This window comes from Eleutherodactylus coqui, chromosome 1 (genome assembly GCF_035609145.1).
Source record: "Eleutherodactylus coqui strain aEleCoq1 chromosome 1, aEleCoq1.hap1, whole genome shotgun sequence".
In the NCBI taxonomy this organism is placed as follows: Eukaryota; Metazoa; Chordata; class Amphibia; order Anura; family Eleutherodactylidae; genus Eleutherodactylus; species Eleutherodactylus coqui.
In genome coordinates, this window is record NC_089837.1 from 290,990,536 (window position 1) to 291,062,624 (window position 72,089).

The 72,089-nt window shown below is 42.6% G+C and overlaps 1 protein-coding gene across 1 annotated transcript; it reads right to left on the reverse strand.

Moving 5' to 3' along the window:
• Window positions 1-25,651: 25,651 nt before the first annotated feature.
• On the reverse strand, window positions 25,652-57,622 carry LIN28A (lin-28 homolog A). Its single transcript, XM_066584287.1, has 4 exons — window positions 57,565-57,622; window positions 46,766-46,944; window positions 35,259-35,443; window positions 25,652-25,817 (listed from the first exon to the last, which is right to left on the reverse strand). The coding sequence occupies exons 1-4, from the start codon at window positions 57,620-57,622 to the stop codon at window positions 25,652-25,654; spliced, it is 588 nt and encodes a 195-aa protein (XP_066440384.1).
• Between the last annotated feature and the right edge of the window lie 14,467 nt (window positions 57,623-72,089).

The following is a 72,089-nucleotide window of genomic DNA, read 5'->3' on the forward strand; positions in this document are numbered from 1 at the left end:
ACAACGGCTTTCATACTTTGGTCATGTCATACGAGCTAGTTCTCTGGAAACAACATTAATGCTCGGCACAGTTGATGGTTCCAGAAGAAGAAGACGCCAAAGAACATGCTGGCTAGATACAATCAGGGTTGACACTAACATGACTTTTGAAAATCTGAAGGAAACGGCCAAAGACAGTGAAGCATAGCGTATGCTGATCCACAAGGTGACCGAAAGTTGGCAACAACTGAACGGACAAATCATCATCATTCTATACAAAAACAAATACCTTATTGTGGAATCTACACAGTTGCTGCCACCAAGTGACCATTTCTTAAATTGCAAGTCAATTCCACTTTGATAATTCTTGATCAAATCCGCATATAAGATGGGGACTGAGGTGAAAAATAGTATGTGCAACCTCTACTGCATGGGTAAGCTTTTCTTGTAATTATCTAGTGTCAATGTGAGTTTATCACCTTTTTTTTCATACTCCCAATGTGGTTATATCTTAGAAACGATGGGAAAGTCGTCAAAAGTTTCAAATGCTGAAGGCAATAGAGATAGAAATCTCCAAAGAAATCTCAGGGAGGGAGACTAATCTTCTAAAAAAGCCTTCCTTTGGGAATTCACATAGCAACAAACTGAGGAATGCTTTATTTGAGAATAAACAAGAGCTCATGTTTTCTTTTCACCAGATCCAGAAAGTGATTTTGAAGATGAAGTACAAATTTAAGATGATGTGGACTTTTACTCAAACTGTCAAAAAGCAAAAATTGTAGAACTTAGAAAGGATGTCAAGGAAGTTTACACATGAGTACAAACATTGGAAGACACGTGCCCAAGTTATCAATCATTCTAAAAGAGTGTCAGAAATTCTATCAGATAAAAAGAGCTATGCTTTCAAAAGTTCCACACTGACGACTTGGAAAATCATTGCAGAACGAACAATTTATGCATGTGAAGAATCTGTGAAACAGTCTCAGATAAGGGTATTCCATCTATTTTGTCACAAATTTTCAACAAACTTTTAAGCAAAGAAGCAAACAACAATATTGGTTTGGAGAGGGATCATATGGTGTACAGACCCATCACTATGGAAAAACCAAGAGATATTCTATGTTGTCTACAAAACTTTGCAGCCCAAAAGGAGATAATTTATAAAGCTAGGCTAGCTGAAATGATAGAATATGATGAAAAAGAGATATAAATATTCCATGATTTGTCTAACCTTACACAGGACTTCGGCCTTATCAGTATATTTCCAAAAAAAATTTGCGACTTGGTCGGAGATGATATCAGGCACATATAGTACTGATCCACAATATTCTATTTGAAATGGATATTAGAGGTTTATTTGGGTCCCTCATGATCCGTGGCCTCTGGAGAAAGCGTTGGACCACTGCTATAAATACACCATCCTGACTGGGATTAAAGACCACGTCCATCTAAGGTCATTTACCATCCTATTCCCAGTAAATCTAGAGCACTCTCAGGATTAGGAAATTATTTTGTCATCCAGGGACTGCTCTAATTTTGAAGTATGTCAGAAGTTTTCTCGATATATCCTTTGCAGGATACTTAGATGTACTTATCCCACTAATATTTAAGTGGTTATCTCTACATTATCTCAACAAGATTTATGTAAGATATCGATATCAATTTTTTGGTATTTGTCATAGGTACCCTATATGGGGTTTTTTTTTTTACTAGAAAGCAATAAAAGTTATAATCTGAGTCAGTCTGTGAAGGGTATTTTAGGTTCTGCACTAGTTCTGCCCAAGTGAAAAAGTTTATAGTGTTTGGTCCAAGTTGAGCCAAGATCCCCATATTTTTTTGAATTTATCTGGACAATCTGAAACAGAGGGCGACTCCACAGCCAGCCAGCCACATACTGATTTTCTTCCTGGCTAGGAATAAAACTTTTCTAAGGAAAATTTGTGTATGGTGCCAGCTATAGTTTAACATCCATTAGACTAAGAGATCTAGGTTATGGGGAAGGCAAAAGTGAAGACAAAAAGGTAAAGACATCCGCCTAGAATTCTATGATTTGGGAGCATTTCCATATTAAGTGCCAAAATACTGCATTTAGCTGGTGACATTACAGGACGAGGTGAGAATCCTACCCATTTTATGTAGTCTAACCGGGGTTAGGTAGGACTGATGGACAAGATAGAATTGTATCAACTTATTGTTGGTAGCTGGGGATACAGTTAGAGTTAGATGTGAATCCATCCTCCCAGTCTTCTAATGATAATGTAGGGATGTTAGAATTCCATCCATCTTTTACAGTTAGCGGGTTATGGCTGATAGTAGAAGTGAGTATAATATGGAGATTAGACCTTTAGGTTGCTGAGATTTCATATGCCTATTGTAGGATAGTTAGAGATTTTTGTTAGGGCTGAGGGAATTGAACGTTTAAAGTGTGGCATAACTGGAAATACCTAAACAACTGGAGCTGAGCTATTTGTATGTTTTTGCATAGTTAGGTGAATGATACAAGCACATTATTCTTATATATGTCCCTTAATGTATTTATTCCTAGCATGGTCCAGTACCTGTAACCTAGTATGGAATTGTAAGGAGGGTAAAGCAGGATTCTGCCATAGTGAAATATCTGACACCGCAGCTGTAGAACGTTGGATGTTCTTAGTGATGCGCCAGACAGACAAGGCCAATTTATGTAACGGGAGTAGAGCAGATGATTCGGTAAATTTCGGATGTTCCAGGAAAGTGAGAAAATTTCTTTCCGTCACCATCCCAACTAGGTGGTGGTCAGCCAGAGGTAGCCCTTCCTCCATAAACCGGAGTTTTTATATTCTGTAGCTGGCTAAATAGTAAAGTTGAAAATCCGATAAAGCCATTCCGGCTTGGTCTTTGGGTCCCTGTAGAGTGGGTAACTTCAATTTTGAACAATAAGCACCCCAGGTAAGTACAGTGATAAGGGAATTCAAGGATTGAAAAAAGCTCAGCAAAACCTTGATTGGCATATGTTGTAAAATATATAGGCATTTTGGCTGTATTATCATTTTAATTCAAATTGATACGGCCTAACACTGAGAGAGTTACTTTAGACCATAATTTGAATTTCGTTCTGTCTAATTCTAAATGGTCTCAGCAAGTGCCCATTCGTGATCATGCACCATAGTGATTCCAAATTTGGAGATCACCGGGAGGCCACACCGAAAAACTAAAGAGTCATCAGTATACATAATTGCAGATTTTGTCCAGTTAATGTGTAATTCAGAGAATTGAGAGAATGTATTATATTAATAGCCTGAGGAAAGGAGTTTTCAGGGTCTTGAAGAAAGAGGATCATGTTATCTGCATTGAGACCCACCACACTTTCTCGCCCCTCCCACCAGATCCCTGTGATCTCTGGGGTACATTGCAGCCGAATAGCTAGGGCTTCTATTGATATGGCAAATAGGGCCGGGGATAAAGGGCAGCTCTGTCTAGTACCACATGATAGAGGATTTTCGGATGACGGCATACCATTCACAATTACATTGGCTGTTGGAGATTTATATATGATTTGGATTCATTAAAAAAATTGTGGACCAAATCCGAAACTGTGTAGGCAAGCTTCTAAGTACCTTCACTCCAAAGAGTCAAAGACCTTCATGGTATCCAATGATGCCAGTGCCCAGGGCATATTGTATAGCCTACCAAGTTGGATGGTCGTTTGGACTCCATAAATGTTTATAGTGGTGGATTTCTCGGGCATGAAGCCTTTCTGATCAGCATTAACCCCTTGGTGACCACCCATATGTGTTTTCATGTCCTGGGTGTCTGGACTTTAATCTACACGCCGGCCCTGTAAAGCCCCGGGGTCTGTGTGTGTGTCAGCTGCCTGCTATTGGCTGCCAGAGATAGCTGATAGCACGGAGCTGTCACCAGGGGCAATCCACTGCTTGGTCAGTGTGGATTGTACCGCATTGTATTGTCTGGCGCACTTATCTATGGCTGTCATTCTTGGTATTGGTTCATATTATGCAGACTGGGTTTGTTAGCAGTCACCCCTTCCCCACCCTGGATTGAATTGAGTGGCTTCCCATTAATCTGCACATGAACATTTTGCTCCTCTATATTGCAATCTGGCTTGCTGCATGCTACCAGGGTATATGGCGATTAAGCCTTCCCTGCAGTATATATCTTGTATCTAGCTTCATTTTCTGTGAGTTGTGTCTGCATTTTTTTTCTCATCTCTGTGATTTTTTTGTTTGGAGATATGCCACACAGTTTTACATTAATACCTTTATCTAAAATTTAGGGAGTGCAAAAAAAGGAAGTGGGGGATTCTTTTTAGGAGGTCAATTTTTTTGTGTTCATTATAGGCCTAGCCATGTGTCCTATAAGTAGTTTGGGGCTACAATAGGGGTATTGCTGAAAACAGAAGAACGAGTTCCATAAAATTTGGGGTGCATCTCCCCAGTTTTCCCTGAAGGAAACTGTCATGAAAGTGACATTTATGAAAATTAAATTTGATTTATTTTTCACATGCTTTATAATAATTTTTGAAAAAAAACTTTGGGGTCATAATGCTCAGTACACACCTAGTTAAATGGGCTAAGGGGTCTAGATTTCGAAATGGGGTCACTTGTGGGGGCATTCTATTGTTTTGCAACCTTGATGGCTTTACAAGTGAGCAATGGGGCCTGGAATTTATTCAGTTGTGACCTGAAAGCCAATGGGTGTTCTCTCCATTGCAGGCCTAGCCATATGTCCAGTAAGCAGATTAGGGCTATAATGGGTATGATTATGAACACAGGACAAACAAGGGTATCCATTTTTGGGGTGTCAGTCTTCATTTATATGCGTGCTGTACAAAAAATTTTTTTAAATGACACAATTGTGAAAAAAAATTGTCACTTTTTTTCTACTACTTTGCTTAGATTCATTCAAAATCTGTGGGGTCAAAATACGCAGTACATCCATATATGTATTCGTTAAGGGGTCTAGCTTTCAAAATGAGGTAATTTGTGGGGGTTCTCTATTGTTTTAGCAGCGCAAGGGCTCTACAAGTGGGAAATGGGGCCTAAAACACCAAAATTTCTATTCTGACAGAGACCGACTGCTCCTTTAGTTTTGTGTTCTGTTGTACATACAGACATAAGATTAGGGCCACAATGAGTATGTTTCTGAACACAGGATAAACAGGGAGATACATTTTGGGGTGCAAATCCTCATTTTCATGTGCACTATAGAAAAAAAAACTTATGACATATTTGCAAAAATATGAAATTTTATTTTTTCTCCTTTAAATTGCATTAACCGTTGAAAATAAAAACGGTGGGGTCAAAATACTCATGACACCCCCCAGTGAATATATTAAGGGTGTATTTTTTTAAATGGGGTCATGTGTGGTGGTATCTATCATTCTGAAACCTATGACCCTTTGCAATCTGGGCTTAGTGTAGGAAAACAAAATGTTCTTCAAAAATAATGTTAAATTTGTACATCTCCTAAATGTTTTTTTTTTTTAAATGACGTTTTTCAAATGCACTTCCAGAATAAAGTAAACAGATGGAATACATATCTTATCAAAAATGTGTACAGTATGTTTACATATTTGACATATTGCAGTGGAAAATGCGTAAAAAAGGACAATTTTTTTCAAACATTTCCCCATTTTGGTGCCATTAATAAATATACACAAATTCTATCAGTCTATTTTTACCACCTAAATGAAGTACAATATGTGGTGAAAAAAACATGTCAGAATTACTTGGATATACAAAACCTTTATGGAGTTATTCTATATTAAACTGACACGTGTCAGATTTCCAAACTTTGGCCTGGCCATTAAGGTGCAAACAGGCTTAGTTACTAAGGGGATAATAATAGAAAGTTTGACTTGGTTTACCCTAGTAGCTAAAGTTTTAGTTAGGACTTTATAGTCGACGTTAAGTAGCGAAAATAGATAAGAGTCACACTCCATAGGTTCCATTCCAAATTTTAATAAAACTATAATGGTGGCATCATAAAAAGAGGAAGTACATTGGTGCGCTTTTTGATAGCTTATCTCTCGGTCTACTGAGGGATATGACTAAAAGTGTAATGAAGGATATTACACAATCTTGCAATTTAATGCAGTCTCCTTACTGGACAGTGCAAGGTTTGGGGGGAGAGGTCTGTATAAATGGGGCTTGTTGCGACATCTCCGTGGCTCGCTGTCTTTTGACCCGACCTCTCTCATCTCACATCATCAACACCACAGGGGAATAACTGAGTGAGATCTCAATGCTTTTAGTTTTAGTGTTTGTCCTACTATCCGGGTATCCTTCAAGGGGTAGACTACACTGATGCAACCTATTGGTCAGCCTATTGGGGATACCATTGTTATATGTGTGTCAGTCTTAGCCACTGAGTTTTTAATTATTTTCATTAAAAGGTATTTTTTAAGGTTGTCTAATCTGTGTCTGTGTTATAGGAGTATCCAGTAAAACAACTTGTTTAGTAGAGAGGGTTGAAAACATGAGATCCAAATAAGCCAGGGCATCTGATAAGGATTTATTGCTCGAGAAGCAAAATAGGTTGGCATAATATTCTTTAAAACGAGTTCAAAACAGTATAAAGAAAAAGACCCCCGCGCTCCGGGACCAGGCTACACCCGGCTCGGATGTAGTGAGTAAAGATTGATTTATTTATGTATATAAAGGTGTGTATATGTTTATGTATGTAATGCTTGAGAAAGACGGCTGTGTACCGTTGAAACGCGTCGCAATAATAAAAGTTATTTAATTTACGTAACGGAGTTTCCTGGTCCCGGAGCGCGGGGGTCTTTTTCTTTATACTGTTTTGGATGTCGGAAGCCTGGAAGGCTTTACACCCCGGGACGTCTCTCCTGCAGACACAGGATTGAGGACCAGGACTTTTCTGAAGGCAAACGTGGATATCGGGTGCCGGTGGCTCCTTTAATTAGGAGCGCACTGTGCACCAGGTGAGTTGTTACTCACCCTTTTCTACATTTATTAATTTTTTATACTTTGAGGCGCTGAGATATTATTTCTTCTTTAAAACGAGTTGTGATACTGTGCTTCTGTGAAGCCCCATTTACATGGGACAAATGTTGGGCAAACGATGCCTGACACTCATCCCTGCATGTACTCGCTCCCGTGCTGTTGAGCTTCACACCATTAGGGTCTTTTATTTTAAGGACAGTTAGACTGATTATTTTGCTAATAAGTTGCTAACAATGACAGAAGCTCACAGGGACAGAACAAGCAGCTATTACATTCATCCTGGACTGCCAACAGGAATCTGATATGAGGGCAGACATATTGGAAGTGTTAACTAGCTATACGGGTGGCTAGACGCAGGATGAACAGAAAAGTGAGGAAACAGACAGAGCGGGGCACGCTGAACCCCTCGGACTGAACCCACATTGCAGCGGAGCATTCATCCCGAAAAGGGCGACCCCACTTTCTTCCACGAGGTCTTGACGGGAGTCCGGGGGGAACCAGAGTGCTGGCAACCAAGGAACAACAGAGAGACAATAACTAAAAGACAAGGACAGTAGATTACCAGACAAACAACAGATACAAACAGGGAACAAACCCAAACACAGGAGTTCTAAGCAGACAGACTGCTCAGGGAACACTGAAAAATCATCGGAAACTCCCAGCCAGGAAGAGCTGGATTTTATAGAGAAGAGGGAGACGCTGATTAGTAGACAAAACTGTCAATCACCAGCCACACCTCGCTGACAGTTCCAGGACTAATTAACCTGGACTAGTACACACAGGAGATGTTAACCTTAACTAGTCAGGATAGAACTCACAGAAACAAAGGTTTGCTGGCAGAGACTTGACTGTGTGCTGACTGTGACGTGACAGCAGCCCTTGCCACAATCCTGAGTGCCTCTGGCTCTCCTTACCCACCTGTTGGATCCCTGGGGCACTCTTGCTGATTATATCTCTTCCAGGCTGTGCTGAAAATCGGAGGAGTAGTTCGGTGCTGGTTCAGAGCTGAATTCCCTGGTGAGCAACTTACTCTACAATCTTCAAAGAGGACTGGGGGCAACTTGTCAGATACCGGCAGGTTTTATGAGCTGGTGAGCAAGAGGAATGGAGCACTGGGCATCTTCATAGGAGGGGATTTCCCCTATCTTCTCATTGGCGCATGAGCTAACATCAGAGCAAACTATATGAATATCAGTACCACTGAGCTAGCCTGTGGACTTCTATAGCACAACCACAAAGAAAAGCATACAGGGAACAGAAGTGTGTTTCCTGCGCTTTGCAAATAAGATCACTAAAACTATACATATTGATTCTCCCCGTACTAAGAAACTAAAGTAAGCAGCAGTCACCATCTAGTGGCACATTGTGAAACTGCTCTCTGGATGTTCTTTATTCCTGTCATCTTGCATCATTCATGCTCTCATAAGATCTAACTAAAAATAAGGCAACCCTGTATCAAGTCACCACCTCACGTATAACTGCCCCCCAACCTGCTATATTTCATAACAGCGCTCTGTTTCTCCCAGGATTCGAGGTTCAGTATCGTCTTGCAGATGTACTGAAACCTCTTTTTAAGTTAGGGCTCATACATGGCAACTGGAATAGTTACAGCCCTCCCATGAATCATGCTCAAATCTCATCCTACCATTCTATAAGGAAACCCTGCCAAACATCCCCTGGATTGACCCTTCTAGGCTCTCCTGCCCACGATGACCAGAAAGAGTGGCAGAATAGGATCCGTCTGGCTTCTTCCTAGAGTACCTTAGCAGAACGGCAAACAAGGATCCGTGGCCTGCACGAGTTCATCACCAATTTGAAAGACACTCAATACAAATCTATTTTTAATCCTCCTTCCTCAGGTTGCCCAGGCATCTTTTTGCATCAATAGGATTCATAGGGCTCTCTATCAACCACTGAACCTAGATTTTCCATTTTCCATTTTTGGACTCAATTTTGCTGAACTGAGAAATCAAGTCTTGTCTGCTGCTTGAACCTTGTCCTCACTTCCAAAAGTGCCCTCCTCCATCCAGTTGTATGCCAATACAGTCCTTTTTTACTCTGGCGAGACGGAGAAACCTGAGGCACATCACCTTAGTCCTTCAACGGTCACACATTAGGTACAAGTGAAACTTTCCTTTCATATTATTAGTCCATATCAACCAAAGGTCCTATTCTAATAAGTCATTGGATGATGGTAATACCTTATGACCCTATAAACAGTCTGTCTCCTAGATCTCAATAACTAGCAATTCCTGGACAACAGTCCGGAAGCCCACGTCCTGACCTGAAATCATCCTAGAGAGGTATCCACTGCATTCAGGTCTGGATAGGTATCACCGGAGTGGTTTATCTAGAGTCCAGGCTGTTGTTATAACACACCTCCTGTCATCACGACAAACATCCAGACCTCCCCAGACTCTCACTTAACAGTGATGTGTTTATACATGACTAATTTAGCTCTGTTTAGCTATCTGATTTTTTTCTATCTAGTTGTTTATGTATTTTGCCATTCCTATCTGCAGTCACTGACCTGGGATAGGTCATTACATAACTGTTCCTTTTAGAGTTTATGATGAACTGCTCCCTAGCTCAACTAGTTTGGCCAATGGAACGTTAAGGTTTCTTTTGCTCTGCATTTCTATCATATGCTATAACAGGGCTGAGATCTTTGTTCTCCTGCCTCTCCAGACTTAGGGTGTGCTCTCTTATATTTAACGGCATGCACTTGGCCTAGACTATCTGGGTCCCTAGACCCAACCATGTACTGTATTTTTCACTCTATAAGACGCACCGGACGATAAGACGCACCTCCATTTTAAAGTGGGAAAATAGGGGAAAATATTTTGAACTCACCCATGAACAGCGCAGGGGATAGTGCTGGGCAATGGAGCATAAGAAACAGCAGAGGTCTGAAAAACCAGAGCTCTGTGTCACAACAGCGCTTGTGTACGGCAATAGGAAGGGAAGAAGCTGTTTGGTGTTTGGTGGAGGCGGGAAGCAGCAGCAGTTCCCGCCGACGCTCACCACCAATCAGTAGTACGTATGGGAGGCAGTGGTTAGGAGAGAAAACTGCTAAGTGATACATATTAACAAGTATGTTAGGCTGAATGAAGACAATGTCCCTTCTTTGTTGGTCCAGAGGAAGGCAACCTTCCTGACTCCACAATGGCAGCCAGAGTAATCCCTGGATCAACATTTGAGATCAACAACCCGCTGGTCACCTAATGTCTATATCCTGTAATATCATAGCGTTCTAGAAAGACATCTAGTTACCTCTTAAACTCTTCTATGGATTTTGCCATCACCACGTCCTTGGGCAGAGAGTTCCACAGTCTCACTGCTCTTATAGTGAAGAACCCCCTTCTATGTTGGTGATGAAACCTGCTTTCTTCTAGACGTAGTGGATGCCCTCTTGTTGCCGTCGCAGTCCTGGGTATAAACAGGTCATGGGAGAGATCCTTGTATTGTCCCCTAATGTATTTATACATAATTATTTGATCGCCCCTTAGCTGCTTTTTTTCCAGGGTAAATAATCCCAGCTTTGATAGCCTCTCTGGGTATTCTAGTCCTCTCATTCCGTTTATTAACTTAGTCGCGCTTCTTTGAACCCCCTCAAGCACTGCAACATCTTTCCTGAGCACCGGTGTCCAGAACTGTACACAGTATTCTATGTGGGGCCTGACAAGTGCCTTATATAGTGGAAAAATACTGTTCATGTCCTTTGCCCCTATACCTCTTTTAATGCACCCCAAGACTTTATTTGCTTTGACAGCAGCTGAATGGCATTGATTGCTCCAGTTAAATCTACAGTCCACTAGTACCCCCAGGTCTTTTTCCATATCACTTTTCCCTAGCAGTACCCCATTTAGTGTATATTGGTGACATCCATGTCTCCTGCCCATGTGCATAACCTTATATTTATCAACATTGAACTTCATTTGCCATTTTTCTACCCGAGCCCCCAGCTTATCTAGTTCCTTTTGTAGCCGCAAATTGTGCTCCGTTGTATTAATTGTTTTGTATAAGTTTGTATCATCTGCAAATATTGATATTTTACTGTGCAGTCCCTCTATCAGGTCATTGATAAATATATTGAACAGGATGGGACCTAATACTGATCCCTGTTGTGCCCCACTAGCAATGGTGGCTCAGTCAGAGTTTGATCGATCCATTTATTACCACTAGAGATGAGCGAGTATACTCGCTAAGGACAATTACTCGCTCGAGCATTGTCCTTAGCGAGTATCTCCCCGCTCGGAAGAAAAGGTTCGGCTGCCGGCACGGGTGAGAGGTGAGTTGCGTTCCTCCCCGCTCTCCCCCGCCGCTCCCTGCCCGCCGCCGAATCTTTTCTTCCGAGTGGGCAGGTACTCGCGAAGGGCAATGCTCGATCGAGTAATTGCCCTTAGCGAGTATGCTCGCTCATCTCTAATTACCACCCTCTGCTTTCTATCTCTGAGCCAGTTAGTTACCCAGATGCACGTTTTCGTCCAGTCCAAGCTGTCTAATTTTATATATCAACCTATTATGCGGCACAGTGTCAAATGCTTTAGAGAAATCCAGATATACGAGATCAATCATGAACCTTTGCTGATATGGGGTTATACTGTTATTTTCCTTGAGGTATTCTAGGATGATATCTCCAATTTTTTTTCCAATTATTGAAGTGAGACTTACCGGCCTGTAGTTACCAGGCTCTCTTCTTGACCTTCTTTTTATATTGGAACCACATTGGCAATGCGCCAATCCAGTAGCACAACCCTGGTCTGTATAGTGTCCATAAATATAAGAAATAGCGGTCTAGCTATCATGTCACTTAGTTCCCTTAGAATCCTTGTGTGTATTCCATCTCGGCCCAACGATTTATCAATTTTAATCCTCTTAAACCGGTTTTGCACTTTCTCCTGTGTTAGGCATGCAATATTTAGCTGGGGGTTCGTTTTATTCCCCTGCATGTCATGTGACATTTCTCTTTCATTTGTAAATTCACTTGAAAAGAAACTATTAAATAGATTTGCCCCCCCCCCCCCCCCCGTCATCTTCTATGATTTCGCCTGCATTATTTATTAAAGGGCCAGTACTTTCAGTGCAAATCCTTTTACTGTTTATATAATTGAAGAATCATTTAGGGTTATTTTTGCTATCTTTGGCAATCAATCTTTCTGCCTCCTCCTTAGCAATTTTGATCTTTTCTTTACATATTTTGTTTTTTTTAACGCTTCTTCACTTCCTTCTTGTTTTAGTAGTTTAAACGCTTTCTTTTTTTCATTTATTGCCCCCTTACAGTCTTGTCGAGCCACATTGGATTCCTTCTACTTGTAGTTTTTTTTTGTTTTTAAAGGGTATGAATCCACAGTGACCCTCCCTCTAGTCGGCTCCCGCACAAGTTGGGAATGGTAGTTGTCTTTAATTGTTCTCACCCTTGTGAGATTTGCAGGTTTCATCTTCCCATATTATATCCGGATAATTAAAGTCCCCCATAGTAATTACTTCATTGCAGTTTGACACCTCTTCTGTTTGCCCTAATAATAAGATTTACGTTTTTTCTGTTGCTTTTGGTGGCTTATAGAAAACCCCCATCAGGACTTTGTAATTTTTCTCTCCCTACATTTCTACCCACAGAGATTCCACGCTTTTATCTCCTGCACCTATATCTTCTCGTAGCCTTGACATTAGGTATGATTTAACATACAGTCAAATCCCTCCCCCTTTCTGTTCCCCACAGTCTCGTCTGAATAGATTGTAACCCTGTAAATTCACTGCCCAACAGCACTTATCATCAAACCATATTTCCGTTATTCCCACTATGTCGTAATTTTCATCAGTCATTCTCGCTTCAAGCTCACTGTCTTTACGGATCAGATTTCTTGCATTTGTTGCCATACAATTTATATGGTTGTTGATCTTTATATTCACTTTGCTACTAATGGTACGATTAGCTATTCTGTCAGTTCTAACTCTACTAACCCCACCCCCTACTTGACCCCCAGTCCCGTTACTTGGTCCCAGGTCGCTGTCTACACTGTCTACCCCCGTTTCTCTTTTTGCCCTCCCCCTCAGTCCCTAGATTAAGCCCTCCTCCAGCCTTCTAGCCATCTTCTCCCAAGCACAGCTGCAGCCACCCCATTAAGATGCAGCCCATCTCTACAGTAGAACCTGTAGCCGACAGCAAAGTCAGCCCTGTTCTCCAGGAAACCAAACCCCTCCATCTTACATTTGTTCGCTAACTAAATTGAGGTTGTGCATTAAACTTATGATTGCACGAAAAAATGGCGAATTTCAGCACATTCGCTCTATAAGGCGCAGCGCCCCCCCCCTTTGGAAGTGTGTCTTATAGAACGAAAAATACGATATATATTTTCACTTCTTTATACTGATGTTACCAGTATCTTCTCCTTGTTAGTTATTATAATCACACGGTGTGACAATATCTGTCAGAGGTTTGATAGTACCCTTTCTTCCCCTTTAAAACCCTTTTAAAGTATAGAGTATTCTTCTCCTTTAAAACCTAGGAATACTCAGCATCTATCCAAGACACATAATGGTTGTGATTGTATATCATAATGTCAAGGGGTTTAACTCACCCCTTCAAGAGGTGCTAGGCCTTTTTACAGTATCTTAAACCTAGACAAGACATTATTTGCCTCCAGGAAATACACTTTTCTATTTCCTTAGCACCTAGGTATTTCCATCTCCAGTATTCCTCGATTTACCCTTCAGTGGCCTCTAAAGAACACCAGAGCATTTCAATACTCCTACATAACTCACTTCCCCTTTCAATTGGAAAGGTTGAGGGAGAACCACAGGTCAGATTTCTCATTTTACACCTTGTATAACCAAAAGTTAGTGTTAGTTAACTCTTACACACCCGTCACCAATCCCTACAAGCTATTTACTCTTGTTGCTAATAAGCTTCAGGCATTTCACAATGCATGTATAAACTGGATGGGTGACTTTTATATGGCCCTCTCCCGAACTGGATTGTTCGTTTAATAGATGTGACAATCTTAGTTCTTTGCAGAGGACCTTGTTGGGTTCTACATTGAGGGATTGAGCATTAGCAGATGTATGGAGGGAAGGAAGCCTGCAGTGCATGCAAAGGATATACTTTTTTTCGGTAGCATAAAAATCCTACTCCTGTATTGAATGGATGCTTGTTTCTACACACATCCTTCCATCTTTAATAAATACTTCTTCTTGTTCCAAGAGGCTTATCAGCGAATCTGATTATGAGAAAAGGGAGAGGACATTATAAAATAATTTTAGAATGTTTACTGCATTTATCAAAGATGTCGCAATCATCACCAGTTTAATAATTATCTATCTGACTTTACATAGAACAGGGTTTATGAAACTAGATCTGGGAGTAGGTTTGAAACTGATTTCAGTTAGTCAGACTGCGATCAATCAGGCAATGAATCCCAAAGGTGAAACTTTCCACAGCAGTCATGTCATGGTCGTAGTAGGGGTGGTGGGCGCCTTAGAACTTGAGGCAGAGGGGACTTTTTGAAAGTTGGCTCTTATTTAGGGCCACCCATCTCTTAGTACATGCTGAGGGAAAGGAGGAAATAAATGGTTCTGTCTCTCAAAACAGCATAGTGCTAGAGAGATTGTGCACACGGACTGATCTATCTTCAGACATTGGACAGGTAGCTAATTGTGAGTCCTCTGACGAGTTAGAGGTCATTAACTTATCCAGTATAGAACTCATGTCAGTTATTTTAGACCTTCTCCGGAAGGGTCTATCTTTTGTCCCCACTACCAAATTCAATGCCTTTTAGCTGGGTTAAAGATATAGCACTTTTTACTAGGAAACTGTGTTGGATTAAACTTTTCACTACACACAACCGTAATTGGTGCAAGCAACTTTATATTGATGAACATGATCTTCCTTATCCTATCATGCTGGAGGATTTGGCAAGAAAGGCAAAAAGACATCAGAGCAGGCCCATATAGAAGCAACAAGAGATAGTTGGACTTAAAAATATTCCTGCATGTAAGAACGCTTGGGGATCCAACCTGACTAGTGAGGAGGCACATGCCCTACATGATTTAGAAATTTATCAAAGATAAATTTGCCTACATGATTCATAAAGCCATCAGATAAGAGGGGCAATGTGATACTGATGAATCGCACGTTATATGTAGGGATGTGTCTCTGCATATTAGACAACCATGATAGCTACAGGCCTCTCATGTATGATCCCACCGATACCTTCTCAAGAATACTTACTAAGTTGTGGATTGAACCAAAGAGGTGAAACTTGATCAACTAGAGCGAGTTTTCCTTCATGGTACCCACCAAGCCATGGCTGGCCACCTTCTACAGTCTACCAAAAGTACATAAAAAGGGCGAGCAATTGTGTCCGGTATTGAGAGTCTGATAGAGGGCATTAGTGTCTACACAGAATGGGTTCTCCACTCATTTGTCAAGATCCTACCGTCTTTTGTTCAGGACACTCTGGATGTTATACGTAGACTTGACAGGCTAATCATGGGTGAAGAGACAATCTTGGCTAGTTTTGATGTCGAGGCCCTTTATAATTCGATCCCGCATCAGGGCAGTTGCAATGCAATTTTTGGGGCCAGAAGGGCCTACACCATAGACACCATAATGAGTTAACATTGAAGTTCCTTTCTTTTGTTCTTGAGCACAACGTGTTCTTATTCAACGGAAGAATGTACTACCAGCTTAGAAGAAACAGCGATGGAGAGCCACTGTGACCCCAATTATACCAATATGTACCTGGGCTGGTGGGAAGCACGCTGCATATTCGTGGACAGAAATAAACCTTGAATTTGAAAGAAAGGTGGATATATGTCTAATAGGTTTAGATCCAGTGGATATCCAAGCGAAGTAATTAGATTAGCCTATCTACATGCAAGTTCACAGTATAGGAGAGTTTACATGGTCCATGACATAAACAGACATTAATTGACAAAATTTGGGTAATAGGGACCTTTGATCAGCAAAGAGTAAGAGAGAGCATTGACCACTATTGGAAAATCCTTGTGGCTGATCCTGATTTAAGTGAGAGGCTTACTAGCTGTCTGTCAATCATGTACAGGAGGGGTCGCAGTATATGAGATGAACTTGTGCATAGCCATGTGACTCCATTCCTAAGCCACCAGACTTGGCTTAGATCAGGTCTAGCTCCAGGCTGGGCTGTAAAGCTATCAGATACATTTGCAAGAGTACTGAATTTATGAGTGCTGCCACTGGAAGTACTTACCTGAAAGCTGAGCACATTGATTACTTAACTTAGACTGTTACATTCTCACAGGCATATTAGCGACTTGCTTGAACACTTTCCCTCTCTTATACATATAGACCATGTAGGCTTTATTCCATCTCAACAGGCTCCAGACAATGTTAGAAATGTCAATGACGTTAAGGATTTTTCTAACTAATAGGATTGCATTGACAATGTTAGTTCTTGACATTGAAACAGCATTTGATAGCCTTTTTTGGGATTATCTTTTTGCAGTTTTGTGGAAGGTGGGCATCCAAGGAACTTTTATCACAGCCCTTTCTTCTCTATATATTCTATTCCCTCCACACAACTAAAACTTGCCTAGGTATAGATCAATACAAAACGACATGGCTTTCTTCACCTCCACAATGAAACCTTTGGCCTCTCATACGATAACTAACCCAGTTATCACAGGTTTCACCTATGGGAAGCAGAAATGTGAAAACAGTCTCTTTGCAGATAACAGTAGCTCTCTGCTGTTAGCTATCCAGCTTGCTGGACAAGCTCCCCTGCATATCTTAGCCTTGTTCCGAGATCCTGCAACCCAGTCTCTATTTTAGCTCAACCTGGTTCCTGATTAGGATTCTTATAAAAGCCTGGCCTTGCCACTCCCTCAGTGCCTGATTATTCTGCTCCTCAGCATTTGATACCATTTTGACACAACCTCCTAATACCGACTTCTGGCTTCCCATCTGACTACATACCCGCCTCATCCTTCTGTACTGCATATTGAGACCACCCGTTGCTGACTCCTGGTTTTCCATCCGACTGCATACCCATCTCATCCTTCTGTACTGCATACCAAGACCACCGTTACCAACCTCTGGCTTCCCATCTGACTATGTACCCACCTCATCCTTCTGTACTACATTTCGAGACCACCTGTTGCCGACTCCTGACTTGTCCCTGATTACCTCTCCAGGCTTGCATGGCTACCACACCCGTGGTTCCTACCCAGTGCCAGTAAGACGCTTACAATTTCTCCAGGCCTCTCACCTCTCTCCCAAATTTAATAGCATCTTAGATTCCTGTGCAGACATCTCTGGGCTAATAGTGAATATGGGTAAAATGAAAGTTCTGTACCGTAACATCCCTCCACGCACATAGAAACTTATAGAACTTAATTTTGGGTTTAAGGTTCATGCACACTACATCACATACCTGTGTATTAACCTTACCCCTTTCCTAGACTCCTTGTATAAGTGTAATTACCCACAATCATTCAACTCTCTCAAATCTGATCTGAAGAAGTGGGCCCAGCCTGCACTATCTTGGGTGGGGCGTATAAACTCAATCAAAATGACGGTGTTACCTCGTCTTTTCTACCTTTTTAGGTGTTTCCCTATTATTGTTCTTTCCACTGACCTAAAAGATATGCAAAGGCATTTTTTTGTTTTATTTAGAAAAATAATAGACCAGCATTAAACAAAAAATTATGTATTATCACAAGAGGTCGGGAAATCTTTCAGTGCCCAACCTGGAAAAGTATTTCTACACCTCTCAGATGTCACAAATCCCCGCCTATATTGGCAGGCACCAAAGCTCCATTATGAGTGGAAATAGAAGTTTTTCTGTTGGGCCCTTTTGAACTCTATCTTTTGGGATAAAAGCGCTCAACATTCATCTATAAAGAAACTCTCGTCCCTAACCTATTATCTTTTTCTAATTTGAAGGCAATGTAGATTTAAATATTCTCTGTCAGCTCATCCCCTTTGCTGCCTATTATCCACTACTAAGGTTTTGCTTTAAGCTCACTTACAGATACATTTATTTGGTGATGAAACAGTGGCATAACATTACTGCATCACTATATACCATTATATAGGCTCCTAATGCCACACACAATTTGTAGAAAATACTAAATGCTGGAGCATCTTTGGCTTGAGCTGTCTCAAATATATATCTTTATTCAATCTCTGATTGGCTCATCTTCTCCATATCGCCCTATTACATTTGAAAGAACTTGCCTATGGTCTCCATTTTAACCAGCGGGGATCTCACTTCTATATGTTTATATGAATCAACCTTTTCCTACGGTACAACTACTGATTATGCAAAGCTGGGAACAAGACCTGGGTATTTCTCTTTCTTGACCTTGTTGGCAAGAGTCTTTCACAAAACCCTCTTATTCCTTCAGTATGTCTCCTGGCTGACAAACTTCTTTGGTTTAATAACCAGCAACATAATTTATCCCAGTATATGTATGGCTGCTAGAAACTATGTTGCTTCTCAGTGGCTGTTAACCAATGTCTCTATTGGCCCAGTTCAGGCTATGGTATCCAGATCGATGTTGTATGAGAGATGATTGGATGGAAAACTTGGCAACCCTGGTCCATTTTCTTGAAAAACCCAGGTGTATCTCGACTACTACTTACTTAAGGTAATATTGAGTGGGGTAGGTTAGAAGGAGCCATCGTGTGTTCTCTTTTTTTGAGCTTGATCTTCTTTTACATGCTTATTGCTACAATATCTATGTGCCTTGTCTAATATTTGCAGTTTGTGTGGTCTTTCCCTATTATGTTTGTCTCTTTATTTTTTATTGGAGTACCAATAGGGTAGTACTTCAATAAATCTACCTCCAACGTAGCTCATGTTATAATGCGTAAAATTCCCAATAAAACAGTTTGACACTACAAAAAACATAAGTCATATATGAAGAAGTCAGAGTCTGGCAAATCTGAGGAGTCAAGAGTCAGAGGTTTGGCTTACCGGCCCCACAGCTCTGTTAAAAATGCTTTAAAATAAAATTTGGTTGTGACATTGGCTAAGCGTTTTAAGGTGGTCAGCGTTATATTCCATAAATGTTCCGTTACACAGGCATCCTTTTCTTGATGAACTTTACAATAAGCACTCATAGAAATAACTGCATTGTTTCATTGACAATGGCAGTATACTCTCCTTCCAGTCAAAATGCTATTGCCAAAAATTGTAATGTTAAGACATATTTTTATTTTTTTACTTAGTTTGCACTTGTTTTTGCTATGCGTGTCGTAAGTATAAACAATTGCTTGGTCTCTGTGTGTTATATTACTTGATGTTTGTTGGTTGAGTAGTATAGCCCACTGCATGATTTCATAGCACACGAATAGTGACATCACCGCATAGATATGAAGTATATAATGATTTACCCTACTGTAATTTTCCTGAAAGAAAACTATGTACACTGTTGAAGCCAGGCTCCTTCACCTGCTCGTTAGCTCACTTTATTAGCCATGGACCCTCTGGTACTTAGGTCCTCGATATCCTGATTGTTATCAGCTTCTGTTTGTATTACAAGATACATCTGTGTTATTTGGTCACTGAAGTCCTTCCTATTCCACTATATCAATCACATAACCATTTGTCAGTGAGAGAAGAAAGTGTTTTGTACTTACCTGTGTATGTATTTGGATTAAGAAAGAAAAGAGTCAAATAATATTTTTTTTTGCAAAATGGGTAAGATTTTATTAATTGTAATAAAGCTAGCTAATACAAAAAGGAACAACACAAACATATATCCGGAAAAGACACTTTGTTCTGAAATCAGCATTAGCTGGATATTTGTGCACAGCCTGATGTACATACAGCTGGGTACATACACCGCCTGATATCCCTGAGGTAGATTTTGTAACGTTTGTATAGTTATTGAAATTTCCTTTGCCCACCCAATCCATGCTAACACTGTGACCTGAGACATTCCGGACTATATGTGTATAAATACATATGCATGACGTACATCTGAAACAACTATCTGCCCAAAAACACTCATCGGGTAATTGCCTTAAAATATGGGCTTCTCATTAAAACAAAAGGATTAAAGTGAAGCTCCATTATGAAGCCATCCAAACACCAATTCCTTAGAATACAATTATTGCTAAAAGTACTGTAATTGGAATATATATGCAATACTGCAGGGCAGAAGCAAGGGATGTAAACTCATGGTGACATTAGCTGAAAAAGCTCCCAGGTTATAGCCCCTCTCTCCACAGTTACTAATATCAGAAAGGCTGATACAGGGAAGCAGATATAACCACCATATACTGTTTGCCTCCCATTATTACCCCAAATACTTTTGCTTGTGAAGGTTAATACATGTATATTTAGGAACTACTAGTCGTATGGCTCCTCCATATATTAAACTAGAGCTTCACTTTAATATTATCAGCAGCACAGACAAAGTAAACAATTGTTTTCATAATCCTCTCAAAAACAATATATCCTTAGACACATAACAAGACGTGGGAACAGGATACATACAATTTACTCCTGTATCTTTATCCTTAATACCAGTGCCCTCCTTCACTGATAGTATAAAATAAATAAATATGTATCGTTCTTATCATATACATAGTTCTATGTAAAACAATATATATGTACAGCAAAATATACATATATAAAATTAAAAATAAATATGTATCCTGATACAAGACATAGAACCTGCAACTTCTAACTATGTAGCACTAGTAAGGCCTCCTGCACACAGGCAGATTTGTATTGCAAAATGCAAAGTGGGATTCCATCTACGCATTCTGCAGCAAATCCAGCCAATAGCATGCAATAACAAGCTGTGATTTCCTGCCCACAAGCGGAAATCGTTTGCGATTTTCCACTCGCAGGTGAAGTCAATGGAAGCCGTCCGTCCCGCGGCACTTCCACAGTGAGCGGGATTTGTGTCATTGCAGAGTGCCAGCGGCTACTGTGCATGCGTGATGGAGTGCCGGCTGGCACATCTGCAGCGCTTAGCAGAAGATACCGGACAGGTATGCAGGGGTCACCAGCTGGGCACCTGGTCGAACTCCACTGCGAGAATCCCGCATGCGGGCTCCGACTCGCCGGTGTGCAGGAGGCCTTAATGGGAGTGCCAGATGTGGAGGTCAAAGTATACTGATAAATAGAAAAGATCAAAGTATATACAGTTATAGAATGTCTATATAATACACCATCTACATATATTTATACAGTGCTTAATGTCTCTAAAAGCCCACACCATATAAATATATATATCTCCTCGTTAGAGGGGTTGGAGACTGCGGATGCAAAGCTTTTGACTAGGCTTATTATAATTGAAGGACCAGCAATCCTAACAGCAATAATCCCCTTCTCTGCCCAACTGACCATGCTGTCTCAATGGGGGGGGGGGGGGGGTCTGTGAGAGGCATGAAAGGAGAGTGCAATTTTATAGTCATCAGACATCTAGAAAACCTTAAGGAGTGGAACCAAATGTGAACCATAATAGAGATCTGCATTTGTTCATAATATTGCCTTACAATTACATTTTCTATACTAGTGACCACAGTCTTTACAGGTAGGGGTTGATTCATAATGTGTGTGGGTACATGGCTCAGCGTCTGATCTGCCAATTTACTGCCAAACTTTACTGAAAACCATAATCTACTACCTTTTTTAATACTACTGTATGCAAAGAAAAATATGTTAAATGATATGTTCAGTATACATTTAAATGTTCCCATCCCATTTTGAATGTAGTATGAACATTGCCTATGAGTCTATTAACATTTTACAGTGTACATCAGGCTTATACATTGGGAATATTTTCCACTTTCCACTGTATAACAACTGTATATTCCACTGTAGCCTCCAACATTTGCTTCTGTATGCGATGCAGTGGCATACACTGCCCATTGACTTGCGTTATTAAAAAACATATGCCATGCTGTATACATTTTTTGAATTGTGTAGTTCACTTTGCTATTCAATACACATAATTAAAAAAAGTATGCCAATGCATATTAAACCAATTTATGTCAAAAGGACACTGTTTTTGCATACTTTGAATCACTGGGCCCTTTATTATACATGTGACATACATGACTGAAAGCTTTCATGCTGCGTTCGGCCAACATACACTTCAAATAGAGCCTATGAGATACAAAAGCTGCGGTCAATAGTAGCTGACAATTGGAATATTTCCTTACAAACTCCCGAGTCACTTAGCTATCTGGTCAAAAGCCAGGTTCTCAGTTTTTGGCCAAAGTTAGGCTAGATTCACATCATATTCAGGTATTACATTCAGCAAGACCATTTAAAATGGTCACACTAAATGTATCCTCCATATGCAACTATAAGCCCATACAGCTACATATGTCTGTATCCCATTAAAAAATAGTTGAGCTGAATAAGCTTTTACATATAGCTGAGGCTGCATTCCATTTATATATTAACATTAACCAGTTGCAATGAGCATCATCACCAGTTGCAATAAGGTAGGCTTTAAGGGGCTACATCAAAATTTTTTATTAATTAAAATCAGATAGAGAAACATATTACATATTTCTAACCTGTTTTAATTTTCTGATTGTAGATTCTTTTATTCTGTTGTCTGTACATGACTATGGGGCCGCCATCTTTTCTGGGATGCTTTTAACAGCATTTAGATCATTTACATATGTGCTTTATGGGCCATTCATACATTGGACAAGAGGGGATCTATTGACTTGTATGAGACTGGTCTAGACATGCTCTGTGACATGTGCAGAGGTCATTTTATAGGAAGGTGGAGTAGACAGTCACCGCTAATTACCTTTTGCAAATGGGGGGTCTACTTATAGGTTTTACCTGTCAGTGTAATCCTGCCTGTGATGTTAGTGAGACTGCTGCAAAGCTTTTTTCTACACATCAAGAAGTATCAGCCTTTTATTAGACTCTGTGGTCAGTGTGAAAATTACAGGATTTTAGGATTTTTTTTAAAACATAGACTGTGACTAGAGATGAGCGAGCGTACTCGGATAAGCACTACTCGCTCGAGTAATTGGCTTTATCCGAGTATCGCTGTGCTCGGGGCTAAAGATTCGGGTGCCGGCACGGAGCGGGGAGCTGCAGGGGAGAGCGGGGAGGAACGGAGGTAAGATTTTTCTCTCCTTCTCTCCCGCCCGCTCTCCCCTGCTCCCCGCTGCGACTCACCTGTCAGCCGCAGCGGCACCCGAATCTTTAGCCCCGAGCACAGCGATACTCGGATAAAGCCAATTACTCGAGCGAGTAGTGCTTATCCGAGTACACTCGCTCATCTCTAACTGTGACCAAATATTTTTTAAAAATCACCAAAAATTATTTTAAAATATGTTTAATGCAAAAATGGGATTTATATAATAGGTAATTTTGTGATGACACATTCCCTTTAAAAGCACATAAGGAAGTTTAAATGACACATCCCCTTTAAAAGCACATAGGGAAGTTGGAATGAGTGTTTATAATAAATACAAAGCGCAACTTGTAGACTATTAAAAGTACCAGAATTTTAAAATAAAATCTAATTTCAACAAAAAGTCTTCCAATAGCATATCTGTTATAGTGAATATGCTTAAAACCTATAAATATCATGCCGTCTCACCCTTTGCACATTATTTATCTATAATTTCTTATCAATAAGCCAACAGTGTTCAGAAGCAGCTTTATAAAACATTGAGGTATAAAACAAAGTATTGAATAAAATATAAAAAAATAAAGAAAATCTGAAATACAAAAAAACCCACCTGGTGCACAATACAGACATTAGAATTTTAAATACATAGAGATTAGAGATGAGCGAGCACACTTGTTTAAGGCTGATACTTGAGCGAGTATCGGTCTTCTCAAGTAACTGATTACTCGTCCGAGCAAATGCGAGGGGGCAGCGGGGGGAGGGGGAGAGAGAGATCTCTCTCATTCTCCCCCTCCCACTCACCCCCACTCTCCCCCGCCGTCCCCCGCATTTACTTGAGAAGACCGATACTCGCTCAAGTATCAGCCTTAAAAGAGCGTGCTCGCTCATCTCTATTAGAGATACAAATGTGTGGGAGCAAAAGCTCGGGACCCTGAGGACTATCTTAAGTGGGAGCTGACATAGTAAAGAATTTGCTCATATAGTTTGGAAGAAAATTAAGTCTATGTAATTTTATGCAGTGGGAAGTGGCTTTATTATCTAGATATCTGACCTTGTCCCAATGACTGCAGCATCCAGGCTCTTAAAGATGGCTGGCCTTTATAGATGAAGCTGAACACCTTGTGTTATGTTGTTTCTGTAACTCCCATAGAAGTAAATGGGGATTATGTAATTAGTGTAGCACAGCAAGCTACACTGTTCCTGTAATTTGTGAGATCTGGAGATACAGAAACATCATAACACAGGCTGCTTGGTTGTTTTTGTAAAAAGTGACCACTTTTCAGTCACTGGATGTGGGGCCAGTGGGACAAGGTGAGGAGGGGTAGGTCAGTGGCCCCTCATTCCAGAGGTTGATGTAGGTCTCGCCTCTGAGACTGGCACCACTCAGACATTTGACATATCCAGTGGACATGCCATAAATGTCAGAGATGGGAATACCCTATTTAAACCTCCAAGTATCCAAGACAGCAATAGACTGTTTAAAATACTAGAAAACCTGCAGTTTAGTAATATGTTTCAAGATGTATATGGACTTTTATCCGGTGACCTTTAGTATAGGGAGAAATTGGACCTTAGCAGCACTAAAACAGTGGGGGTCTCTGTAAACTGTAGGTGTCTCACTGACTAAAGATATCTGAGAGATATCGGGTAGGACCTACTTACAGAAACTAGAAATTTCCATTTTTGTGTACAATCACCTCAACAGATACAGAGAAAATTGTAGCTGTATTTTATGTATTGGTGAGCATGTATACTCCATTCAATACTAGAAGCCCCTTTGCTGTAATACTTCGTATGAGTATGCCTTGAAACATTTTACGAGAACTTACATTCTTCTGCCCACTAAGGCTGCCTGTCCATGGGCGTATTTTCATTGCGTTCCCCGCAGCGATAATTCGGCCGTGGGGAATGCAGTGAAAGCTTTCCATAGCAACGCTTCCCCCCCTGTTCACGAGCAGAGAATCATAGCCATTCCCCACTCGTGGGCGGCAATTCGCAGCATGCGAATTGCCGCGATTCTCCACGGTGAGCCTATCTGTCCGATAGACTCGCTGCGGAGATCCGTCTGCCGGCTCCTGCTCCTGGGTGGCGCCAGTGGACAGGCAGCCTAAGTCTAAAGGCCCTTTGACACAGAACGACTGTCATTCCTCCTGACCCTCCTCCATTCATAGTAAACAGGCAGTTTTTCATAAATGAATGACTGCCTGTTTAAACTGCACGTTGCAATGGTAGACCAACAATGACTTTATCGTCTGAATGCATTCACACTGCACAATTATCATGCAAACTGCTCGATTTAATGAGTGATATGCACAATAATTGTCCTGTGTGAAAGGGGCTTAATGCTCAGGCCCGTTTCTTCTCCTGATGCAATGCCAAGTTCACACTACTTCCATGATTCGCGTTCTATTTTGTAAAACAGCTTATTTACATTTAAACAGTAACATTAACTCCCTTATATTACATTATGTGTTTGCCATATAACTGCATGCCAACTTGTATTACTTGTTTCATATGAAATATGCTAGCTTTCCAAAAAAAAGCAAATAGTGTGAATTTAGCTTAAGGCTTTCTAGTTACTCTGTAGTTGCTGGGTTTCATTCATCGATGGTAGGCTTTTCCTGTAAACTGGCAGGCTGTGCGGCTTTCACGGAGCACTGTGCTACCATATGGCTTGTACTTTGGCAGAAGTGGCATTTCTTGGGTTGCGGAGGCAAATTACATTCTTTGGCATGATGATCCAGCCCTCCACAGTTATAGCATCTGTATGGACAAAATGGTAAATGTTAAAAAAAGACTACATAACCAAAACTAGCATTAGTTGACAAGATGAGAAATGTCTTGTTATATCTGAATGTTGAAAAAAATCACCTTGCAAGAGATTTTCCAGTTGTTAAAAATTGATGACCTATTCATAAGATCAGCAGGCGTCCTTCATCTGGAATCACAGCCGATCAGCTATTTGCCAGGCCAGCTTTCAACCTGTGTAATAGGTAGTTCCCTACATCAAAGAGTGGCCCAGCATGGAAATGCAGGCACAGCTCCCCTTGAAGTGAATGAGAGCTGTGCCTGCAAAGCAACACCGGGACGCTTCGTACACTATTACAGCTGAGGCTGATAGTCATGGAATGAACAGGGTATATGTGCAGTTAAGACTGGAATGAACAGATATTCCACATAAGTAGATGCCTAATTATTTTTTGTGACTTTAGATCTTGAATGAACAAGATATATACTGTTTTGCAGTGGAATGAATAGATATTCTACAAAAGTAGATGCCTAATAATTTTCTTGTGCAAGATAGATGTGTGATGAATATGATAAATATGTACAGTTTACGGTGAAATAGATACTGGTGCATTATGTCTCCACCGGAATAATGGGTGGAGACCTGGTTTGGCAGTCCTGAAGGAAACACCCCCAGTGGCTGATTGGCTGCCGCAGACGTGCCCTCCTGAACTCGACCTCCTGTCTCATCCTCCCGGCCCCCACACGCCGCTGAAAGAGGGGCCGGCCCTGAAGATGCGGCCGTTACTGATGCTGGTCGGCCACCAGATCCTGCATTAACCCCCCTTTCCTTCCTCCGACACGCCATGGATAGTGACAGAGGTCCCCTCTGCAGCAACTGCAGGGGGAACTGTAGCGGAGACCCGGTATGAGCGACACACCGTCGTCAGTATGACTGTCACAGCGGAGCTGGCTGCAGCAGCCGCAGGGGGAACGAGGAGAGTGACAGCTGGCAGCATGGTTTCCTGCAGCGGCTGCTGGGGGAACCTTAGTGGAAGCCAGGTATGAGCGACGTGCCGGAGCGGGGACGAGAGTCACAGCAGGGCTGGCTGCAGTGGCCGCAGGGGGAATGGGGAGAGTGACAGTGGGTCCTGCTTCCTTCCTAAGGTGGTGTTAGCATTCCACATCACAAGACAATGTTCTGGTTTCATTTTGTACTTCTGTGGTTCATCCGAGAAAATGCGCTCTTCACAAACTGGATCTAGTGCAAGCTTTGCGGATCTATCTTTCTCAAATGGCTTCTTTCAAACGCTCTCATTCTCTGTTCATGATTTCTGGTGGCCCAAGACGTGGCCTTGCAGGTTCCAAGGTGGTCATCTCTTGCTGGATCCGATCAATAGTAGTAGAGGCATACTGTGTCATGGACAAAACGCCTTGATTCCATGTTACGGTGCATTCTACTCAGGCAGTGGGTGCCTCGTGGGCGGTAAGCAACGGGACTTCTGCAAACCTGTTCATGCATACTCTTGCATCCGTGGACACCTAACATGGTCTAGAGTTTTACTCTCTTTGTCAATGAGTCTGTCTCCATCTTTGCTGCTTTTATTTGCTTTTTACATTATTGAATTTTCTTTATGGCTTTTTAATGCTTCTTCGCTGCCTTCTTGTTTTAGTAGTTCAAATGCTTTATTTTGGTATTTATTGACCTCTTTATAATTTTATTTAGCCACATTGGTTTACTTCTATTTCTAACCATTGTATTCCTGTAAGGTATGAACTGCTCACAGTAAGTACTTGAAGGGGTTGTCCCACGGCGAAATCCAAATTTTTTTTTTAACTTACCCCCGCATTCTGCCCCGTTAAAATTAATTCCGTTAGTTATTTAAAAAAAAAATCACTTACCTGCATCCCCGTTCGCGCAGCATCTTCTTTTCTTCTTTTAAAGATGGCCGCCGGTACTTTCCCATGGTGCACTGCGGTTTTCTCCCATGGTGCACCGCGGGTCTTCTCCCATGGTGCACCATGGATTGTCTTCTCCTTCCTTGCGTTCCACTGCCGATACAGCCACCTAATTGGCTGATCGGCAGCACGTGACGGAGGCAGAGCTACGATGACGCGGAGAAGAGGGAGAAGCCAGGACACCGCTCGTGAGCCCGGAGGGAGTAAGAAGAGGAATCCTTACAGCGCAAGCGCGACTGTTCGTGCGACTAAAGAAGCAGTTTTAGTCGGCACCATGGAGACGGGGACGCCAGCAACGGAGCAGGTAAGTGAATAACTTCTGTATGGCTCATATTTAATGCACAATGTATATTACAAAGTGCATTAATATGGCCATACAGAAGTGTATAACCCCACTTGATTTCACGGGACAACCCCTTTAAGATGGTTTTAAAAATTTCCCATTTATTGTCTGTCTTATTTCTGAGGACATTATCCCAGTCAATAAGGTTAAGGGCATCTCTAAGCTGATTAAGCTTTGCCTTCCTAAGGTTTAGTATTTTTGTAGCTCTGCAATAAAACTCCCTATTGAAAAACAAGTGGAAATTCATTCTCAGGTGCAAGTAAAACCCCTTTTCCATAGAATTTTTTTTTCTTGCATGACCATATTCAGAGATATAGTTTTTTTTACATTTTTTTTGTCTACGGAGCTATGTAAGGACTTGTTTTTATGGGACGAGTTGATATGATTGTTGGTATCATTTGAACGTGCATGTGATCTCTTATGTTGTTTTAAGGAGGTATAGTTATCAAAACCAGCAATTCTGGCATTGTTTGCAGATTTTGCTAGAATACTTTTCGGATGCCATGTTGCGTTTTTAGAAGCTGGAGGTACCCCGTCAGGGAATCCATCCCAAAAGTGACCCTATTTTGGAAACTACATCCTCTAGTGTATTCATCTATAAGTATAAAAAGTATGAGTTTCGTTTTGGATTCTTACTGCTATTTCAATTTATGATATGGGGATGTATGTAAAAATTATTTTATTTTTTATTTTTTGGGCGGGTATGGGGGTGGGTAGAATGGGTAAAAACAGTAATTCTGCAATTGTACTGGTTTCATTTTGATTGCATTCACAGTATGGTAACTTTATTCCGTGAATCAGTATGATTACAGTGATACCAAATTATTATAATTTTTTACTACTTTTGTTCAATTAAATTATTTTTCATCTCCATATTCCCAGAACCATAACATGCTGTCTAGAACCATTTTTCTATCTATAATATCTATGATGCTATGTTAGGACTTGTTTGTTGCTTAAGTAGTGCAGTGCATTATCACAAACTGTTATTTTTTTCATCAACATTAAGGCCTATTATAATCAGTGAAGAATTGACCTTCACAGACCACTATACATTGCAGACCCAGATAGTGGCATCTATAGGGTTAAACCGCCGGGATCAGAGCTAGGCTCCCAGTGGCTGTAATGAGATCCTGGCTGACAGTTACAGCAGCAATGCTTCTCTGGTTACTGGGTCTCATCTTCACGACACACTGCATTGTACATCTACCGCACATGTATTGAAGGAGTTAATACTATTTGCCTGGATGCTATGTGGCCCTATATGTATGACTGCTTTATAGCTAATTATTACGGTGCTGTACATTAAAGGGTCACTCTGGAGATTCTTTTTCATTCATTATGTAGCTATAACCCCAGTATATATAAGTGAGCTAGTGTTATCTTGGTTAGTTATTACTTTCTATTTGAAACTCCTGGCCCCTTTTTTCTCAAAGAACCATGTGATTTTAATTCTGACTAGCTCCAATTTACTAGGGGTTTATCCTGTCTGAAAGTAGCCAGTTTATCAATCTGTGTGATGCTGTTAAATTAATCCCACCACAGAAACTGCTAGAGGGGTACATAAACACTCCTATCACAGTTATTGATGATGATCATATAGCTCCTATCACACAGTTATAATAGAGGAGATCACAGCTCATCTTACTATATATATACTTATGGCCTGTAGCTTATTTAGGTAAATGTAGAAAGTAATGAAAAATGAACTATCCCCCCAGCGGGCACAAATTATACAGCTATGTGCTAAAGCATCATGGGATAGATTTGAAAGGGAAAGTAAAAAATATCACTTTCAATTAGAGATGAGCGAACACGTTCGGCCCCGCCCCTTTTTCGCCCGAACACCGAACTTTGCGAACACTTCAGTGTTCGGGCGAAAAAGTTCGGGGGGGTGCGGCGGGGAGTGGGGGGGAGAGGGAGAGAGAGAGGGCTCCCCCCTGTTCCCCGCTACTGCCGCCCGCGCCGCCGCGCATCTCCCCGCCCCCCGGCGGCACCCGGACACTTACGCGCGAACACTGCAGTGTTCGGCAAAGCCGGTGTCCGGGTGCGGATGTGTCCGTAACGGACACGTTCGCTCATCACTACTTTCAATGGTGTCTGAGAAGAATTAAACGGGTGGCTGCATTGGAAGTGACTGCAACACACAGAGGAGACCTCCAGAGTGTGACAGGCAATCAGGTGAGGGGCGCAGGCATGGAAAAACATGTTTTTGCTGGAGTGGCCCCTTTAATACTTACCTATTGTACTTCTGTATTTGCCAGCTTAGACGGAACAGTGCCCTGCTCAATGCCTTGCTAACTAACTTCAAAGCCTTAGCAGGAGCTGAAAGTTACAGATTGTCTGCAACTGATGGTTATAAAGAGAAGTTTTAGATGTGAAGGCCCTAGTTGAACTTTTGCGCTTGAGTCTTTAACTACAAAAGTCAGGGAGCACAATGGAAAGTTTTACTTCCAGTTTCTGTGTGCCTGAGAGTCAGGTGGAAATATGCAAATGACAACAGGAAGATCACAGCTCATTACTACCCCCAAATTATCCTACAGAGACTCCAGGAGGAAAAAATTGAAATTAATTTTCAATTTCTTCCTATTTTTCAAAAATAAGGAAATTTCCCGGCAGCGAAAGGATTATAAAAGACCAACAGTATTCCTATCCTGTCAGGCAAGCACATGCATAGCTAAAGTGGCCCTACATTTAATCTTCCAATATAACCTTTCTATATGCATATATTTAAACCAGAATTTTCATGCAATTTTACTGCATCTATTCTAGAAGTTCCATTTTGTTTTATAAAGGACAATTATTAGCCTAAAAAATTACTAATATGGGTGATTTTTAACAGTAATAGTCTCATGTAAACACTGGACCCGACAAAGTACTGAGCAAGAAAATGCTCATTACTTGCTAGTCATTTTGTGTCAGCTCACTGAAAATAAGGCAACCAGTGAACTACTCTCACTCAGATTAAACAGCTAGTGGTTCATCTTGCAACAACTACCGCTTCTCATTGAATGGAGGCGGAGAGCCTCAAGAGATCTCCAGCACACTTTTGCCTCTCTTCAATAAATGACTATAACTCCAATCACCCTGTGTAAAATAATTCTTACTAGTGAAGAACAGCTGCCACCTGACAACAGTATGCATGGTAATAATCTGATTAAGGCTAAAGCCACATGGTCTGGCTGGCCACGTGTGGCTACAACACGCCTACCCACGCTGCCCAATAGTCAAATGATTTTGCTGTAAACTCTGGTGACCATTAGCCACTGCAGGTGGGTGGGGTTTGGCCTCGGGTGGCACCAGACTGTGTGTTCCTACTTTTAATCTCTAGAAATTAACAAAATCATTTTAGAAGTGTTCACCCTTTCTCAAATGAACAAAAAAGCCTTCTGTTGGGGTGTGTGGCCTGACTGCAGACCAGGACGGAGGCAATAGGCCTTTCAAACAGCTACACTAAGCATTCCAGGGGTTAAGAACCCAAAGTTTGCTTACTGGAACACCGGGAGAAGAAGACAATGTCCAAAAGAAGACCCAACCACAACGAGTGGAGGACTTTTTCCCGGCGGGGGGAGCCGGCTGCGGCCATGCTGTGAGGGGCCGTAAGCTTCCGTCACCTACAGCGGAAGGAGAGCAAGGAGCAGCGACTGATCTCTCCAGAGATACAGCGCTCGGCCAGAACTACAGAAGCTCACCGCAGGGGCATAATATGGTAGAGCATATCTAAGAAGGGGTGAGTGGTTCCTCTGCCGCAGTACAACACAGTCCTGCCACACCTAACAAGATGGCGCTGACTTACACTCAGTAGCTCTCTACATCATCTTGCTCTGAAAGTCCTTAAAACAGAGACCCAGACTTACCCCCCAGTCTGCACTACAGAACTCTCTTCACTCTGTTGATAACACTTCTACCCCAGAAGAAGACGTGATTATAGATGTCCCCACATTAGAACAACCAGCCTCAGAAGCACTCATAAAGAGGATCTCTGCAATCAGATATCAACAATATTTCTTCAATATTTCACTCCTCACTACATGAGCTCGGTGAACGTACTGACCACATTGAGAACAAGATGGGGGAGCTGACTACTTCTCACAATAATGTAATTGATGCACACTATGCTTTGCAATGGCTATTAAACGCAAAATGAAGGATTTAGAGGATAGAAGCAGGGGCAATAACATAAAGATGAGGGGTGTCCCAGAAAGCATAACCCAAGCTGAGCTAAAAGAATTCTTAGAGAAATTAATTTCTACATTGCTGCCAAATACACCACGCCAAGAGCTGGTTATAGAGAGAATACACAGGTTACCTAAACCCAGCTTTCTCCCAGAAAAGACCCCAAGGGATGTTATTGAAAGAATCCACTTCTTTCATGTAAAAGAGGCATTGATGCACGCTTCCCGTAAATTGGACCCTTTTCCTGCTCCCTATTCCTCAATCCATATCTATGCAGATTCATCCCCAGCCACCATGCAAGCTAGAAGAGCCTTTTCGCCAATCACGCTAGCATTAAGATCCGCTAAAATGCCCTACAAATGGGGATTCCCCACAAAACTGCTCATACATCGAGACCAAACCACGCATGCAATAATGACCCCGGAGAGTGGGGCGAAGCTTTTGTCTTCATAGGGGATCTCAATTGATAAAACCCAGCAGACCACACATATGCCAAAATCTAAGAAGATTTTTAATGATTGGACTCTGGTTCCGTCTACATAAAAGGATTGCCTGGTCTCTTTTCTGTGTTCTAAAATTCAGTGTACCACATACCGCTGGATATACTAATTAAAACACCTGAATAGAAAGGCCGACGCCGTCAGGTGGACTATTGTTGTTGTCCCCAAGATATGCAGGCAACAATTCCTGCTCTAACTTCTGTCCTGTTTAATTGTTATATTTTTCAGGACTGCACTCCGACCAAGAAAATTTATACTTGGATCCAAGATGGAGCAGTCCTGATGTATTTTTTGCTATTTTTGTTATACAGTTAACTAATCTGTTTATAGACACGGCAAGGTATGGGATCTCCACATTATTAGCCTGGGTTCACACAGGGCGGATTTGCTGCGGTTTACCGTTGCATATTTGCACTGTGGCAAAACCGCTGCGTTTGCAGCGCAATGCAGTGCAAATGTGTTTGGGCAAAAAGCTATTCTCACAGGATGGATTTTTTCCGCACTGCTGCAGTGCGGAAATGCAGCTGCAGTGCGGTTTTTCAAGACGCAGCATGTCAATTCTTTTGACTTTTCCGGAGCGCTTTTTTGTCCATAGACTTCTATGGACGCAGCAAAATCCACACCAAAATATGCAGCAAAAGTAAAAAAGCGCTGTGGAAAAAAACTGCCTGCGGATTTTCCGTGCGGAAAATACACAAGACAAAAATAACCTTTGAAGCGGTTTTGCCACAGAAGCAATTCTTCTGCGGCAAAACTGCAACGGAAAAACCTCAGCAAAACCGCAACAATTCCGCCCTGTGTGAACCCAGCCTTATGCTTCTACTTTAGATGTCATGTCACTTAAAATTTGGTCACAAAACGCTAAAGGATTGAACTCCCCCTTTAAAAGGTCACACATATGGAGGGATGCTCATCAATGTAAAGCTGATATAGTGTGCATACAAGAGACACATTTTCTAAACAACACACACCCAAAGTTCTCTAACAAACAATATCCACAACCCTATATGGCAAATGCCCATAAGAAAAAACATGCAGGAGTTTTCATAGCTTTTAGAACATCAATTAATTTTACAATAACTGAACAAATCATAGATGCTAGGGGTAGATATTTGATACTCGTGGGTAGCTTGGAAGGGAACCCCATTACATTGGCAAATATTTATGTGCCTAATACAGGCCAAATTTCTTTTCTAAATAAAATCATAAAGAAAATTTTAAAAGTACAACAAGGCAACTTACTTATGCGTGAAGATTTCAATCTCATTTCTGATGGGACCATTGCACAACAAAATGTAGAACATCTCCCATTTTACTACTGTGGCTCCACAAGGAATCACTTTATGACTCTTTTAGATGCCTCAACTCATCTTCCAAAGAATACCCTTATTTTTCCCCCCGCCATAATTCATTTTCTCGAATAGACAAGTTCTCGGTAGACAGGTGGACACTTCCCAAGATTATGACCTTAAAAATAGGACTGACTACTTGGTCAGATCACTCTCCGATCTACCTAGAATTGGAGATGGGGAAAAAGCAAGGCAACGCATCAACTTGACGCAACAATGTCAACTTGCTCAAATCCCCTTCGTATAGCCTTTTAATTAATAAATCCCTAGAAGAATATTTTGAAATAAACTCAACCCCAGAAATGAATATCTTTTCAATATGGAATGCCCACAAAGCATATATTAGAGGAATCTTGATGATGATTAGTGCCCAACATAAGAAAGCTAAAAACGCTCAAATCAACAATATTTTAACCCAAATAAAAACACAAGAAATTGCTCTACAGACTCGCTCTACGGAAGGAGACTAAACAAAACTAATGTCATTAAGAAGAGATTTAAAAACAATTTTATTGGAAGAAAAAAGCCTTCTGTTGGGATGTTTACCGTCCACCAATATGTGATACTAGAGAAGAATCTGGCCAAGTATGTCAGTGTTTAGACAGGCAGATAATCGCTGAGAATTGTTCACTTCTCGCTCAGTACTTCACATTCTATGTGGAATGCTGAGCAGGGAGTGTTTAGACATAAGAAGAAGTGAGCGAGCCGCTGATGATTTTTATGCAGGCTGAAATTGAGCGAGAAACGAAAAGTGAACAAAAAGTGTACGATGGTTCGCATTTAGATATAACGATAATTGAGCACTTTCGTTCGTTTGAGTGAATTTGGAGCGACAATCGTTACATGTAAATAGGCCTTTAGGAAGATCAAGGACCAGACGGATTAGTTTTACTTGTCTGATTTTTTTCTCCTTGAAATAAGTGAAGCCACAGATGTCTTGCAGCAATTAATCTTCCCCTCTACTGAAATAACATGCACTTTGGACATGCACAAAGGCTGACAGCTTCAGTTCAAATGCTTTGCTGTGTATCGCCACATTATTTTAATTACTTAATTGGGCCGTTAAAAGCCTGAGTGTAAAACAGCAGGAGCCTTGTGGATATAGTCATAGCTATGCTTGAATTTAACAGAAAAGATTTATTTCCTTTACCTGTCTCCCTTCGGATTCCTTTTCTGTTGTCCCTTTATTTTAGGTCTCCTCTCACTACCTATGCAAGGGGCACCCCCTGGTCCTGTCACTCGTGTGGATTCCAAGCCCTTAGAAGATCTCTTAAAAGTGAATTCCACACATTCTCCCTCCTTCAGGCTACGGAAGCCTTCCATGTGCAGTTTACTCTGTAGGTGGGGAAAAAAAAGAATAATATGTAAATGAAAATAACAATAATAATATTCTTTATACAGTGCCAACATATTCCGCAGCACTTTGTAATTCAGACATGTACAGACACAATCGAGCATTTCAAAGTAACAAACTAATCAACAATTCAAACAACAAGGGTGAAGGCGATGCTCACATGAGCTTACAATCTATGAGGAAATATGGGTAACCCAAATGCTGAAAGTGCTCGTTCTGTTTAATGGTCCAACCATCTTTTATAAAACAAGGTAGTACAGAATATAGAGCTGCATAAGCCCATCATCCAGCCAAGATGATTTGGAGTGTGGGGGTTATAACTGTTGGCTGAAGATATTTTGTTCTGAGCAATAATGTGTGTGTATTGGGGGCGCCGAGTTTAGACTGTTCAATTCTTTAGAATCTTACAGTTCTTGTTCACTTATTGTTCAGTGTCTCACATTCCTAAGTGAAACACTGAACGATCAATGTTTAAACTGCCCAACAAGTGAACGAGCTGGTGCAGATTTTTATGCGAGCTGAAACTAAACGAGAATGTAATGATTATCGTTCAGTTTCATTCATTTGAATGATTCTGTGAACGATATTGTTCCATCTAAACGCACCGTTAGATTAGAGAATTTATAGGCCTTCCTAAGATGAAGAGGTTAGAACATATCTAAGGCTAATTTCACAAGGGTGAGCGCAATATCGGACTGTGAAACTCGGCCAAATATCGCATTCGGGAATGTGTGATGTCCCCGTGGATCCGAGGCATTTTTGTGTCAAAAACGCGGCCCATCCCTTCAGGGAAGTAGCAAGGTGACTCCTACAGGTAGTGATTGGCTGATGCAGGCTGTCACTTTACCCGCTGGTCTCCCATCCCCGCTCCTGACAGTGTCCCATCTCCACTAGCAACTCCCCTTTGCTACTATAAGTGTTTTGGGTCACATCTTCCCTGGCTAGGATCCCGCTCATGTGAGTGTCTCACCTCCCATCTCCCCTGCCAACCCCGCTGATAGCCCCGCTGTGACTCGCCCCGGTGCCAGCGTCCCAGCTCGGGTTTCACTCTCATTCCAATCCTCATCTTAGGTGACTTTAACATCCCCATAAATGACCCCATCTGCCTCTCAGCTTCTATCGCTCACCTCCTACCTTGGTCTCTCACAACTCGCAGCCTCTCTAACTCATAAGAATGGCAAAACTCAGGATCTGGTGTTCCTCCGTTTCTCCTCTAACTCCCCTCTCCCGCTCTCTGACCATAACCTCCTTTCTTTCTCTGTCAAGCTTCCTAGTATCTCCCCAGACCCTCTGACCTACCATACATACAGGAAACTTCAGGCAGTTCACACCCAATACTTTGCTGAGTCCCTACAGTCCTTTCAGTCCCCTATCTCTTCCTCTGCTTGCCTCACCACCTGCGCAAGCGACCCTTTCCGCTCACACCTCCTCCGATCCCTCTTCCCGGTAGTTATCTCCTACCTCACCACTATATTCAACCTCTCTCTGACGTTTGGCATCTTCCCCTCCTCTTTCAAACATGCCATCATGTCCCCACTGCTAAAGAAACCAACTCTGGACTCGACTAATGTTGCCAACTACCGACCCATCTGCAACTTTCTACTTCATCTCCAAACTAATAGAACACCTGGTTTACTCCCAAAACTCTCTACTCGACCCTCTACAGTCCGCCACCAACACTCAACAGAAATCACTCTTAGGCCTTAGTCAGACGGGCGTTTTTTCGCGCGATTTGCGGATCGCATGACGGATGCGCATCCGCAAATCGCGTGACCGGTGCCCGAAAATCGCCCGAAAATCTGCTCCTAGCCGCGTTTCATTAGAAACGGGCTGGAGCTGTCCAGCACATTGCATTCAATGGAGCCGGCAATACAGCCGACTCCATTGAAAGCAATGCGCTGCGGGTGAGTGTGGGATGAATTGTCAGGAAGGGCTTAAATATATAAGCCCTTCCCTGCAATTCATCCAGAAAAGTGTTAAAATAAAAAATATATACATACTCACCTGCTCCCGGCAGCCGGAGTTCCGCGCAGCCGGCCTGCAGTGGGTGTGAAGGGGGTCTGACTCACACCCCCTTCACACCCACTGCAGGCCGGCTGCGCAGAACTCCGGCTGCCGGGAGCAGGTGAGTATGTATATATTTTTTATTTTAACACTTTTCTGGATGAATTGCAGGGAAGGGCTTATATATTTAAGCCCTTCCCGACAATTCATCCCACACTCGCCCGCAGCCCATTGCTTTCAATGGAGGCGGCTGTATTGCCGGCTCCATTGAATTCAATGGGCAAACATCGTTCTTCTCTGCCACAGCTGTTACAGCTGTGGCAGAGAAGAATGATTTGTCTTCTATATGTTCTCAATGGGGTCGGCGCTGCTACCGCCGGCCCCATTGAGCGCATATAGAGAAGAGAACAGGAATCGCAGATCGCAGATAGGTGCGATCTGCGATTTCTGTTCTATAATTTATCGGACGAGCGCACAAAAAGCGCTCATGTGTCCGATACCATTGCAAAGCAATGGTTTTAAAAAATCGCCGGACGCACCTATCTGCGATTCCTGTTGTCATCAGCGCTGAGCCAATCAGGGGCAAGTCTGACTCACACCCCCTTCACACCCACTGCAGGCCGGCCGCTCTGAACTCCGTCTGCCGGGACAAGGTGAGTATATAGATTTTTTTTATTTTTACACTTTTCTGGATGAATTGCAGGGAAGGGCTTATATATTTAAGCCCTTCCCGACAATTCATCCTGCGCTCGCCCGCAGCGCATTGCTTTCAATACAGCCGGCTGTATTGCCGGCTCTATTGAATTCAATGCGCTGGACAGCTCCAGCCCGTTTCTAATGAAACGCGGCTAGGAGCAGATTTTTCGGGCGATTTTTTTGGCCCCGGTCACGCAATTTGCGGATGCGCATCCGTCATGCGATCCGCAAATCGCGCAAAAAAACGCCCGTGTGACTAAGGCCTTACAAAGGGGTCAAACGCCCTCCTGATAAATCAAGGAGTGACTACTCTCTATTGATTCTCCTCGATCTCTCTGCAGCATTTGACAATGTTGACCACAAACTCCTCCTTAGTATGCTTCACTCCATCGGCCTAAAGGATACTCTCCTGCTCTCTCCTGGCTCTCCTTCTACCTATCTGACCACTCATTCAATGTCTCCTTTGCTGGCTCTACCTCCCCTCCTCTTTCCCTTGCTATTGGGGTCCCCCAGGGCTCGGTCCTTGGCTCCCTCCTTTTTTCCATCTGCACAGCCCCTATTGGACAAACCATCAGTAGATTTGGCCTCCAATACCACCTCTACGCTGATGACACCCACTTATACAGCTCTTCCCGTTACATCTCTGCAACTTTCCTCCAAAACATCACTGACTATCTGTCCGCTGTCTCTAATACTATGTCCTCTCTCTACCTAAAACTGAACCTCTCAAAAACTAACCTACTGGTGTTTCCACCCTCTACTAACCGACCTCATTCTGACATCTCCATCTCAGTTTGTGGTACCACCATAACTCCCAGACAGCACGCCTGCTGCCTTGGGGTCATATTCAACTCTGATCTCTCCTTTAGGCTTCTTTCCCACGAGCGTATATCAGCTGGCCGTTTTCACGGCCGGCTAATATACGCTGAGATCTGATGCATTGGATTCCAATGCATCAGATCACATGGTCGTATTCCTGAGACATAAAAGCACCCGGACGGCCAATATAGTGCCGGGCGTTTTTACGTCGGGCCCAAAAGATAGTCCTCGAACTATCTTTTGGGCTGGATAACTCAGTCGCTGCATGGGATCCTATGAGAGCCTGTGTCAGCAGCCGCAGGTGGGAGGGAGTTTAGCAGCGTGGCTGCTAAACTCCCTCCCTCTGCACTTCTCCCCCTGTGCAGGCTCACCTGTCCTCTCCTTCCCGCTGGCTCTCTGCAATGGGAGGTGCGGGACGGGGGCGGAGCTTAGAAGTACGAGTGGTGAGGAGAAGACAGGTGAGCCTGTGATGGGGAGGGAGGGAAAAGGGTCGATGGCATGATAGTCTTGGCGTATATACGCTGGGACCCATGCTGTGTGAACAGGCGCACAAACTCTTGATTTGTGCGCCCGTTCACAAGTTTTAGCTCTCCCAACGTAGCGTATATCGGCCAGCCGTGAAAACGGCGGCCGATATGCGCTTGTGAGAAAGAAGCCTTACCCCCCGCATCCAATCTGTGGCCTGAATATGTCAACTGCACCTTAAGAACATTGCAAGAACCTGCCCTTTCCTCACCGTGGGCACGCTAAAAACGCTCACTGTTGCCCTCATCCACTCTCGCCTCGACTATTGCAACTCGCTGTTGATCGGCCTCCCCTGATTCACAAAACTTCAGACATGCTCTAAAAACACACCTCTTTAGAGAGGCATATCATATTCCCTAAACCAAACCCCTCTGTACTCTGCCTGATAACATGCTCCCTGTCCTAGTGACTGCAACATTGCTAGCCACCATCAACCACCCCCTGCAGTCACACCGATTCAGCCACCACACGGGTTAATGTCTGACCATTATTTATGTGTATAGCATTCCACACTCTCCATACCTTGCACATCTCCAGCTCTTTTACCTTCTGTATCACTCCATTATTTTTAGTATGTAAGCTCGTTGTAGCAGGACCCTCACTCCTATTGTTTTCATCAACTGATTACTATGTAACCGTGGTTTTTGTACTTTTGTCTTTCTGTATCTCTGTTTTTGTAAGCGCTGCGGAATAAGTTTGTCGCTACATAAAGATTATTATTATTATTATCATTCTCTCTGTCGACCTCCTATCTATGCTCCCTGGCCTGCTGTCACATTCCTCAGCACCCTCCCCGCTCCGCTCATCCCCCGCAGCCTGCTGTGTCTCTGTTCACGGGCATGTGGTGAGCCTCTCAATCCGCGCAGAGGCCGGACAGTCCCTGGCAACCTCCCATGTCCGCTCCCGCCGCACTGTGCTCCTCGCTCCACTGTCACTGTTTTCCCTGCCGGACTCCAATTCAGCCAATCATCAGGGTTGCCTCCAGCAAAACCCTGTCAACTACTAGCTTCCGGTGTAGACATAATGCACCAGTACTGCATGCATTTACACTGAACAATAATTGCATAGTTTTGATCATTTATTTAAACATAATCACACCGGTAGTCAAACCTTCTGCCACTCCATTCTATGCCTGTTTACTGTGAATAGAGGCGGGCCTTCAGTCCCAAAACGACTATTGCCCCTGTGTAAAGCACAAGAATGATAGTTGGACGGTAGACCATAGGGCAGCTGTTAGTTAATTATGCGCTCAACAGTCGTCCAGTGTAAAGGCGCTTTGTTTGGAATAAAGCAGCCATGTTTTTCTAACCATGGACAACCCCTTTAAGATAAACCCACTGGGTCTAATTTGCTTAATTAATGCTTTTTATTTTACTTGTGGGAGGACTAGAGTGCTACATGGCAGCTGTGCTAAACCATGGAGGCATCGTGCTGCCCCATGCCTAGCAAAGAGCTGCATCACAGTCTCTTAAGATTTTTTTTTCTAAAGCAATACCTTTCCTAATTAAGAGAAAAAAGTAGACACATTCAGTGATTTTGTGCTGGGTTGCAATTACAAGGAGGAATTAAATTGGAAGTGGCACTATTTTTGAATAATAACCAAATGGTAAGGGTCCCACCAATGATTTATTTTTGGCACATGTAGTAGCATTATTTTATAGAGTACTTTATTCTACTGGTTTCTTATTATTGTGTAACAATGTATCTTGTATATTACATTTTCTATAAATATATCTATTGTCTTAGGTGGGTGGGTTTCATGGCTGTAAGCATTGGGATTCCCTTGTAGTCTATTTTTGATTATAAATATGTAAATGAAATCTGCTTCTCTCCAGGTGGGGGGTGCCGGGTTTCCCTGCTTAGTGACTGAGAGAGGATATTCTAGCTATCCAGGAGATAGAACAAAGGGTTCTCAGACATGCTACACATTCCCTGCATTCCTAACAAAATAGGGGGAGGGGAAAGTGATATGCAGGGAAGAGCTTGTTTCAATATGTAGGTAGGTATATGCTCAGTTGCTGTGATAAAGGCCATTGTATGCATGGAATACTATTTTACAACAGATAGTAAATATATTTAATCAATAAACATGTTGGTATGCATTACAAATGTCCAGTATTTTCATAGTAGGACCTAAAATGAGCTTTTCCCCACTTTTAAAATAAATGACAATATTTACCAGGAAAATATTACATTTCAATCTTGTATTTGCAGAGGTATCAACTACCTCTAGGGTAGTCCTGGCATAATCTAGCTTGGTATTTATCAGCTTCGTCAGAAAGGAAAAATTTAGTGAAACAAATTAACAAAATTACTGTGTTTGCAGGGCTTTTTTTTTAACAACCCATCATTCTGATGGATGATGAGGTGCGTTAAAAAGCACGAAAATGCTCCAAAATAGAGCAGACAGTGCTTGATAATCACGGCATTAGAAAACTCCACGTTTGAGCACAGTTCTGCGAGGCCCCATTGAAATCAATTGGAATGCTTTACCACAACGTGTTCAAAATGTTAGGGTAATAAGCGCATGAGATTGGCCTAAGGCCGGCTTCACACGACCGAAAAATCGCTCAAGATTTGTACATTGAGAGACATACAAATATGAACCGCATTCATTTGAATGGGTTCATACATATGAGCGATGTTTTCCTGCATGGCCTCACATCCACGGGGCTTTCACATGGATGGTGAGAGCAATATTGGGCTGTGATTCATGGCCCAATATCGCTCTCAACCATGTGAAAGCCCTGTGGATGTTAGGCTTTTTCACGTGAAAACAGCCTCACATCACTGTGGGGAATCCCTTCATCATATTGCTTTCAACGGGGCGGCAGCAGCGCCAACCCCCTGAAAGAAATGGGAGAACAACGTAATCCTCTGTGACAGCAGCAGCAGGGAATTCCTTAATTCCTGCTGGGAATCCCTTCACCCCCGCCGCGTCTGAAGTTCTCGCATTGCTTTCAGTGGGGCCGGTGTTGATCCCGCCCGCCCCATTGATAACAATGAGCAATATCACAGGAAAATAGAACATGCTACGATGAGTTTCTCGTATAGCATTGCGGTGCCATTGCAGGAAAACATGTATATGAACCCATTCAAAAGAATGAGGTTCATATTTGTGTGCCTCAGACAATGAAAAGGCACAGAAATCGGAGACTAATTTGTACTTAAAATAATACCAGACTAAATGAGCAGAGATGTAAATACTTAATCAGTGCACTGGCAAGGAATGTGACAGTTTTATGATCTCTACATTGGTGCTAGGAAGTGACAGGCCTGTGTGTTATCTCTCGTTCAGACCTGCACATAAGGAAGATGAAACAATACCTCTGCAGTGCCACCAATTGGAATGCAGCATTTCTTCAAATCAATGTATGACCGAATCGTTGTTTTAATGATTTGGTAAAAAGTCATACATTGATTTGAAGGTATTATTATTTATCTGGTATTATTTTAAGTACAAATTAGTCTTTGATTTCTGTGCCTTTTCATGTGTGAAGCTCTTGGGCCCCGATGCAAAATCTATTACAGGGCGCCCTACCTAGCATGTGCTGTTTATAACACCAGTGTCTTTTTATGTGATGGAGTGGTCTTTAGGCCTCCTAAGGCTCCAGGGCCCGGTAGCAACTGCTACCCCTGCACCCCCTATAGCTACGCCCCTAGATACTATACTTCTGGTGAGAGGTGCCGTTACAGGTAATAATGATAACTTCAGAGAAGAAAATATATGCGCAGCAATTCTGATATTACCCAAACTGTGAATACTTTTTTGAACTTAGTGCACTGAGTGCTGCAATAAAAGCTCTGGTCTAATGTAGGGAACAAATCTATGGTCATTTTAACACAGACGGTTCTTAAAAATTAAGAGATGAACAAAATGGTTTCTTTTCTTTAGTCTATCTTTTTACAGTGAAAAGAATAAATGAAGCAGTTTAGGTTACCAGGTTCCCCCCTTCCATTTTACTATCTAGGTGCCTATTCCTGATTTCAGTTAAATACGGGTAAAATAAAGGACTATTCTCATAAAACAGCTTTTAAGAATTGTCATTTTCAAGTGGTTAATTATCATATGTGATATATTGTTAAATTACCACTTTGCTAGCCTGTCAATGAAAATGTTCATTTATTTGGTTCACTAATGGGACAGGGTAACAACATGTTTGAAAGGGCCATTGTCTGGGAAAAGGAAATTGGAATGATGCATTATTTTTCATTCACTTCTATTACAAGTTTAATCCTGTAGAGCAATATGGAAGACAATACATCTTTTTGGCAGTATTGTAGCTATATGAAAAAAGAAAGAAATAAGTAGGGTACAGCCTGCATAAAAAGTAGGGTACAGCTTGCATATACGATCTAACTCATTGTAATCACTTTGAAGACGCTGGAGAACGTTAAAGCTGATTTTTGTAAAGGGCATATTTATGTTTGTGTATTCTTGAACTTTAAGCAATGCATTCGCTGCATGTGGACTTGATCAATACAATTTAATTTGGGACTTATCTTCCGGTTTCTGGATGTCTTATCTTAATACGTGTCCTGCTTACATAGGAGATACTGGGATTAGAAATATTGTGCTCTGTGATGGGAGGTGATTGTAGCCAGAACAAAACTAGCACAGCTTTTGATGTTGGGAATGTTAGTGGTCGCATTAAGGAAATTGGACATTTGGGACAATAAAAAGAGATATGCCGAGTATGCCACCCACACACTTCCCAAATCTCTTGAGAATGCATAGGTCAAATAAAGGTTACAAAGAATTCACCCAAGACTCATCCCAAAATATTCATTCTGCCCTCTGCAGGAGGTCTCACCTCTAGAGAGAAGTGTAAATCCCCAGAATTGATAACAACGGATAAGGACGAAAGATGATTTTCTTTTATACAAACATTTCAAGTAAAACCACAGTAGTGTGTATTACTCTAAAAGTTTAGCTTTATTCCCTGCTATGTATCCATCATTCAATGGTATTCAAAGGAAAAGTTTCCATTCTAAAATCCTTATGATAGATTACATTTAAAATATTTCCAGCCAAAATCAAAAATTCAGTTTACAGCGGGACACAGAATAATATATAAATCATTTTCCCAACTCTGCACTGGATCCTAGCGATGATTCCCTTCATCCCGTATAGCCATTAAATATGCTATTTAATTTTGCTATGTCAAAAGCAAAAGAAAAGTCAAAGATGCTATTGGATGCTTACAAGATGAAAATGGTGAATTGGTTAAAATGATGTTGGGAAGCCCGAACTTTTAAATTCCTATTCTGTATCTGTTTTCTCTCAGAAAGTAGATGGAACATCAGCTGATCTTCCCTGTGATATTGGGGAAATAAAAGAATGCAGGCTATCTATAAGCAGAGAGATAGTGAGGAAACACTTAGCTAACTTAAATGAATTCAAGTCTCAAGGTCCAGATGAATTACATCCTAGGACACTAAAGGAAGCAGCAGAGGTAATTGCTGAACCACTCGCCATAATCTTTGAAAATTCCTGGAGAACAGGAGAGATCCCAGAAGATTGGAAAAGGGCAAATGTTGTCCCTATCTTCAAGAACGGGAAGAAGGTGGATCCAGGAAACTACAGGCCTGTGAGCCTGACTTCCATACCGGGAAAGATCTTTGAACAAATTATTAAACAGCATGTATGCAAGTATTTGGATGAAAATGGAGCAATCAACCAGAGCCAGCATGGGTTTGTGCCAAATATGTCATGCCAGACAAACCTAATTTCCTTCTATGACAGAATCACCAACTGGGTTGATCAGGGAAATGCGGTGGATATAGTATATCTTGACTTTAGTAATCCATTTTACACAGTATCTCATACCATACTTATTGAAAAAATTACCAAATATTGACAAAGCAACTGTTGGGTGGATTTACAACTGGCTGAGTGATCGTACTCAAAGAGTGGTCAAAAATAGCTGCACATCCAAGTGGAAGAATGTATCAAGTGGGGTACCACAAGGCTCTGTTCTAGGCGCAGTGTTGTTCAACATTTTTATAAATGATCTGGAGTAGGGAATTGATGGAAAACTGATCAAATTTGCCAATGACACAAAGCTAGGAGGGATAGCTAACACTGGGGAAGAGAGAGTATTCAAAAAGATCTAGAAAAGCTTGAACAGTGGGCGGTGACTAAAAGAATGGTATTTAACAAGTCCTACATCTGGGCAAGAAAAATGAAAAAAGCACATACAGAATGGGAGGAATTGTGCTAAGCAGCACATGTGAAAAAGACTTGGGTATACTAATAGATCATAGACTGAACATGAGTCAACAATGTGATGCAGCAGCCAAAAAGACAAACACAATTCTGGGATGTATTAAGAGAAGTATAGAGTCTAGATCACGTGAGGTCATTATCCCCCTCTACTCTTCCTTAGTCAGACCTCATCTGGAATACTGTGTCCAGTTCTGGGCACCCCACTTTAAAAAAGACATAGACAAACTGAAGCAAGTTCAGAGAAGAGTTACCAAGATGGTGAGTGGTCTGCAAATCATGTCCTATGAGGAACAGTTAATGGATCTGGGAATGTTTAGCAGAAGAGAAGGCTGAGAGGAGACTTAATAGCCGTCTACAAATATCTGAAGGGCTGTCCCAGTGCAGAGGGATCAGCCCTATTCTCATCTGCACAAGGAAAGACTAGAAGCAATGTGATGAAACTGAAAGGGGGGAGACACAAATTAGATATTAGAAAAAACGTTTTGACAGTGTGGGTGATCAATGAGTGGAACAGGTTTCCACGGGAGGTGGTGAATTCTCCTTCAATGGAAGTGTTCAAACAAAGGCTGGACAAATATCTGTCTGGGATGATTTAGTGAATCCTGAACGGAGCAGGGGGTTGAACCCTATGACCCTTGAGGTCCCTTCCAGCTCTACCATTCTATGAATCTATGATACTTCCAGCCTCTTTACAGGTTTTAGTGACTATCCAGAAAATAAGAGCTGAGGTATAAAACATCAGACTTTGTGTTTGATTCAACTGTGAATTTTTAATTTTGTGGGGAACACGCCTATTACTTGCAATCATCAGAAAGAGATACTATACAAACTCCATGCAGATATTGTTCCTGGTCATATTCAAACTCCAACCTTCTCGGTCCCTGTGTTGCAAAGCAAGGGCTGACCACTGAGCCACAATACAAGTATTTAACTTCTCTTTTGCTTCCATTCAGCTTTTACTTCAATAGCACTGAAATTTATTTTTAAAGTTGAAATTCTAATATAGTCCTTACAAAAATAAACTTCTTACTTGATGCACAAAGACATCTACAGGAGTCTGCAGATCAACACCTTCTTTCTTGGTCATTGTTAGGAAGCCAAAACCCATTCTAACATTGAACCATTTGCATACTCCAGATCCATGAAGGACATTGGATTCCCCTGGCTGAAGAGGATATGAGACATCTTTAACAGGCTTGAGGTGCCCACCTGTAGATGTACAAACAAGCAGTTAATGAAAAAAAATCCAACAATTATAATAAGTTACACTTGGATACAATAGTTCCCAACTCAGTCGAAATGTATCAATAATTGCAGCTTCTTGAAACTCGCAGTAATAGATATGTTAGGAGGACTGAAATGTGAACCTCTGCAATACCTGAAAATTACAAGAAAACATGACCGACTTTCAATATCTATAACTTTCTGGGGAAAAAAAACTAAATATATGACTATGCTGAAAGACAAAGTGAAAAAAAAAACTAGGTATGTTAGAAGCATGGCTATTTGATTACTCTCTGTATAACATTTCTAAAGCAAGAGTCTTGATCATTTTTAAATGATGCTTAGAAGCATATCTGTTTATTACGCTTCCGTAGGGATTTCTACTCTTTATGCTGGGCTCACACGAACGTATTTGCATTGCTTACTACGTGTGCATAATATGGGGTAAATGGCGTCAATGAAAGTACATTTATTTTCATTATTCCACTATACTTCTGTACATTTATGGCGTATGTTACGCACGTAAAAAAGAATGCAGAATGTTCTATTTTACCACGTATTATGTGCATACGCAATTACATTGTGTATGTGCGGCGTTTTTTACGCATATTGCTAGGAGACGTGAGAAGGAAATTTAAAAAAAGAAGAAATCAGGAAGCCAGTTCAGGACAGCATACGTAAAATACTCTGTACATGCGCAAGTAAGAACGCAACAATAAACAGGGATACGCAGTTACATACGCCAGTCAAATTGAGCATATTACTATATGGTCGTGTGAGCCTGGCCTAACATCCAAAACAGCACAAAAATGCTGTGTCGATTGGCTAATATGAGCACTGAAAGAACACACTGGGTACAGTTTAATACTCTAGCTGTGTTTTCTGCAGTATGATACTTCTTTATTGCTGTATTTTCATGTATGGCATTGTAATCACAGGAACAGGAGTGTTACTCGGAGGAGAAAAGTATTTAAGCCCAGTTTGCACACAGGTTGGGTGCAGCAGAGAGGGACATGACTAGTGGTGTCAAAGAAGTGTGCAACTAGAGACAAATATGCAGAGACAGACTTGCGACTTTCAGGTAGCAGCCTATTAGAGTGTCTCCAGAGACCAAGAGTTGAGCCTTCTAATATCCCTGCCAGAAGCAGTGCCTGGGGAAAATCGCAGTAGATGTAAGCCCTGCATTGGGGGACTGTCTACACAGAGACAGGTCTAAGTGAGCCGGGTTGTTGCTTCCATTTCCAATTAACATACCACCAAAAATACCTCCTGAACAACTTCCAAAGAAGAGACTGTTGAGTTGCAAAATGTGGTTCCACCTTTCTTTTTTTCCCAGTAGACAATGCCTCACCTGACTGCCAAATGGTTCCTGATCCTTTACAAATTCATGAGAGCGCTTCCATCACCCCTTAGGGTGGTGATTGACAGGCTCCTGTCTACCATATGCACATATACTGTACACAGCAGCTTGTGGATCACCATGCTGAGATGTGGGGGGAGCATTCTCCTCATGAATACAATGGCAGCATAATAAGATGACAGATCCACTTTAAAGCTCTGTGTAAAATACATGCAAGCCTCACATTTGGCATATACATCAGGAAAAGCTCCTAGCATACACATCTAATGTACCCATAGGGCAATATTTACCCCCCAAAAAGGCCAAAAGAATGTCCTTTAAGCCTCTGTTGGAGTGTATATGTTGATATAGCTTTTTTCAATTGTATAGGAAAATGCAAAAGACTTCGCTTCTCTATACAAAGGGTCACAGCAAAATATATACATACTATACAATATGCATTCCTTTACAAGGACCCTGTGGGCACTGTTCAGTAGCTTGTGAAAGTATTCACCCCCTTGATGTTTTTCCTGTTTTGTTGCATTACAACCTGAAATTCGAATGGATTTAGGGGTGGTATCCCATTTGATTTACACAACATATCTACCACTAAAGTGTAAGGCCAGCTGTCCACGGGTGTGACAATCACGCCGTCTGAAGCTTTCCCTAGCGTTGCTATGGAAAGCACCGACCCCGTGTCCACGAGCGGAGAATCGCAGCCGGCAATGCGCAGCATGCTGCAAATTGCCACGATTCTCCGCGGTCAGCCTATTTGTCAGATAGGCTGACCAGCGGAGATCCGTCTGCCGCCTCCTGCTCCCGGGTGGCGGAGAACCGCAAGGCCCATGGACAAAAACTTTTGATATGTCATAGGGACATGTCAAAAGTTTTGATCACTGGAGTTTGGGTGCCAAGACTCCCACTAGAATGTAGCAACTGAAGTGCTTATCCAAACACTGACACACTCTCTGGTTGAAGATGGGCTCAGTAGAAAGTCTATGGGAATAGCAGTGACTGCACTTAGATGAGTGCTTCAGTTGCTTTGTTCTAGCAGTTGATAGAGGTCTTGGCACCTAAAGCCATAGCAATCAAAGGTCTGACATGTCCTTATGACATATCAAAAGTTTTTGGAAAGGATGGTTACATTTTAAAGGGGTTGTCATTTTAATGTTTGAAATTTGAAGCGCAGGTGCAGATGTGGTAAAATAAATCAAGCAGTACTTACCAATATTCGGTCCCAGCGATCCAGCATTGCAGCCCAGCCGTTTTTCCAGGTCTCTGTTGACAGCGGATGTCAGGTGACCAATGCCTGCCAATCAGAGACTGAAGCATCACTGCCTGTTTTCCTGGCATCATTGCTCGAATTCTAGGCACCATGATGCCAGGAGCTCCAAACAGTGACTTTGCAGTCTCTGATTGGCAGGCAGCGGTCACCTAACGTCCGCTGTCAATGATGAACGGGAAAACAGCGGGGCTACAGCGCTGGATCACCGGGGTCGAGGATGGGTTAAAATGCTTTTACACCTAACAATTTATCATTTGACTGAGCAAACAATGTCAGAGTTTGCTCATTCAGCCTGTTTATACAGGCAGATAAATAATTTGCTCTTTCACTCGGTAAATCATTCAGTTGTTCACATTTACTTTACCAGTGAATAAGAATAAATGAACGATCAGTATTTAAACTGAAAGATTAAGGCTAGAGATGAGCGAACACGTTCGGCTCCGCCCCTTTTTCGCCCGAACACCGAACTTTGCGAACACTTCAGTGTTCGGGCGAAAAAGTTCGGGGGCCGCCGTGGCAGCGCGGGGGGGTGCGGCGGGGAGTGGGGGGGAGAGGGAGAGAGAGAGGGCTCCCCCCTGTTCCCCGCTACTGCCGCCCGCGCCGCCGCGCATCTCCCCGCCCCCCGGCGGCACCCGGACACTTACGCGCGAACACTGCAGTGTTCGGCAAAGCCGGTGTCCGGGTGCGGATGTGTCCGTAACGGACACGTTCGCTCATCCCTAATTAAGGCCCATTTACACGGAGCAATGATCGCTCAAAAATCGCTCAAACGACAGTTTGAGTAACAGCTTTGAGCGATCATTTTGCATAAACTATTAACTAGCTACTCAACTACTTAATAGCTTATAAGCGTGCGAAGCCTTTAGCTCAATGCAGTTAATAACCGGAGGGCTCTTATCTGCATTCAGCTCCTTTGTTCTCCCACGGGTTAAATAGCTAAAACAACGCTATCAGCACTAACCGCGGAGAACTCAGTGTCTAGTCCTGATAAGCCCGCACAATGATTTTTAGGCTGGCTTGAATTTAACAATCAACTAGCAGTGCACAAAAAGGGCACAATGGCCCCACATTTAGACACAACGATTATCGCTCAAACGATCAGTTTTGAGCTATTTTTGAGCGATCATCGCTCTGTGTAAATGGGCTTTTACTGAATGAACCAATGTTGATTCCAATGCTTGCATGACATGAACTATAAGCGGCTGAATTTTTACACAGGCCGATAGTCATTTGCTTTTTGGATGAGCTAAAAATCAAGCGACTCTGACAAGTGAGTGATTTCTTGCTAAGTGCCGTCAGTGGCTGTGTACTTGGGCCAACAATCACCGAAAATCGCTGTTTGCAATTATTTGGCCGATAGTTGCTCCGTGCAAAGGTAGCTAAACTCTAAATGTGTTTTCTTGTTTTTCTTTAGTCGTTGGCTGTGTTTACACTGAACGAATATCGTTCAAATTCGGACAATCCAGCGATTTATTTTTTTTTTTTCTTTTTAAGATTAATTGTTTAGTGTAAAATCACTCTAAGGCTGGGTTCACACTAGGCGTATTCCCGTCGGAAATCTCGCGGTTTGGCCGCAGCAAAAACCGCGAGATTTCCGCCAGGAGAACCGCCGCGGTCTAAGCGGCGGCAGCTTTGAAGCGGCCCGGCCGTATGCTTTTCCGTTGCGGCCGGCGCTCCCATAGAGGAGAGCGCGGCCGTGATGAAAATAAACAAAAAAGGAAAGGTAAATAGACATGCTGCATCTTCTGAAACCGCGGCTGCGGTGTCCGCAGCCGCGGTTTTAGCCGGACTTACCGCAGCGGATTGGCCGTCCCGTGTGGACGAGGTTTCTGAAAAATCTCGTCCACATGGCTGGCTAATCCCGAGGTGTCATGGCAGCCGGGGGCCTAATGAATTAGCCAAATGCCGAGCGGCAAATCCGCCCTGTGTGAACCCAGCCTTAGATTTCTTGCATTGGTTTACAGCACTCTTCTGTTCTTTGACGAGCTCATTCCAAGACATTTACATGTTTCCTCTCAGTCCCTCCTGTGCAGTTTTAGCAGTATGTTTAGGGTCATTGCCCTGCTGGAAGATAAACCTCTGTCCTAGTCTCAAATCTGTGGCAGACTGAAAGAGTTTTTCCTCAAGAATTGCCCTGTATTTAGCTACATCCATTTATAGAGCTATCTATGCCAGTTTCTGTTGTAAAAAAGTCACAAATTTTTGCACAAGTGAGTATTTACACAAACATTTGTGACTTTTTCCTTTTTTGCCTTTTTCTGTAGTGGGTGAGGCTTGTTAGAAGAACGCATTTTATACTAAAAACTGGTGTAAATTATCCCAGAAATGAACGCCAGGTCAGATCTGGCATTCATTTCTGAGGAGTACGGATGTGCCAGGAATTAACATAATACATGAAGAGGCATACAACTCTTTATGTACTAAGACCGGAGTTAGAAATGCTTGTCCTAGTAAATTCCCTCTTAGTGTTTGCCATGATAGCCAAAAAAATTCAATTTTAGTCTCATCTGACTAGAGAGCGTACTTCCATGTGTTTGGGGAGTCCGTCATATGCTGCTTGGTTTAAGGAACCTTTACACGGGACACCTATCAGGCTTTTTAATAAGAGTGATAGTAGTTCAAAGAATGGAGGCAGAGCGCACCAGAGATCTTATTCGGCCTCTTGCCTGCATTCACTACAAACAGGCAGTCCTTCATAGATTGAATGACTCCTGTTTACACAGGTCGATAGTCATTTGCTTTTTGGATGAGCTAAAAATCAAGCGACTCTGACAAGTGAGTGATTTCTTGATAAGTGCCGTCAGTGGCTGTGTACTTGGGCCAACAATCACCGAAAATCGCTGTTTGCAATTATTTGGCTCCGTGCAAAGGTAGCTTAACTCTAAATGTGTTTTCTTGTTTTTCTTTAGGCAATGGGTTTTTTACTGCCCATTCTTACATAAACCCCAGCAGTCCCACGGACAGATCTTCTATCTCTGCTGTGGGTTTTGGAGATCCTTCAGAGTTATCATTGGTGTTTTTCTTGAATCTGTGATTAACACCTTCCTGCTCCATGGCGAGGTATCTCTTCATACAGTGCGGGCGTCAGCTGTTTATAACAGCTGACACCTGCAGGCAATAGCCGCGATCGGCCAATCACAGCTATTAACCATTTAAATACCGCTGTCAATTCTGACAGCGGCATTTAAATCCCCCGAACGCGCCCCCCCCCCCCTGCGTGCGGTGAGATCGGGGGAACCGTGCAGGTATCATGGCAGCCGGGGGCCTAATGAAAGGCCCCAGGGCTGCCTTACCAGACTGTCTATCAAGCCATCCCCGTGGGTGGCTTGATAGACTTCTGTTAAATTGCAGTATGACGTAATGCTATAGCATTACGTCATACTGCAGGAGCGATCAAAACATCGCAAAGTAAAAGAAAAAAAAAAAACAATAAAGTTTTTTTAATTGTAAAAAAAAAAGTTATAAAAGTGTAAATCACCCCCCTTTTGCCATATCTATTATTAAAAAATCTAAATGATAAAATAAAAATATGTATTTGATATCGCCGCATCTGTAAAAGTCAGATCTATCAAAGTAGCGCATTATTTTTCCCCGCACGGTGACCGTCGTCGAAAACAAAAAAATAAAGAACGCCAGAAATGCACTTTTTTAGTTACCCTGTCTCCCAGAAAAAATGCAATAAAAAGCGATCAAAAAGTCGTATGTACTCCAAATTGATACTATCGAAAACTACAGGACATCCCGCAAAAAATGAGCCATCGCTCAACAACATTGACAGAAAAATAAAAAAGTTATTGCGCGCACAAAATGACCGCAGAAAATAATTGAAAAAAATTAAATTTCTTTGAAAAAAAAAGAGTAGTATACCATAGTAAGAAAAAACCTATAGAAGTTTGGTATCGTAGTAATCGTACCGACCCATAGAATAAAGTTATCATGTCGCTTTTGTTGCCGTTTGTGCGCCGTAGAAGCAAGACGCACTAAAAGATGGCGAAATGTTGTTTTTCTTTTCATTTTACTCCACTTAAAGTTTTTCACTACAATATATGGTACTTTAAATAGCACCATTGAAAAATACAACTTGTCCCTCAAAAAACAAGCCCTCATACAGCGACGTTGATGGATAAATAAAGGAGTTACGAATTTTTTGAAGGGGGGAGGAAAAAACGAAAATGGAAAAAGAAAAAGGGGCCACGTCATTAAGGGGTCCTCCTTGTCTGGTCTGTGAGTTTTGGTGGGCATTCTTCTCTCTGACAGGTTTGTAGCTGTGCCATATTCTCTCCATTGTGTTATAATACATTCAAGGGTTTCTGTCATAAAAAAAAATATCTATACTTACTAGAGATGAGCGAGCATACTTGGAAAAGCACTACTCGCTTGAGTAATTTGCTTTATCCGAGTATCGCTGTGCTCGGGTCTGAAGATTCGGGTGCCGGCACGGAGCGGGGAGCTGCAGGGGAGAGCGGGGAGGAACGGAGGTAAGATCTTTCTCTCCCTCTCTCCCGCCCGCTCTCCCCTGCTCCCCGCTGCGACTCACCTGTCAGCCACAGCGGCACCCGAATCTTCAGGGATGAGCACTGCGATACTTGGATAAAGCACATTACTCGAGCGAGTAGTGCTTTTCCGAGTACGCTCGCTCATCTCTAATACTTACCTATTCCTCCCCAGTCAGTCTCCTTACCAGATCTTCACCTCACTGATCTTTTTGCTGCCTTCTCCAGTACCCCGGGTCACCTCACCTCCAGCTGGCTGGATCCTCTTCTTCCTGTGATGAAGCATTCATTGCCAGTATTCTGCTGGGAGCTTGCTTTAGCGCAACTGCGCATGTGCGATGTCTCGCTGCTAGTGTTTCATACACTATATGAAACACTAGCGGTGAGATACCGTGCATGCGTGCTAAAGCAGGCGGTCGAGGATTCAGCATTCCCTGCTGCATCACTCGTAGCATTCACTGCACTGTAGGAAGTGAACTGCAGCTAAGGGATGCTCCATAACAGGAAGAAGAGGATCTGGCCGGTTGGAAGTGATGTGACCCAGGGGGAGGAGCCTGGAGAAGATCGGCGAGGCGAAGATGCGTTAAGAAGACTGCCTGGGGAGAAATAGGTAAGTATTGATTTTTTTTTCTTCTAATGACAAAACCCCTTTAATGGTGCTCTGTGGGATGTTTGAATTTTGGAGTTTTTTTTTTTTTTTTTACAACCCAAACCTCATCTGTACTTCACTACATCTTTGTCTCATTGGTTTTCATGTTGCTTGCTGAGTGGTATTGGAGATGGGAACACCCCTTTAATTTCTTAGATCAAGCTTATTTAGGAGTTTCGCAGAAAAGAGGGTGAATACATACGCACTCATAACTTTTCAAATTTTGACTGGAAATCAGCCGCGTATCTGCAGCTGATTTTATACTATGCTGCACTTCCCCTCACCATCTCTGTAGCCTTCTCGCTGTCAGCTCTCCCCGGCTTCCGATTCTCTAGTCGGGTCCGGCACCGCTGGTCAGCTGATACTGGTCAGGTGAGGCCACTACAGGTCGCTGGGAACCAGAAGCTGCAGAGCGCTAACAGCAGCAAGACTTTGGAGGAGGTGAGGGGGGGTGCCGCATAGTATGGAATTTCCAGTCAAAGTCCACACCAATAGTACTCAAGTACTCAAGGCATTCCTCCCTGTCTATTTTTAAACAGCCCTGTCCTTTTTTATAAAGACAGATAAAATTATATATCATGATAAGCCGCACCCCCTGATGTGTTGGCACTTTGTGATAAATAAGTGGGTTTTGGGTTGCAGCTTGGGTAATTGGTCTCTAAAAGGTTTGTCATCACAGCCCTAGGACAACCCCTATAAGAGGGGTTTCCAGGAGATAAAAAAGTTAAAAGGGCCTAAAATGGAAAGAAATTAAATGCCCACCTATCTCTGTGGCTCTACATTCAGCGCTGCAACCCCGCTGCCTGTCGCATGGAACCCCTAAGAATCAGTGGGCAGTCATGTGTATTGTGCATTTAACCGCTGAGCCACTTACAGACTTCAGTTGCCATAGAACGACTGATAATACTATGAGTGGTTGAACAGTCGCTTGCGCAATGAACGTCATGTGACCGCCACTGTTACCGCGTTCCATGCGGTGAGCATTGGGGCTGCAGCACTGGACAGGGAGCAGCTGGGATAGGTGGATATTCAATTTCTTTTCATTTAAAGCCCTTTTAACTTTTTTTTTTTAATGTCCCAGAAACCCCTTTAAGTTATTGACAAGACTCCCAAAAGAAAGTCAGATGCGGTGGCAGAAAGCCACAACTGCATGTAGTTTTACTGTGAATAGGAGTAGTTTTGCAATGGTCACTTTTTGACACATAATTTTTACAGGTGTTTAGGATGTTTTACTGCACAGCACTGTAAAATGACACAAAATTGCTGTATAAACATGTGAAACCCGATTGCTACATGCACTCATTTTTGGTAATTTTGTGCACAGGAGATTGTCCAATGATCAATAACCAAACTTGGTCATACAATACGTAATGATTTTTGTTAAGAAGCAGAATAATTTTACCATTTTTAATTAAAATTGTTACATACATATTATAAAAAAAATTATTCATCAAAAATGTTCTCGCTCATTAACAGTAAAAACTAAAACTTTTACTATTGTCTGAGAAAAATACATAGGGGGCAATGGAAATGCACAATATTTCTTACAGTATCAATAATTTTGCTTTGGAGAAAAGATTCATATTCAAGGAAATATATATGTATTCATCATATATTCTGATTGCAACAAACTAAAACTGTCATATAATACCTATGGCAACTTAAACTGCTATTAAACAACTGTATCAACACTAAATACACAAACAGTCCCTTATTATACAGCAATATCAGAGTATCTGTGCAGTACGAGAGCAGGGAAGCAGAGAGCCATCCACATGTCATGCAGATTTAATTTCAGCTTCAGCCTTGCAAGAGTTTCTGAATTTGGAGCATTGTGGGCATAAATGATCATATATATATATATATATATATATATATCACATTCTGAACAACTCATTGCAAATATGCATAGCCTCTTCAAGTAGCATCTAGCAACATGGATGCATAATCTTAAAACCTATTCATCTCGCTGAAATATTCTCACTTTATTTGATCACTTTCCAGACAAAGCATTTGTAACATGTGAAATGGTTATCTGCATCACTGCATAAGACTAGTACAGATGTCTTCCATTACTGATGTGTACAGTTCACAATTGTAAATAGATGTATCTTTAAACCATTCAACACAAATCACTTCCACGATCCAAGCCTGCACATATATATTTAATCCATCTGATGTTCATTAACGATAGTAAAACATTAGGTAAGGACGGCTGGTAGCAATGACCACACGACTGGCTGCAGAATAAGAAATCTACCACCAGCACATCAACGAAGGCAGGAGCCTCAGACTGCATGCAGTGATTCGTGGGGGCACCTCATGAGACCCTTGCAGAGGGCACAGAGCAGCATGGTGAACATGTGTCTGCACCAGCAATGGGCGCAGAACCGCCCTCCAAACTACTCAATAAATCCCATCACCCAACCTCATACTGTATACAGTCCATCCCAAGCCTCGAAACCAATCTATCCTAGCCCCTAAATAAATGTATTGATCACCTGTGAGCGCCTGGTTGAGGACAGATCCCATGTTGTCGGATCCTTTGGTAGCCTACAGTATTTTAAGTCTCGTACCAGAAGACGTTCAGTGGCCTTGAGTGTTGCAAACAGCTTGAGTATCTAAAACTACCCACCCTCCCCCAAAACTAGAAAAGGAGATTAAAAGCACAGAAGGGGGAAATAAGGTTTGCTACATCTTCACTAAACAATAGCAATGGGAGGGCAGTTGCCTTTGAAAGATCCAAAATTTTGCAAGACAATTGCAGAGCAACAGGCGAAGCTTCCCTCTCCTGCTCCTCCTCCTCCCCTCAACACGTCCCAAATTTTAGGAAAATCACCTTTCCGATGAAATACCAAGAAGAGTCCAAGCCCTCCAGTCACATCACCTTCTGCCATGTTGAGCCCAAAGGTTAAATAGTTGTCTTCTATCAGAGTTCAGTCTGAACTCCCACGGAAGTCCACATGACCAAATGTTGTCATTTTGTCGCCATCACGTGCTCCAAGAAACACTATTCCCACACAGCTCTCCCTAGAAAGAATGGCAGTTTGTGCTTTCGAATGCCCAAGTGCCCAATCAACAGCATAGACCACCTGCCAGGAGAAAAATGAATGACTACTACCCTTTGGCACACTAGTAAGACCTCCCCTATGAATCCCACCTCCCTGGACACATGAAGCTGAAAGATGACCAGTCAGGGCTTGAACTGACCTGAGTTATTTCCCAATTCCATCTCTTTCCCCATCCCCTCCCCCAGAGCACAGGGCTATTGGGAACATTTCAGGGGGATTTATAGCCTTCTCGTTTCTGTTGAGGTGTTTCACGATTGTGGAATCCAGATATTTTCTATCTGCTCATATTTGTGCCAACTTGCAGTAGAGAATCCTCAATGTTTTCTGCATTGAAGTAGCCACACTATGGGGTTTATCACAGGGGTTTTCTGTCTCTCTGTTTTTGGATATTTTGCACATTGATGGCTCTGACCTGTTGTATACTACTAGCCTTGAGCATTAGCATTGCATTGGAGATGAGACAGCAGATACAATTCCCTCGCGGCCTCAGGGCTCACTGCCTCTTTATTCAGTGTGTTTAGGTGATAACTGCCTTCCAACCCCCAGAAAGGAATGTAAAGGCCATCTCTGAGTGTCACACCCATGCAAGGGACAAAGACCTTGTCACCAGTATGTCCAGTCACAGTTTCCTGTGGTCAGTTTAAACTGGTCCTGGCTGCTGGATTTCATTGAAGCTTTTAACTATTCATTGCCTGAAGTGCCACCAGGGTTAGCTGCTATTCAAAATAAGCTAGATAGGTAAGAAAGAAAGATGTCAATACTCTTATTTTTTTAAGACACACTGAAATATCAAAATTATCATTATTCCCCCAAACAGATGAGTATGAATATCAAAGTGTCACCTTGTGTGTGCAGATTTGTCTCAAGGAAAGAGGATGCTTTAATCAGTAGATTTCAGTACCCTACACTGACCAGTTTTTACATAGCAGCCATTACATCCTGGACATAGAGAAAAATTAACATTTCCTTTATTCAAACCTAACATTTTCAAGTCTCAGTGTTACTTTTATACTGTTGTGGGTTTCTATCTATAAGATATCTAGATGTTTTTTTTCTACTTTTCCTCATACATGAAGCTTTGGGTGCTGGAGTGCATCACATTGTGGGAACTACCTAGGAGGAAGAACACTCCAAGGTGACTGACTACAAATGAAAATTTGGAAATGAGGTCCAGCAACAGGACTAAAGGGGGCTTTGTAGGGTCACGCCTGTGTTTATTTTGGGTCCAGTACCAGGACTGGGGGGCTTTGTTGGGTCAAAGCAGTTTTTTGGGTCCAGTAACGTGACTAAAAGGGGCTTTGTATGGTTATTACTTGGTTTATTTTTGGGTCCAGTGCCTGGATTGGGGTGCTTTGTAGGGTCATGGCTGGGTTTATTTTTAGGTCCAGTACCAGGACTAAAGGAGGCTTTATAGGCTTATGTCTTGGTTTATTGGGTCCAGTACCAGGCCTGGGGGGCTTTGTAGGGTCATGATTGGGTTTATTTTTGGGTCCAGTTACAGGATTGCGGGGCTTAGTAGAGACACGGCAGGGTTTATTTTTGGGTCCAGTGTGCCCACAATCAGCTCCCTGGCAGGAAAAGGACGATGGGGGAGGATGTGGGTTCCAATTGCTTTCACCTTTTTAGCAAGGAAAACAACGGTAGTGGGGGCAGAAAGGAAGATAAATATACCCAACATTGCTGAGATTCCTGGCAATTTACTAGGAGTAGAAGCAGTGGCCGCCTGATGTTTTCCATAGTCCATTCACTAAAGCTGTCACACAGGAGCTTATGGGTGGTTGTTAAAGAGGCACTTAAATAGTGATTAGCGTGATTTTTAATCCCAACCCTATTCTGATTGTTAATAGAAGGAATGAAGTCCTTTCTCTGCAGTAAGAACCCACAAGACACAAGATAATAGGCATCACTACTCATATGGAGGTGCCCGACTTTCTCATGTAAGGTGTGGGGAAACTGGCCAATGTACTGGCCAAGGTTTTTGGGTTTATACGTTCATCTGAAGATTTGCGCACAGTAAGGGCGCCTACTGCGTTGCCGATTTTCGCGTGTTTTTTGCGTGTTTTTTGTGCGTTTTTCGCAGCGTTTTTTGCAGCCCTCCATTGACAATCAAGGGTGCATTAAAGGGGTTGTCCCGCGAAACAAAGTGGGGGTATACACGTCTGTATGGCCATATTAATGCACTTTGTAATGTACATTGTGCATTAATTATGAGCCATACAGAAGTTATTCACTTACCTGTTCCGTTGCTAGCGTCCTCGTCTCCATGGTGCCGTCTAATTTTCAGCGTCTAATCGCCCGATTAGACGCGCTTGCGCAGTCCGGTCTTCTTTCTTCTGAATGGGGCCGCTCGTGCCGGAGAGCGGCTCCTCGTAGCTCCGCCCCGTCACATGTGCCGATTCCAGCCAATCAGGAGGCTGGAATCGGCAATGGACCGCACAGAAGACCTGCGGTCCACCGAGGGTGAAGATCCCGGCGGCCATCTCCCCAAGGTAAGTAAGAAGTCACCGGAGTGCGGGGATTCAGGTAAGCACTATCCGTTTTTTTTTTTAAACCCCTGCATCGGGTTTGTCTCGCGCCGAACGGGGGGGCTATTGAAAAAAAAAAAAAACCCGTTTCGGCGCGGGACAACCCCTTTAAGAGAAAAATAAGGACACATATGCAACTGACAGTTCCTATGTGAAAAAAACCCACGAAACGGAAAAAAAACCCCAGATGGACAAGAACACATTCTATACTAATTGCTCTTGAGAAAAAACGCAAAACATCACAGGAAAAAAAATCGCAAGTGGGTAGGCACCCTAAGGCTGCATGTCCACGGGTGTGATTCCGCCGTCGACTCACGCTGTCTAAAGCTTTCCATATCGTTGCTATAGAAAGCTCAGCCGCGGCGTCCACGAGCAGAGAATCGTAGCGATTCTCCGCTCGTGGAATTCCAATCGCAGCATGCTGCCATTTGCCACGATTCTCCGCAGTGAGCCTATCTGTCAGATAGGCTCAGTGCGGAGAACCGTCAGCTGTGTCCTGCTCCCAGGCAGTGGCTCCCGCGGCGGAGATCTGCCACAGGATATCACTACGCCTGTGGACAGGCAGCCTAAGGCTACAGATACTTGTACACTGTACAGGCATATAATCCTTTTACTTTTAACCCCTTTTTTTTTTCATTTTCTTTTTTTTTTCCATTTTCTTTTTTTTTTCCCTCCCACTTTCAAAAACATCATAAGGGCTCATGTCCGCGACCGTGTTTTCACCGCATAGTACACCTGCGTTGCACAGCCGCGTGATACGCAGTGAATGGAGTTAATGAAAGTTAATGGACTTTCATTGATCCATACACATGTGCATGTAGACACTGCGTATCACCGCGCACGAGAAATAGATCGCAGCATGCTCTATTTCTCTGCATACCACGCAGTGTGAGCCCTATACAATGGTATAATCTGTGTATGAAACGCTGCCTATACGCAATACATTGCATATGGACAGTGTTTACATGCGCATCCCTGCTCTGAAATAGAGAGAAGAATTAAAAAATAAGAGTCACACTCCGCATGTTCGTGTGCGCTTGATATGTGTGCATGTGCAGTGCCAAACGCAGCCTTACGCGCTAAATGCTAGGAAGAGCCGATGTTTACAGATCAGTAAAATGCTGCGGGGAGTTCACACATCATGGAAGTGCTGCGGAATCTGATCTGAAATTCCACAGCTATGTACAGTACAATGTAAGTGAATGCAGTTTTAAGAAACTCCATTCACTGAGGGTACATTCACATGTGCGTAAATCTCGCATACGTTTTTTACGTTGTGAAATGCACAAAACTAGCATGAATACGAGTCATACACATGAGCGATTTTTCTTTTTGTCCATCACAGCGATGTTGTGAGGTAAAAAAAAATCGCTGCATGTCATATTTTTTCCAGTCCCTCAGAATGCATCACACATGCAATGTGATATTTTGTATTGAAATCAAAGGGAAATGCCTGCTGATCCTCCAACGCTCGTGAAACAAGCACAGGATGATTGGAATTTCAGAGAAGTGATGCGAGCCGTTTTTGCATGAAAAACGCCTCACATCCGTAGGTAAAACGCACATTGACAAGTGCAAAATCAGGCTGGGTTTCTCGCCCCGATATCGCGCTCGCATGTGTGAAGGTAGCTTTACAGTGGAAAAAAATCTGTTGTGGAAAAATGATCATGTTGCGGATTTTCATCCACAGCATGCTCTGTCTGTTGTGAAAATGCTGTGAATTATTACCACGGAATTCATTTATTGCAATCTAATGAGTGAATTCTACAGTCAATACATGAATATGGTGCAGCTTTTGGCGCAGCTTTTCTCCAGGATGTGTGATGATATCGAATAGGTAGACAGTGTAAACTTAAACCAGGCAATGTAAAAATAAACTGGATGATGACACTTTAGACACTACTATATTGTCTGACTTTACACCAACCTTTGTTGGCTTAGTTTTGTCAAAATTCGCTCCAAAATTTGGGCGCAGATTGTAACATTTAAACCATGCCCAAAAAAGTGTTTGGGAAGGAAGTCTTAGGCTAGGTTCACACAGGGCGGATTTGCAGCGAAAATTCCATCCGGAATTTCACTGCGGCAAATATGCCTGTGGCCGCTATTCCCGGGGTTAAGCAGCCATGTGGACAAGATTTGTAAAAATCCGTCACGGCAAAGCCGTCAGAAGCCGGCGCTGCGGTGCAGATTCCCCGGCCACAGCATGTCAATTTTTTTTTCCATTGCAGATGCGCTCTCCTCTATGGGAGAGCCAGCCACAATGGAAAAGCATGCGGCCAGGCCGCTCCAAAACCTGCTGCTGAGTGCTGCGGGTTTTGAAGCACAGCTTACCTGGCGGAAATCTCAAGTTTTTTCCGTTGTGGCCAAACCACGAGACTTCTGGCAGGATTCTGCCCTGTGGGAACCCAGCCTAAGGGCGCCCACCCACTGGCGATTTTTTTTCCCTGCGAAATTCGCAGCATTTTTTTCTCTGCAGGGGTCTATGGGACTTGTAATGTTAAAATCGCAATCGCGCAAAATCGCGATTTCGCGGTAAATTGCGATTTTGCGCGATCGCGATTTTAACATTACAAGTCCCATAGACCCCTGCAGAGAAAAAAATGCTGCGAATTTCGCAGGGAAAAAAATCGCCAGTGGGTGGGCGCCCTTAACCCCTTAATGACATGGCCTATTTTGGCGTTGAGGACCAAGCGATTTTTTGGTATTTTTCCATCTCCATTTTTCAAAAGCCATAACTTTTTTATTTTTCCGTGGACGCGGCCGTGTAAGGGCTTGTTTTTTGCGTGGCGATCTGTAGTTTTTATCGGTGCCACTTTTGGGTATATAGACAATATCGTAAATTTTTTTTTTTTTTTTTTTAATGATAACAGGGAGAGAAAACGCATCAATTCTGCCATAGATTTTTTTTTTTTTTTACAGCGTTAATCATGCAGCATAAATGACACACTAAAATTTTTCTGCGGGTCGGTACGGTAACAACGATACCAAAATTGTTATATTTTTTTTAGGTTTTTACACTTTTTTGCAATAAAACCCCCTTTTTTTGGAAATCTTTTTTTTTTCTCTATAGCTGCATTCAAAGTCCTGTAACTTTTTTATTTTTCTATGTACGGAGCTCTTTAAGGGCTTATTTTTTGCGAGACGAGCTGTAGTTTTTATTGGTACCATTTTGGGAAATGTACGGCTTTTTTGATCACTTTTATTGCATTTTTTGTGAGGCAAAATGCTAAAAATTAGCATTTTGCCTCTGTTTTTTAGCGTTTTTTTTTACGCTTTTTGTCGTACAAAATAAAAAGCGTGTTCAACTTTTTGTACACGTCGTTACGGACGCGTCAATACCCAATATGTGGGGTTTTAGTTTTTTTTCCCTTTTTTTATGCTAATATTAGAAAAAGCATAAAAAAGGTGTTTTTTACATTTTTTTTTTTACATTTTTCTTTTTTTTACACTTTTCTTTTCTTTTTTTAATACTATTTGAGTCCCTCTGAGGGACTTACATCACTGTGCCTATGATCGCTGTCATAAGGCATGGCAGAGCTACTGCTCTGCCATGCCTTATCGCTTGTACAGCGATTATAGGCACAGGCAATACAGGACGCCAGTGTCTGGCGTCCTGTTGCCATGGTGACAGGCCGGGCTCTCGCGATAACATCGCGAGTTCCGGCCGGAGACACACAGGGATCGCGATCCCTCTGTGAACTCTTTCCCTGCCGCGATCTACTTAGATCGCGGCAGGGAAGGGGTTAACAGCGGGGGGCGCATCTCCGATGTCCCCCCGCTGTTGGAGCGGGACGCCGGCTGTGACTGACAGCCGGCTCCCGCTGCGGGATAGCGCGGGATCACATGTGATCCCGTGCTATCTCCAGGACGTACCAGGTACGTCATGTTGCGGGAAGTACCAGGCTGCCATGACGTACCAGGTACGTCCAGGAGCGGGAAGGAGTTAAACTGAATGTATTACTTTTTTTTTTTTTTACTAATTAACCCCTTAATGACGCGGCCCTTTTTCTTTTTCCATTTTCGTTTTTTCCTCCTCTCTTTAAAAAAATCGTAACTCCTTTATTTATCCATCGACGTCGCTGTAGGAGGGCTTGTTTTTTGCAGGACGAGTTGTATTTTTCAATGGTGCTATTTAAAGTACCATATAATGTACTGAAAAACGTTAAAAAAATTCTAAGTGGAGTAAAATGAAAAAAAAAACGACATTTCGCCATCTTTTAGTATGTCTTGTTTCTACGGCGCACAAACGGCAACAATAACGACATTATAACATTATTCTATGGGTAGGTACGATTACTACAATACCAAACTTGTATAGTTTATTTTTTACTATACTCCTGTTTTTTTTTTCAAAGACATTAAATTTTTTTCAATTATTTTCTGCCATCATTTTGTGCGCGCAATAACTTTTTTATTTTTCCGTCGACGTAGTTGAGCAAGGTCTCATTTTTTGTGTAATGTCCTGTAGTTTCTTATAGTACAAATTTGGAATACATATGACTTTTTGATCACTTTTTATTGCATTTTTTCTGGGAGACAGGGTAACTAAAAAAGTGCATTTCTGGCGTTCTTTATTTTTTTTTCGGACGATGTTCACCGTGCGGGAAAAATAGTGCGGACTTTTACGGACGCAGCGATACCAAATACATTGCTCGCGGGTGTCAGTTGTTATAAACAGCTGACGCCCGCACTGTATGAAGAGAGGTTGCCACGCAACCTCTCTTCATACATACCCCGCGGCTCCATGACATACCGGTACGTCATTGGTCGTGAAGGGGTTAAAGGGGTGGTCCAGTTGTTTATCAACAGTAGATTAGCGGGGGTCCACCATCCAGGAAGATCAGCTGCTCTCTTGATCAGTGCCATTGGTTGCCAAGCTGATTTCTGTTGGAAGCGAATAGCTCCATTCCCTGAGCTACAGGGCCCAGGACCCAGAGAGACTATAATTGAGACCTAATGATGTGGGGACAGTATAAGATTACGCCACCTGATCAGCAAGCCCCGATGACCTGGGGGATGAAGTTGATCACAATGTCTGTGTGTGCTAAATCCACTGGGACTGTGTTTTGTTAAGTCCCTGGCGAGGGTGGGGGTCACGGACCCAATGGATTGTGTTAATGCGCATGTAGTTTAACATTGCGCAATATTGGGGTAAATGCAAGGCCTTGCAAAATAGTTATTATGTTATGTGGTTATAACGCACGGTGTTAAGGCCCATTTAGACACAACAATTATCGCTCAAAATTCACTCAAAAGCCATCTTTTGAGCGATAATCGTTGTGTCTAAATGCGCGGCCATCGTACACTGTTCGTGCACTATTCATTCATCGGTCATTTCTAGCAAGCTGTATGATTTCTAGCAAGCTAGAAATCATTCATGACTCTTATCAGCGAGGCACGCTGATTTTCTTAGCAGGTGGCACTGATAGTATTCTTTCAGCTGGTATTCCACTGGCAGTTCTCAGCAGGACACCAACTGAAAGCTTCGAGAACAATGCAGCTGTCCGCATATTCAAAACAGCTGCTTTGTTCTCGAAACTATCGCGGTGGTATCACGCCTCGCCTGCATTAACTCTCAACCCTCTTAGTGACCAGCCCATAGTTTTTTTACGTCCTAACTAAGTGGGCTTTAATCTCTGAGGACGTAAAAACATGCTTCCTGCGGAGATTAAAGCCACGTGGGCTATGGATGTGACAGCTCCATGTTGTTAGTGCCTGGAGGTAGCCGACAACATGGAGCTGTCATGGGGGGCCTCAGGAAGCATTTCTTGGCAATGCAATCGCATTAAAGTGCAAAAAATTTTTAAAACAATTTAAAGATTCAGCTGCCCTTTATGGATAGGATCCACCAAGGCAGCTGAGATTACTCACGCCCGTCTTCCATGCTGTCCCGTGGTGATCTGGTCCTCCAGGACCTGCCGCCTGCCTTCTGCACATGCTCGCCAGGAGTCATTATATCAGTCGCATGCGCAGAAGGCCAGGAGCCCCGGCAAATTTGAAATCTCCTGGCTCCTGAAGGTAGCCCGGAGGCAAGAGATAACCAGGGATAACAGCGATCACAGAAAAGTGAAAAAAAAGCTAAAGTTTCATCTCCCCTCAGGGATCGGATCCATGAGGGAAGATGAAAATACTCACCCCAGTCCTCCGTGATGTCCCCCGGTGATCGGGACCTATTGCGGGCTTCTGCACATGCACCCATGTGCCGTGCATGCACAGAAGGCCAGAGAGCCCGGCAAATTTAAAATTCCCCTGCACCCGGCTGTATGCAGTTCCTGATCATGGAAAGTTAAAAAGTGTAAGAAAAAAGAAAAGATCGTACAGATCGCATCCGTAAGGGGAGATAAAATGACATACCTAAGGCCCCCGGATTTGTCCCCAGATGGGATCTTTACCTGCGGACCTTACCCGGGCTTCAACACATGCTCCCGTCAGCATAATGGCGGACGCATGCGCAAAACTCAAGGATTCCTGGGAAAATTAAAATCTCCCTGCTCCTGGCTACCAAAGGTAGCCGAGAGCCTGGAGATGTCACGGGGGCCCGTGGTATGTGGTTCCTGGTCACGTCATTACCATTAACCAATGGATAACGGCGATCATGTAAAAGCTTTAAAAAAAGTTGAAGTTTCATCTCCTGTGACCGATGCGATCGGTGAGAAGAGATGAAACTTCTTACCAGAGACCTCCACATTTGAACCGCGACACAATCATCCACCTTGGACCTTCCCCGACTCCTGTGCATGCCCCCGCCGGAAAAATGCCAGACAGATGCGCAGGAGCCAGGAAGGGCCTAGGAAATTTAAAATCTTCTTGCTCCCAGTGACCAAAGGTCAGCAAGAGCCTGGGGCAGTGACTAGTGGCCTCGTTGAGCGGTCCTCGGTCACATGATAAAAAGGTAGCGATCTACCATCAGGCCGGGCTCATATGACCAGATAGGAATTACGGATTCTGCATGCGTATGATCCGCGGTAATACACGGATCAATCAAATGCATGGATTACATAGTTCCGTTCACATTAGCGGGTCGAAATTACATAATCCACTAGCAGAAAACAGAATGCAGCAGGTTCTATTTTACCGCGGATATCCGCAACATAGAGCCCATTGTGCTCTATGGTTGTGGATATACCCACAGCCCATGCGCAACTACATTGTATACGCGCTGCGGGTACCCGGGTCATCGCTAAGTGACGGCGGGGAAATATAAACAAAAAAAAGTGTACTGCGCATGACTGTCTGTCTGAGTACGCAGTTATGCGCATTACATTATGCAGCCGTAATCAGGGCCACAGACAGGCTCACAGCTGGGGTCCACTGCGGGCCTCCGCAAGCGGATTCCACATACGGTCGTGTGAACCCAGCGTTAGTCAGACCGCTACCCGTATTATGTAATTTACAAGGAGCCCCAGACATTACCTGTAATGCCTATGTAATTTTAAAAAAGCCTCCGGGAACGCTCGCCTTCCTGCAGTTCCAGGAGCAGCTTGTTGAGCGCCTTCTGTGTGAGACCACCGCACCTCAGCAAGCTTACGAAGCCTCATAGAGCACCACTTTTCACACCCATTCCTTTCCACTAAGGTCAAGAAATACCCCCCAAAAAAACATGTGAGAAAGAGGGATACCCGATTTTATTGCCCCATGTGTCCAATCCAACTTGGGCCCTGGTCTTCGGACATACCACACAGTTTACATTATTACTTTTATCTAAAATTTAGGGAATGCCAAAAAAAGGAGGGGGGGGGGGATTATTTTTAGAGAGTCAATTTCTTTTCTGCACAAGTGAGCAATGGGGCCTGGAATTTATTCAGTTGTGCCCTGAAATCCAGTGGGTGTTTCCTCGATTATAGACCTAGCCATGTGTCCAGTAAGTAGATTAGGGCCACAATGGGTATGTTTCTGAACACGGGACAAACAGGGGTATCTATTTTGGGGTGAAAGTCTTCATTCATAGGTGTGCTATACAATAAAAAATATTTTTAAAATGACGCAATTGCTAAAAAAAAATGAAAATCATATATATTTTTTTCCTTCTGCTTTGCTTAGATTCATTCAAAAACCGTGGGGTCAAAATATGTATTACACCCCTAGAGGAATTCGTTAAGGGGTCTAGTTTTCAAAATGGGGTAATTTCTGGGAGCTCTCTATTGTTTTGTCCGCTCAATGGCTATACAAGTGGGCAATGGGGCCTGGAATTTATTCAGTTGTGCCCTGAAATCCAACGGGTGTTCCCTCCATTGTAGGCCTAGCCATGTCTCCTGTAAGTAGATTAAGGCCACAATGGTCATGTTTCTAAACACAGGACAAATGGGGGTATCTATTTTGGAGTGCACGTCTTCATTCATATGTGTGGTGTACAAAAAAACCTGTTTATATATTTACACAATTGCCAAAAAAATGAAAATTGTAATTATTTCCTTATGCTTTGCTTAGATTCATTCAAAAACTGTGGGATCAAAATACGCAGTACACTCCTAGATGAATTCAATAAGGGGTCTTGTTTTCAAAATGGTGCATTTGTGGGGGTTCTCTGTCGTTTTGGCAGCTCAAGGGCTCTACAAGTGGGCAATGGGGCCTAAAACACCTTATAACCAATAATAACCAATTTTGGTTGCTACCCACGAAGTCGGGTAGGGTAAGATGTTAGTTGTCAAGTTCGTGATGCCAGTCCATACAGGACAAAATAATAATACTAAAATGGGAAAAATAAAATAAAACATTTCTTTCCCCTGAAGTGTAGTGCAGATGTTAAATGATGGGAAAGGGCTCCAGGAGGCAGAATTAAAGGTGAAAACATGGAACAGTTTATTTCTTTACAACAGCTAGGAGACTTCAGCCTTATAAGTGCAATTCAGAGTTACTTTACTTCCAGGCAGGTTTTCCTTAGACAATTCCTAGCACAATTTGAACACATGCAGGCATGAAGTGCAGACAATTGAATCTGGACACTATTGCGATCACTAATAGTAATTAAGCACGGGATTCCTTGTTTTTCATGCTTTGTCCTCCTGCTTCTCTCTATGTAGCGTTTCAGGTGCTGGGTTGGATCCGTGCGGGACTGGGGAGTAGTCAGGAGGAAGCTGGGAGTTGTTGACAGGTAGTCACGGTTTGCAGTACAAGTAGAGGAGGCAGGTAGCATTGTGAGGAGGAGAGCCAGAGAATGTTAACAGGTAGTTGCAGTTTGCAGAAGTGGAACAGGTTTAGGAGATGATGCTTGATCAAGGCAATGGAGCACAATAATCATGCAATGCATGAAGGGAAAGGGTCAGGTTTATATAGAGGGCTAATTTGGGGAAGGAACAAGACACGGAGTGGACTACGCAGGGAACCACGGAAGAAGGAACAGGAGACAAGGGATGAGGAACAAGGTATCAGGAATCAGTGGAGATATCCAGCATGCTGAATAGCTCAATCAGCAGAGAGAGGCCTCACCCAGAGCATGTGAGCGCACTGGTTCAAACCCTAACACTCTACTTCCTTGTTTCTTTAGTTACTTTTAGTATAAAGCTTTGTTTCTACTGCATCACAGTTTACTTGTTTCTTTCCTGTTTCTCTTGAGTTCGGTCTTTTCTTCTCTAGCTTGCTGAAGTTTATCTATTATTCTCTATCCTTTTCGTTGCTCAGTAGGTATTATACAACTTTGGGGTACTCACACTTTCTGTCCACCTCCTGCTTGGCTTGCTTCTCTCCTTCTCTTGAGCTCTCTGTCTAGACTCTTCTTTGGAATGTCTCTCAGTTCTCCTCTAAATCCTCCTATCTTTTTTATACCAACTTCTGCTACTAACCAACCCGTGCGTGGACCTTTCTACCTATTACAGGGTGCCTATATCCTGACTGCTGACTCGTGCCTCTGAACTAGCCTGAGCTTTTCTAGACAAAGTGTGGTTGACCAACAATCTTTAAGTGACAGATACATTACACATATTATTATGGAGTGTACAGTCCTGCACACTACAGATGTAATAGAACAGCAAGGCACAGGATAATGTGGAGCCGCATGTAGAGCTAGATGTGACACAGGAGTGAAGTCGCAAGTTATTAATGTGGGAAAGAAACCTCTATATTTATGTATTTTCTGTGTAAAAGGATGTAGTTCCTATAAGACATGAGAACTTAGGTTATGTTAGGTCAACTGTTCAGACTAATTCATACCTATCTTTGTCCAGCTTCTGGGCTTCTCTGCTCAGCTGTATAGCTGAGCTGGTACCTCTTCTCTGTGCTGCAGAGTTGTTGTCTTTTGTCCTGCTCTCTGGCTCCCAGTTTAGCTCCTGTTTGTATAAGGTATCCTGTTTGCATTCTGCGCCTGCGCTTTGTCTTTCTGTCCATTCTTGCATCCCTCTGTCTGTAGTCTTCACCCGTGCCTCTGTGTTTCCTTGCAAACCTGTCTTTTCCGGTCTCTATATTCCTCCCAGTCTTGTTCTGTCTTTTTATGGTATAGGCGTTCTGCCCTTTCAGGGTCAGCTAGCGCCTAGAAGAAGACCAGGGGGTTGTTCTTATCAGGATGTCAGCCCTGCTTATAGGCAGGTTCTTACTTCTCCCTCATACTAGCTCAGGCCTAGTTACCTTCCCTAGTTCTCAACCCTGGAATGGGTTATAGCCTCCGGGTATCTCACCTCCACATGCTGGAGGATCAGCTGTCGACCTTGCTGGATCAGGTCATCACATATCCATTAGGTTGACACAGTCGATCCACGTCCACATTCATTTCAGGTTACAGTTAGTTAGACAGGTATCGTACCTGCTTAAGGATGGCCCATTAGACGTGCCTTGCTGTGACCAATGCAGAGAAGATGAGTGGAGATGTAAGCACCTAAGGATTAGGCTGGATGGTGCAAAAAAAGTTGGTACTGTTGCTGCAAGAAAATACGGATGCGTCATGTTATATGTGTATTATTATACAACATTTAAGCATCCAAAACTTCCTACAGGGCGATACAATGTAAATACCATTCTTGTTCTCATCTGTCTGTCATTGTTGTGCCATCATGTAACCTGCAACACGGGCACATATGACCCGCCCATAAAAGGTGCTGCTTTATTAACTGTACACAGCCATGCTGACATGACATGCAATATCCACATTAGTATAAGGAACATCACTAGTGGTTTTTACTAGAATAAGGGCTCAAACCCACTGGCGTTTTTATTTCTTGCACTGCAAGAGTGAGTGAAAACACTCGCCTCGCAGCGCAAAAAAAACCCCTGCAATATCACCAGTGTTTTCAATGGGGTCAGTGGCAGAAGTGCTAGCCCCATTGAAAACATGGAGTATATCGCAGACTTTTGCCACAGCTGTGGCAGAAGTCCAGGATGCTATCCCATTGCTTTCAATGGGGTCGGCGCTGCTGCTGGTCCCATTGAAAGCAGTGCTTTTGTGGCAGCCCCTGCAGCATGATTTTCAGGTAAGGGCTTGAAATATAAAACCCTTCCCTGAAAATCATCCCTAGCTGGTTAAAAAAACAAAAAAAAACTTTACTGACCTCTCCGCTGCTCAGACACATCCTCCGGCTGGTTCCCCTGCACTGCTGTCCAGCACTTTCAGCAGGCGGGAATTTAAAAATCCCCACCTCCTGAAAGGGCTGTGCTGATTGGCTGAGCGCTCAGTTAATTACAGGCAGCGCTTAGCTATTCATCAATAATGATATAATTTACGTCAAGTAGGCTTTTTTGCACTAGAAACTGTCATAAAAAATGAAAATGTGCCATTGAGGTGTCAACAAACGTCTGCTTATCTTAGCTAGCAAAAGTGCAAATCATTTGATAAAATATGCATT

What these genes read in the sequence shown, in the direction of transcription:
- LIN28A (XM_066584287.1), bottom strand. Translation starts at nt 57,622, where the DNA reads ATGGCAGAAGGTGATGTGACTGGAGGGCTTGGACTCTTCTTGGTATTT. An exon ending in CTTGGTATTTCATCGGAAAG is followed by an intron (nt 46,945 to 57,564) that starts GTGATTTTCCTA and finishes GTACATCTACAG; the next exon opens with GTGGGCACCTCAAGCCTGTT. An exon ending in TAGATGTCTTTGTGCATCAA is followed by an intron (nt 35,444 to 46,765) that starts GTAAGAAGTTTA and finishes CCCCACCTACAG; the next exon opens with AGTAAACTGCACATGGAAGG.